Source organism: Canis lupus, chromosome 5, assembly GCF_003254725.2.
Source record: "Canis lupus dingo isolate Sandy chromosome 5, ASM325472v2, whole genome shotgun sequence".
In the NCBI taxonomy this organism is placed as follows: Eukaryota; Metazoa; Chordata; class Mammalia; order Carnivora; family Canidae; genus Canis; species Canis lupus.
Window position 1 is genome coordinate 18,776,157 of NC_064247.1, and position 72,089 is coordinate 18,848,245.

At 35.3% G+C, this 72,089-nt stretch overlaps 1 pseudogene; it reads left to right on the forward strand.

The window, feature by feature from the left end:
- Positions 1–40,414: 40,414 nt before the first annotated feature.
- Positions 40,415–55,135, forward strand: LOC112671459 (NXPE family member 1-like; annotated as a pseudogene).
- Positions 55,136–72,089: the final 16,954 nt, after the last annotated feature.

A 72,089-nucleotide genomic window follows, 5' to 3' on the forward strand; every position in this document is an offset into this window, starting at 1 on the left:
TGAATACCTTTATATCGACATGGATGGAACTGGAGGGGGTATTATGATGAGTGAAATAAGTCAGTCAGAGAAAGACAATGATCATATGGTTTCACTTATATGTGGAATACAAGAAATAGTGAAAGGGACCACAGGGGAAGGAGGGGAAACTGAGTGGGGAAAAATTAGAAAGGAAGACAAACCATGAGCGACTCTTAACTCTGGCAACAAACTGAGGGTTGTTGAAGGGGAGGTGGGTGGGGGGATGGGGTAGGTGGGTGATGGGCATTATGGGGGGCATGTGATGTGATGAGCACTGGGTGTTATATGTTGGCAAATTGAATTTAAGTTAAAACATTTTTAAAAAGAAAATAAAAACACTAGTTCAAAAAGATATATGCACCCCTATATTTTAGCATTATTTATAATAACCAAGATATGGAAGCAACCCAAGTGTCCATTGATAGATGAATGGATAAAGATGTGGGGCATGTGTGTGTGCATGCATGCATATATACATACACACACACATACACACAGACAAGAATATTACTTGGCCATAAAAAAGAATGAGATCTTGCCATTTGAGACAACATGAATGGATCTAGAGAGTATTATGCTAAGTGAAGACATAGAAGGACTAATATCACATGTTTGCACTTATATGTGGATTCTAAAACACATACACACAATGTGACATTAGGAAAAAATGAGGTCTTGCCATTTCCAAATACATGGATGAACCTATAGAGTATAATGCTAAGTGAAATAAGTCAAACAGAGAAAGGCAAATACCATATGTTATCACTTATATACAGATTCTAAAAAAATAAAAATAAAAAACAAGTGAGCAAACCAGAAACAAACCAGACCAACTCTGTATAAATACAGAGAAAAAGTTGGCAGTTACCAGTAGGGAGGGGTTTGGAGGATACACAAAATAAATAAAGGATACTAAGAGGTACAAATTTCAAGTCATAAAATATCATATAAATAAAAAGTACAGCATAGGGAATATAGTCAATAATATTGTAATAACATTGTATGGTGACAGGTGGTAAGTACGCTTATTGAGACAAGAATAGCATAATGTATATAATTGTCAAATCACCATGTTGTATACATGAAACTAATATATGTCAGCTATACTTCAAGTTTAAGAAGTGGCCCTGGTTAAAGATCTGATGAGAGTTTATATTAATGCAATTGATGAGGGAATTTGGTTGTTTTGTGACATACCTTTTAAGATAATAACTAGAATTGTAGGGATGCCTGGGTGGCTCAGTGGTTGAGCATCTGCCTTCAGCTCAGGGTGTGATCCTGGGATCCGAAGATCCACATCGGGCTCCTTGCACAAAGCCTGCTTCTCCTTCTGCTTCTGTCTCTGTCGGTCTAACTGTGTCTCTCATGAATAAATAAATCTTTAAAAAAAGAAAAAAGAAAAACCTAGAATTGTAACTGGTAACACTGTAGCAAAAACAATCAGATTTCTAGGAATTTTATATAATTTCTAGAATGCTAATATTAGTAATCCATTACAAATATAACCTGAAAAATGTTTAGCATCACTTGTTGGATGGTGCTTCCCATGCTGTTTAACATATTAAAGAAGCCTAATGTAACAACTTTATTTTTGTTTTATATACATATATAAAAATAACAAATATTTTGAGATGTTTCAGGGTTCCTGCAGAAATCCCAAAATTAGTTTAGAAGCCAAATAAATTTTATTTTGAGAGGTTTGTCAAAGTATCAAAAGATTTTGGGCATTTGACTAAATAGGACACAGATCACTATGAAACAATACTTAATTATGTATTTAACTAAAGTGACATATTATTTAAAGGCAGATATTGTAGGTTACATAGTTGTGTGCAAAACTTAGCTGTTTTCATATTGAGAAGACTTATTAGTCTTAGACTTAGTTTTTGTGTTTTGTTTTTTAAGTAATCAAAGACCTGATAAAGACAACATGAAGCATGGGAAGTTATTTCGGTAAGACACAAATTTTTGCATTATAGATAGGTTACTTACAAGGTACAGAAAAACATACAATCTCTTATCAAAAACAGACCAGTAGTTCAGGAAAGCTTTGTCCTTTTCGCTGATGTAAGATAATTTTTACTTTTACAGAAGTACACTATTGATATTAATCTAAGTATTCAAAAGTTTATAATAAAGTTATTCACTTATACCCAGTGTGACTACACAAGGTAAGATTGCCTTTCTTTCCAAATTACTATATCCATTTATTATCCTTTGTTCTCTTCTTTCTCATTCTGAAATAGCCAATTATTCAACTTTAGGAAAATATTTTTTCTCTTATACATCTTAAACACATTTCCATACTTCATATCCTTCCTCACCTAAAAACACATCCTACATTCCTTGCATACAGAATTGTTCCTCTTATTGATTTTAGTTTTAATTACATATATTAATTAGAATGCTTCACCTCCAAAAACTTTCATTTCTAATGAAAACTAAGTAAACAATTGTGGACTCTTACATCAGTGTCCTTTAGGTTGGCAAATTTAGGAATATATTTTATAGTTTCTAAAATCATATACTCCCTCATAGCATAATTTTTTAATATGGCACATGAGATGTTAACTAACAGATCCAAATACCTTTAGTTCCTCTGTAATTGGAAGCCCAAATTGGTACATTAATGTTCAATTAATGACATGTGTGTCCATATTTTATTTAGAAATGAACTAGATAATCAGTAAATTTTTATCATTTAGCAAAATTCTAAGGCTATAAGTTACCAAAGACATTGTGGGAAATATTTAAGTAGACATATCTTATTGTTGAAAAGTTTATAAACTTTTATTTAATTCACTTACTCTTAACAATTATGTTTATATTACACATGAAAATTTTATGAGACATTACACAAAGTTAAACGTAAACCATAAATTTTTCTTGCTGACAAAAAAGACAGGAGTTTATTTGGTTAGTGAACCCAGTTAGAATAAATGTAGTATATCTGCATTATATTTAATGCCAATAACTCTGAAGACAATTAATTAAACCAATTAATTTAAACTAGCTTTTTTACTAAAGACTGTACCAAATCATGTGAACTTGAAAAACATTTGAGTTAGTTTATATATTTCTGGGAGTTTTAGGAATGTTTGATTCATATAAGTGCTTACATATCTTTATGCCAGTTAAATAGAGCTCTTTTATAAATTAATTTGGGCACTACCATCCAGAGCCAGAAAAATATCATGTATATATAACACATATCCATAGATGTATATAAACATTCAAAAAGATGTGAAGACCTTATGGCTTTCATTCTAAAATTTTAGCCATGAGTCAGGTACAATAATACAAAACTCATTACTTTATAAATGGCAGTTGAATCCAAATTGTGTTTGTTACAGGTAGAACAAGTTTACCTGTTTGGATGGTTAAATCTTTTTTACTTATGTTTATGGAAAAGACTTTTGAGATTTGTATCCACCCTTGACAAGTAATCTTATGGAGGCTGTGAACTAGATTTGGGGCAAAGGAACTTTTATAGAAGTTTATATTTTGAAAATATAATCTTTTTATCCCCTTCAGTCTCAGGCAATTTCAGGCGGTGTTTCAGTTATCTCTTGGAATGTTTACATTTCAAAGACATAGTAAAACTTAACATCTTCAAGGGACAGAGGATGACTATGTTTTCTCTTGGGGGCTTTGGGGTATATTTATCTACTATCAGAGATCTATGGTAATTACTATTTAAAGTTTTCTTTTTTTTTTAACTGTAAGAAAGTTCCATTTCCACTGTCCTGATCTTTTTAAAACATTTACATTTTGAGATTAATAGAAGTTTGGGGTTGGTAAGCCTAGGAGGACTTTGAATTGTTTCTAGAGCCACATTTCTGGTTATATAAAGACTCAGTTGTAAGATAAGGACAGTTGTTTTTAATCCTCAAAGAATAGGATTACAGTTTAAATAATACTAAAGAGCTGACCTACTCTTTCAAACACACTTTTTTCTCTTTGCTTCTTTATATCAGGGAGAAGATATCCAACTAAGAAATTCTGAAAGATTCCTAGGTTATAGATTTAGAGCTATGTGTCTCTGGAATGTTTTGACAAATCCCTCTACAAAATTTTTGGGATTTTTTATCTCCTATGAGTATATAGTTTTGTTTTAGCTTAGAAGAGAAGGCCTTTAAGAAATGTTCCAATCAGGCTCTGAATATTAGCCTTCAATTTGGACAATTTCAGACTATAGAGCTCCTTAAAACAATCTTTTCAAACACCTTGTTAAGATTCAGTGAGGACAAACAAATACAGTATTGGCAGTATTGAAGTCCTTTCCCCCTCCTTTTTCTTTTAAACCAAGACATACCCCAAATGACTCAGCCAAAACCAGTAAACCTTTTATGATTTAACTACTGACTCAGGAAGCATCCCCAAAGAGGGTACAAGAGATACAGTTCTCCCAAGATCCAGACCCATTCCTAGAGACAGTCAAAAGAAAGACTTAGTTCCCCTAAGAGCTGGCAACGGTCAGTAAGACAGTAACTGCAAATGATGTGCAACCCACATTTCTGTCTGGCAATATTTTTAGGGCCCCCAACCTGGCGATAGCTGAGCTGCCTATACAGGCCAAACCAACAACCTGCATGCCCCAGGCAGGTGGAAAGCCAAACCAAGTTCTCAGAACATACAACAAGGCAAACAGGAAAATAATAGCTGTTCCTTAGAGGGAAAGAGAACCAATAACCAATGGATACCCAAAACCAAATTTTAACCAGTCACAACATAAAGAATAAATTCTCACAAATGTTTTTCTCCTGCTAATCTGAATTTGGAGAATAAGAGACAACACAGAGCTTTTACCCTCTTTTCTTAATAAGCATTACAGAGATCCAGGAGAGCTAACTTTGGTAAGAATTCTTACCTTTAGCTGACTCCTGCCAGTTTCCAGGATCCCATATAAAGGATTCAGAGCCTGTAGGGTGTCTCAGTAGGTCCCATCATAGTCACCAAATTAGAGGAGGAAACATAATTTTCCTTCTACCCTTCTAAGTTCTTGGCTAAGATTCCCCTATAATAAAAAAAATAGGTTAACATGATAAAAATTTTGATTACATATGTATCAAAGCTCCACAAAGATATGAGACTCAAAAGGCAGCCAGGCAATTGAAGTTTATATACCATCCTGAGTTAAGGAAAGAGGGGTGTGGAGCTTCAAAGTAGGGAAGGTAACAGCTCTTTCTAATATGGTCCTGTTAGCTTCTCCTGTGTCTGCAGTTCATCAAAATAATCATCTGGAAATAAAATTTATGCAAAAGAAGCATATTTTGGGGTGGCATTTTCTGCTACCCTTTAATTACAAAAGTATGCATAATGGTCTATAGGAGCACAGAGAACTGAGTTATTACTAAAACTATTAAGGAAAGAACAGTTGGTAGTCAATTTCAAACTCAAATGATCAATGAGAATTGTCAAAGTTTACTGGCTGCATGGTGGAGATTGAATCTCTAAAGGAAGAAGTGATGAGAATTTTGGCAAAGACTCAGGATCATTGAAGAATAAGGTTTATTCAGGGACCAACAAGAACTTGGTATTTCTACTACTGTATACTAATCCTACATAAATGTTTCTTTTGTTGATTCTGTCTCTAATACATTCCAGGGTACCTGAAACTTATTCAGTAAGAATTCAACATTTTTAAAATAAGTAAACAGAATGAGCTTGAAGATCTATGAAAAGGAGGTTGAGAGTCTAAGATTAATAAGTACAATTGTAATTGTACTTTTTAAAAAAATATTGATGAAACATCTATATCCACTACTTTTTGGTAAGAAACAAAATCAGCACACAGTACAACTCACACACTGCAAAATTCACTTTAAAGTGAGAAGATCTGGGTCAATCTCTGGAATGGTTGGTTGGAGGAGGGGACTCAGGGTAGCCCCTTGACTATAATTCTTTGCCCTGTTAAACATGCTATCTGTACATTCTCAGAAAACCCACCTTCAGTGAATAAAAGTTAAAGTTGATCTGAAAACAGGGATTTGGTTTTAAAATTTTTCATTACACTAATGTGTTTGTCCAACACTGGGCATATGATGCGGAGACAGGCATTATTCTAAATCTTTAGTAGTTGACAGTTTTGGTGATCAGGAAATAAACTTTGCAATATAATGTGTGATATAGATTAGAGCTGCCCCCTTGTCTTATCTCTTGCATTCACTTATTTTTGTTCCCACACTAATCTAGACCCAGAATTCAATGCCTCTACACATTCCCCCTAACCAGGCCTCAGTAATTTAGAAGAAATCGTATAGTTCAGCCTTGAGGTAGTGATTTGTGTAGTAGTAATATGAGTTGTGACTGTGTACCAAACCTTATTTAAAACAATTTCATCTTGTACTGCCCACAGATTAACTGGATATAAGCTGGCTGTTGGTTATCTGTTTTGCATGTACAGTCTTTGTTTTTGATTCACATCAACCAGATTCAAACATATACCCTCTTTGGATTCCACCAGCTGAACCTGTTCACACAAAAGCTTTCATATAATCTATATTTCACTGAAATTTTGGTAAGCGATGGATAGGAGGGGCTTTACATTTTATACTCCAAAATGAGCTATTTAGACCGCATGTATTCTGATTTCTGTTCTCCGTGACCATACTAACATAAACATATGTGTAGAGCTTCTCTGTCTCCCTTTCTCTCCCTTACTTATTCTCTCCCTTCTCTAGAACCCAGCTTTGTCAGGTCACCTCTTCCTTATTGTGCAGAGCGATTCAATCCTAAGGGAGTTTCTACTTCCAAATTTCATACTTGGTGCTCAGCAAGACAAAAGCTACCAGCTCCACCTCTCCACTCAGTTAACATGACTAACTTTCTTTAAGAGCATTTCATAGGTAATGTTTCATAATGTGTGATATCGATTAGAGCTGCCCCCTTGTCTTATCTCTTGCATTCACTTATTTTTGTTCCCACACTAATCTAGACCCAGAATTCAATGCCTCTACACATTCCCACATGCTCCCACATGCTCATATGCCCATCAACTATATTGTCTTACCCCAAAAGACAAGCTGATGAATTGTTGTTCTGCTTCTCTCTCTCTCTCTCTCTCTATCTCTATCTCTCTCTCTTTATTTTTTTTAATATTTTATTTATTCATGAGAGACGTGGAGATATAGGCAGAGGGAGAGGCACCGGTGGGGAGCCTGATGCAGGACTCTATCCCAGGACTCCAGGATCATGAACTGAGCCAAAGGCAGATGCTCAACCACTGAGCCACCCAGGTGCCTCTGTTCTGCCTCTCGCTGTAATTGTGAAAAGTGCTACAACTAAGAAAATAGAGTGTGGTAAGCGATTGTTTGAGGGGTATCTGCCTCGCCCTTCAGAGTAATGAAAGGAGGAAGCAATGATCCTCACTAAAACCTGGATGGGTAGCCAATAGATGGACAAAACAGTTGAGGATATGAGTTGCTTAAGAGAGTAAGAAGAAAGTAGTTCACAAAGGAGGAGCAAAGTCTCAGGCAAAAATAGAACCCAATGAGGGGCACCTGGGTGGCTCAGTGGTTGAGCGTCTCCCTTTGGTTCCGGTCCTGATCCCAGGGTGCTGGGATCGAGTCCCACATCAGCCACCCTGCAAGGAGACTGCTTCTCCCTCTGCCTGTGTCTCTGCCTCAATCTCTGTATCTCGCATGAATAAATAAATAAACCTTAAAAACATAGAACAATGAATGAGTACAGAGGGATTCACTTCTTACATGGTTTCTTCTCTTGTGTCACCCCTTCTGGGATACTCATCATGTCCTCAAATATGATATTTTAGAAAATTCTGCTGATGCTGGTGTCTTTTTTAGTACTTGCCTCGATAATTTTTAGTTTCCCAAAATTCCACAAGGAAGAGTTTTCTCCCTCCTGTGTGACATGTCTCAAGTCAGTTCCAGGCAGTCAGTCCTCCCCCTCATTAACCTCCCCAACTCTGCTCTGTTTTTCTCTCTTCTCTGCTTCCTCCATTTCCAATCTTCTCATTTATGTTCAATCCATTTTCATCAGAGCTCCACCTCCAACATGCCCCCAACATAGCCATGGATAAGGCCAATAACTTTTTTGTCACTAAATCCAGGTACTACACTACTCTTACATGTAAATTCTGTTTTTCTTCACTATTTTTTGTTTATGATTTTTTTTTACATGCAGAAGTGATTGTTAAAGTAATCCAGTTTCCCTTATTGTTTCTGGATGTTGAGTCATAGTTAGAAAAGTTTCTCTACTCTAAGATTATACAGGAATTTACTTCATTTTCTTATTTTTTTTACTTGCATCATTTCATTTTTTTCTTTTCTTTTTTTAAAGATTTTATCCATTTATTCATGACAGAGAGAGAGAGGCAGAGGAAGAAGCAAGCTCCCTATGGGGAGCACAATGTGGGACTCGATCCCAGGACCCCAGGATCATGACCTGAGTGAAAGGCAGACACTCAACCACTGAGCCACCCAGGTGCCCCTCATTTTTTCTATTAAAATATCTGATCCACTTGAAACTTATCCTATTGAATAGTATAGGTATTGATCTCACTTTACCTTTTTCCTTAAGGCAGTTCAGTTATCCTAATCTCCTTATTAAAAATTCCATCTTACACCTCAACTGATTTTGAGGTTGCCTCTATAGCATACTAAATTTGTATATAATATGTCTATTTCTGATTTTCTATTCTGTTCTATCATCTTTTTATTCGTGTGTCAGTACAACCCTATTTTAATTATAGAGGCTTTTATGAGCAAGTTTTAATATCTAGTAGATCTCACCCTACTCACACCTACACCCTTGCTTTTCTTTAATCTTCCATATATTTTCTGGCCATTTTCCTTTCAAATGAATTCTCTATGATCTATGCAGCTCCAGAAAAAAATCATTATTCTTTTACTGTAATTTCATTAAATGTATAAATTAACTTTGGAGGAAACAACCTATTTGTAATGTTAAAATCTTTCTATCCAAAAACCAGGTTTCATTTCCATTTGCTCAAGTCCAATTTTGTTTCCTTTAGTAGCATTCTGTGAGTTTTAAGTAAGTCTTGGACATTTGTGTAAAATTTGTACCTAAGTATTTTACTGTCATTTTGCTATCATACAAGATGCCCCTTTTGTTTTGTTTTTAAAGGCCCTAATTTTTTATAGCAGTTTTAGATTCACAGGAAAATTGAGAGGCAGGTACAGAGATTTCCCACCTATCCCCTGACACCCATTGATGCGCAGCCTCCCATTTTCAACACCACTCACCAGAATGGTACATTCATTACCAGGTATAAACCTACATTGACACATTCTAATCACCCAAAATCCATAGTTTACCTTAGGGTTCACTCTTGTTGTTTGTTCTATGGGTTTGGACAAATATATATAATTATGTATATCCATCATTATAATATCATACAGAGTATTTTCACAACCCCAAAACTCCTCTGTGCTCTGCTTATTCATCCCTCCCCCTACTCCAGCAGCCATACTTTTGCCTTCATACTTTTGCCTTTTTCAGAATGTCATATAATTGGAATCACAGAATGTGTAGGATTTTCAGATTGACTTCTTTCATTTAGTAGTATGCATTGAAGTGCCCTGCCTCCAGATCTTTTTGTGGCTTGACAGCTCATTTTTTTAGCGCTGAATAATATTCCATTGTCCAGATGTATCACTATTTATTTATCCATTCACCTACTATAGGAAAACTTGGTTGATTCCAAGTTCCGTAAATTATTAATGAAGCTCAGTCGTATTGCCAATAGATATAACAATTTAAATGCTAATTTCATCAGAAGATGTGTGGGGTTTTGTGTGGACTTGTTTTCAAGGGCTGTTGGTTTTTATACATTAATTTTATTAACTACTATTTTACTAAAGTCTCATTTTTTGTAGTAATTTTCCAATTGACATTTTGGAGCTTTTACAATAAATAACCATTGCATCTGAAAAGTTAACTCTTCCTTTCCAATGCTAATGCTTCTAGCTGCTTTTTCTTGCAAAATTGCATTAGCTATACCTCCAGCCCAGAGTTAAATAGTAGTGGAACAGTGGGCATCCTTCTCTTATTCCTGGTTTTGGCAGCAACGCTGCTAGTGCCTACCCATAAGTAAGATGTTAGTGTTTGAGCTAAAGTATATTTCTTATGTCCAAAGAAGATCCATCAATTGGTTTTTGTTGAGTGTGTTTAATGTGAATCAGTGCTAACTTTGTCAAAGTCCTGTTGTGCATTTATAGAGATAATTGCATAATTTTTCTCATTAGTTTTATTAATATGATCGATAATATTAAAAGATTTGTGAAAACTGATCAAAATTTATATGCCTGGAATACAACTCTCTAGGTTATGTTATTTTTTCTAATATTTGTTTGGATTTTGTTGGCTAATATTTAAGATTTCTACATAAAAATTCATAAATCTATAGTTTTCTTTGATACACATTTTATCAAGTTTGAGGAAATACACTATACTTACTTCATAAAAAGACTTTGGTAGTATTTGTTTGCTTGCTTTTCCAGTATGCTGAACTTGTTTATGTAATATTGGGATTACTGATGTTTAGAGTTTTATGCTTTTCTGTAAGAGTGCTCTTTTTTGTTGTTTTTTTTCTATGATGAATTTATCTATTTAGACTGTCTCTTCACTTGAGTTAATTTTGGTAGGTTGTATTTTCTTAGGTACTCATTTTATCTAGAGTTTTACATGTATTTGCTTAAAATTGTGAAAATGTCTCTTGTGACTTTTAAGTCTTTCTCTTCAGAGGTTTTCTACATAAGATTTCTAATTATGCATATTTGTGGGGTTTTTCCCTTTGTGTTAATTAGATTATCCAGTAGCTGGTCTCTTGATTATTTATTTCATACCTTGGGTTAAAATCCAACACTAAATTATTTTGTTCCAATTACTACAGCTTTGGCCTTTGGGAGCTCTTGCAGTTGGCTCCTGTTTGTTTTTTAGTACTTACTTATTTTCTGGCATTATAATATGCTTCAGGCTCATCTTGTATATTCCTTGCCTGTCCTAGAATCAGTCATTTCTTCAAGGAGCCCTGGTTCCTTTTATTGGAGGATGATATTATAAATCAAGATCTGAATACTGAGTATGTTTGTTACTATTGGAGTCTTTGTTTCTGGACATTCTCAGAAGACAGAACTCAGAAATACATATAATAATAACCAATAATATGCATATCTACAATTCATGTGTGTGTGTATAAAATCTGAATCTATACTAAGCTAAACATGAATTCATACTAATATTTTTCTTATCCATTATTACTTGGTTCACTTAATCCTTTCTCTCTTGCTTATGTATAACCCTTTATTCCAACACTGAAAAATCTGGTTCCCACACCCATCATCCATTTGCTTATTTGTTCAGTCCCATTATACATACACAATGGCTTCTGAATTGTTAACCAGTAGTACAGAGCTTATATGCAATTCCTTTTATCTTTAGCCTCAAGTCTCTACCACTCATTTTCAAAGTTACTAAGGTCACCTCCATCCCTTCAGCGAAGTTATGTCATACACTTTGTAATATAGTTAGATTTTGTCATATTCTGCATTCCATCTTTGGGTCCTTCAATGTCCTAATTAACTTTTTAAAATTTTGCATACATTAAGATTCATTGTTGGTGCTATAAACTTGTATGGGCTTTTGCATAGTGCCATGTATCTCCCACTACACTATCATACAGAATAAGCAATCTTACTGCCCTAAAAAAATCCCCTGTGCTTAGCATTTTCACGGCAGTGAAACTATTCTATATGATACTATAATGATGGATATGTGTCATCATATATTTCTCCAAATCCATACAGCATACAGCAGCAAGAGTGAACTGTGATGTAAACTATGGACAGTGGGTGATTATGTTCTATTAACGTAGGTCAACCAGTTGTAACTATGTACCACTCTTGCCAGGAGGGAAGTTTACAATGAGGGAGATTGTGCGTGTGTGGTGGCAGGGGGCATATGGGAAATATCTTTACCTTCCTTTCAAATTTACTGTGAACCTAAAATTGCTCTTTAAAAAGTCTCAACATTTTCTAAAAACAGAAGCCAAAAACTCCTGTGCTGCAGCTATTTAACAGCTTCCTCTTCCTTAACCCTTGTCAATCACTGATTAGTTTTCCATCTTTGTAGTGTTTTTCAAGATGTCTCATTAATGCAACTATATAGTATGTAGCCTTTTTTCTCTTAGCAGTGGGCATTTAAGTTTCATCCATGGTCTTGCATAAATTGATTCTTCTTTTTTAATTGTGGAATAATATTCCACTGTATGATTATACTACAATTTGTTTATTCTTTCACCTACTGAAGGACTTCTCAGTTACTTCCAGTTTTGGGCAATCGTGAATAAAGCTGTTATAAATATTAATGTGCAGGTATTCTCATGTGCATGTAAGTTTTCAAATCAGTTAGATAAACATGTAAATTGTGAGGTCTGTGTCTAGGCTCATTATTTGCCTATGGACATCTCATTGTTTCAGCACTACTTATTGAAAAGCTTATCAAAAAAAACAAAAACAAAAAAAAAAGAAAAGCTTATCATTTTCCCATTAAATTGCCTTTGTCAAACATTAATTAACGATATTTATATAAGTTTTTATTTTTGTATTAATTCCAGCGTGACTAATATACAGAGTTATATTACTTTCAGGTATACAATATAACAGTTCAACAATTCCACCTACTCCTCAGGGCTCACAAGATAAGTATACTCTTAATCTCATTTACCTATTTCACCCATCTCACTACCCATCTGCCCTGTGGTATCCCCTGTTCTCTGTAATTGAGTCTGTTTTTTGATTTCTCTCTTTTTCCTTGTTTGCCTTGTTTGTTTTGTTTCTTATATTCCACAAAGTGTAATCATATGGTATTTATCTGTCTCTGACTGATTTATTTCATTTAGTGTTATATTCACTAGCTTCATATATATTGTTGCAAATGGCAACGTTTCATTCTTTTTTATGACTGAGTAATATTCCATATATGTTCCATATATATTCTCTTATCCCCCATGGAATATTATATATATGGAATATTACTCAGTCATAAAAAATGAAATATACATATAATGAAATATTGATGAAATATCCCACATCTTCTTTATCCATTCATCAGTCAGTGGACACTTGGACTGCTTCCATAATATGGCTATTATAAATAATGCTGCAATAAACATAGAGTTTCATATAATCCCTTCAAATTAGTGTTTTCATATTCTTTGGGTAAATACTCAGTAGTGTGATTGCTGAATCATAAGGTAGCTCTATTTTTAATTTTTTGAGGAACCCCCATTCTGTCTTCCACAGTAACTACACTGGTTTGCATTCCTACCAGCAGTGCACAAGAGTTCCCTTTCTCCATATCCTCACCAGCATTTGTTCTTTATTGAGTTGTTGATTTTAGCCATTATGACAGATGTGAGGTGATATCTCATTGTGGTTTTGATTTTCATTTCCTTGATGATGTGTGATGTTGAGCATCTTTTCATGTGTCTATTGGCCATGTGTGTTGTCTTTGGAGAAATACTTGTTCGTGTCTTCCTTTTTTTTGAGAGAGAGAGAGAAAGAGAGCATGTGTGAGTGGGGAGAGAAGGGCAGACAGAAAGAGAGGGAGAAAGAGAATCTGAAGTAATCTCAGCACAGAACCCGACAAGGGGCTCAATCTCACCACCCTGAGATCATGACCTGAGCAGAAATTGAGAGTTGGATACTCAATCAACTGAGCCATCCAGGTGCCCCTGCCTGTATTTTAAATGGATAATTTGTTTATGGCATTATGGTATGTGTGTTTGTGTATGTGTGTGTGTGTGTGTGATACTAACCCTGTATCAGTTATGTCATTTATAAATATCTTCTCCTACGTAATGGGTTGATTATCTTTTTAGCTTTGTTGGTTGTTCCTTTGCTGTGAAGAACCTTTTTATTTTGATGTAGTCCCAATAGTTTATTTTGCTTTTGTTTCCTTTTCCTCGGGGGAGGCAAAGATACTACGGCCAATGTCAGAGAAATTTCTGCTTTCACTCTCTTCTAGGATTGCTATGGTTTAAGGTCACACATTTATGTCTGTAACCCATTTTGGGTTACATTTTGCATATGCTTTAAGAAAGTGGTCAAATTTCATTCTTTTGCATGTAGCTGTCCAGTTTCCCAGCAACATTTGTTGAAGATTTTGTCTTTGTTCCACTATATATTCTTGCCTCCTTTGTTGAAGATTAATTGGGCATATAATTGTAGGTTTATTTCTCAGCTTTCTATTCTGTTCCCTTGATCTTTGTATCTATTTTTGTGCTAATACCATAATGTTTAGATTGCTATAGCTTAGTATATACCTTGAAGTCTGGAATTTCTTTGGTTAAGTTTATTCTCTAGGTATTTTATTATTTTTGGTATAATTATAAATGGGATAATTTTCTGAATTTCTCTTTCTGCTGCTTCATTATTAGTGTACAGAAATACAGATTTCTGTACTTTGATTTTGTATCCTGAAACCTGAATTTATCCATTCTTTTAGGGTTTTTTGGTGGAGTCTTTTAGGGTTTTGTATATATAGTATCATGTTGTCTGCAAATAATGGAAGTTTTACTTCTTTCTTACCAGTCTGGATGCCTTTTATTTCTTTCTGTTGTCTGATTCATGTGGCTAGGGCTTCCAGTACTGTGTTGAATGAAAGTGGTAAGAGTGGATTTCACTCTTTTGTTTCTGACCTTAAAGGAAAAGCTCTCTCTTTCCCCCATTGAATATGATGTTAACTGTGGAATTTTTATATAAGGTGTTTATTATGTTGAGGTGTGTTCTCTCTAAACCTACTTTGTTTAGGGTTTTTATCATGAATGGTTGTTGTACTTTGTCAAATACTTTTTCTGCATCTATTGAAATGATCGTATGGTTTCTACACTTCCTCTTATTGATGTGATGTAACATATTGATTGAGTTGCAAATACTGAACCACTCTTGAATCTTGGGAATAAATCCCAGTTGATTAAGGTGAATTATTTTCTTTCAATGTATTGATGGGTTGAGTTTGCTGAGATTTTGTGGAGGAATTTTTCTTTGTGTGTTCATCAGAAGTATTGGCCTATAATTCTCTTTTTTTGTGGTATCTTTATTTGGTTATGCAATTAGGGTCAAGCTGGCCTCATGGAATGAATTTGGATATTTCCCTTCCCCTTCTATTTTTTGGAAAAGTTTGAGAAGAATAGATATGAACTCTTCTTTCAATGTTTGGTAGAATTTATCTATGAAGACATCTGGTCCTGGACTCATTTGTTGGGAGGTTTTTTTTTAAATTACTGATTCAATTTCATTACTGGTAATCAGTCTGTTCAAATTTTGTATTTCTTCCTATCACAGTTTGGGTGAGTTGTATGTTTCATTGGAATTTATCTAGTTCTTCAAGGTTGTCCTACTTGTTGGCATATAATTTTTCATAATATTCTCTTAAAATCCTTTGTATTTCTGTGGTGTTCATTGTTGTTTCTCCTTTTTTTATTTCTGGTTTTTTTATTTGAGTTCTCTTTTTGAAGAGTCTAGCTAGAGGTTTATGAATTTTGCTTATCTTTTTAAGAGCCACCTCCTGGTTTCATTGATTTGTTCTATTTTTGCTTGTTTTTATAACATTTATTTCTGCTCTAATTTTTACTACTTCTTTCTGTTGGTTTTGAATTTTGTTTGATCTACTTACTCTAGCTTCCGTAGGTGTAAGATTAGGTTGAATTTTGTTTTTGTTGTTGTTTGCTTCTAGGTAAGCCTGTATTGCTATAAATTTCCCTCTTAGAACCACATTTGTTGCATCCTAAAGATTTTCTGTTATTGTGTTTTATTTTCATTTGTATTCATGTATTTTCTTTGATATATCTTTGATTTCTTGGCAGATCATTTATTGTTTAGTAGCATGTTATTTAACCTCCATGTATTTGTGCTCTTTCCAGATGATTTCTAGTTTCATTGTGTGGTGGTCAGAAAAGATGCATAGTAAGGCATCTTTTTTTAATTTGTTGAGACTTGTTTTGTGGCCTAATATATAATCTATTCTGGAGACTGTTCCATATGCACTTGAAAAGAATGTGAATTCTGCTGTTTTAGGGTGGAATCTTCTGGATATATCTACTAAATCTATCTGGTGCAGTGTGTCATTCAAAGCCACTGTTTCCTTGTTGATTTTCTGTTTAGATGGCCTATCCATTGAGGTAAGGGGTGTGTGTGTGTTAAAGTCTCTTACTGTTATTGTACTATTATCAAGTAGTTCTTTTGTGTTTGTTACTAACTGTTTTAAGTATTTGGATGCTCCCATGTTGGGTGTATAAATATTTACAATTATTATGTCCTTTTGTTGTATTGTCCCCTTAATGATTATGTAGTATTCTTTGTTTCTCTTAAAGTCTTTGTTTTAAAGGGTACTTCATCTGATATAAATACTGCTACCCTAGCTTTCTTTCCATATCCACCTGCATGATTGATGTTTTTCCATCTGCTTACTTTCAACTGGCATGTGTCTTTAGGTCTGAAATGAGTCTCTTATAGGAAGCATATAGATGGATCTTGGGTTTTTTAATCCATTCCATCACCTTGTCTTTTGATTGGAACATTTGATCCATATACATTCAAACTATTGATAGGTATGTATTTATTGCCATTTTGTTGTTTTGTGGTTATTTTTGTAGGTCTTCTCTGTTTTCTTTCCTTGCCACCCTTATCACCATGAACTGGCTTTCTTTTTTAAAATGTATTTATTTCAGAAAGACAAAGCATGAGCAGGGGGAGGGGGAAAAAGAGGGAGGGGGGAAGAGAATCTCAAGCAGACTCCCTGTGAGCATGGAGCCCAAAGCAAGGCTTGATCCCAGGACACTGAGATCATGACCTGAGCTGAAATCAAGCAGCAGCTATTTTATACTTAACTGACTGAGGCACCAGGTGCCCCATAAATTTGCTTTCTGTAGAAATGTACTTTGATTTCGTTCTCTTTATTTTTTGTGTATCTTTTTACTGGTTTTTGATTTGTGGTTACCATTATATTTGTATATAACACCTTCTGCATATAGCAGTCTATAGTAAGTAGATGGACACTTAAGTTTGAACCCATTCTTTATTCCTCTCCTTTCCATATGTTAAATATACATTGTCATATTTTATATCCTTTTATATTGTGAGTCCCTCGACTGATTTTTTACAGATATATTTATTTTTACTGTTTTTATGCTTCCTATTTTTCTTACTATTACTTATGGTCTTTCCACTCACAAAGTTCCCTTGAATATTTCTTGAAGCGCTGGTTTAGTGGTCATGAACTTCGCTGGTTTTTATTCGTCTGAGAAATTTTTATCTTTCTATCTGAGTGATAGCTTTGCTGGATAGAGCATTTTTGACTGAACATTTTTTCCTTTCAGCACTTTAACTCTAATGTCACTCTCTCTGGCCTACAAAGTTTATGTTGAAAAATCTGCTGATAGCTTTCTGGGGTTTCCCTTATACGTAACTGTTTTCTTTGCTCTTGCTCTGCACTTTTTTTTTTTTTTTAAGTAGGCTCCACCTCTCAGTGTGGAGTGCAACTCAGGGCTGAATTTGCAACCCCAAGGTCAAGACCTGAACTGAGATCAAGAGTCAGACACTTAACTGACTGAAACACACAGGGCCCCTTCTCTTGCTGCTTTTCAAATTCTTTATCATTAGTTTTGCCATTTTAATTACTGTGTCTCTTGGTATGGATCTCCTTGGATTGATTTTGTTGGGGGATTTCTGTGCCTCCTGGATTTGAATTTCCATTTCTTTCTAGATATGGGAAGTTTTCAGGTATTATTTCTTCAAATATATTGTCTTCCCCCTTTTTATCTCTTTTCTCCTGAGATACCTATTATGCAAATGTTATTATGCTTGATGGAGTCACTGAGTTCCCTAAGTCTATTCTCATTTTGCATATTTTTTCCCTCATCTGCTCAGCTTGATTAGTTTCCATTACTCTGTCCAATCCATTACATTGATTTATTCTTCTACTTCTTCTAGTCTACTATTTATTCCATTTACTATATCTTTAATTTCAATCATTGTTTGTTCTTTTTTAATCTCTATCAAAAAATTTCACTGATGTCCTCCACTCCTTTCTCAGGTCCAGTGAGTATCTTTATGATTATTACTTTACATTCTCTACAAGAAATATTACATTTCTTTATTTTACTTAGGTCTCTTGCTATAATTTTGTCCTGTTCTTTCATTTGGGACATATTCCTATCTCCTCATGTTTGTCTAATTCTCTACATCTATTTCTGTGTGTTAGGAAAGTCAACAACATCTCCTGCTCTTGAAAGTAGAGGGCAGGACCTGCACTTTTGATAAGGTGAACACATCCACCCCCCCCCCCCGGAGGTGACTGGCCAACACTGCCAGACCCCAAGGCCCCACAAAGTACAAAGTCGAAAGATACAGTGCTGGCAAAGTTTGTGCCATTCTTCTGGGAGAGGAGACCTTCAGTCCCAGTTGGAAGGAGCATGGCGAGACGTAAGCAAGTTAAGTAGTGAATGTCCATGCCATGCTGGTTCCTGAAGATGGCCATGTGTTTATGCTGAGGGGCAGGGGAGAGAGATGGCAACTGCCAGCTCCTTTATTCCTGGTCAAGTCCCTCAGAGAACTCTACCCCTGGGGACATGCTCTGAGATTAGCAAATAACTCTCTTTCCCATGTAACCCAAATTTTTTATGCTTAAACAGGCTGTTTGTCATGCTGTCTTTTCAAGGGTGGGGACTCAGTCTTCTATGGCTCTCCTAGCTCTCCCAGAACTAAGCCCACTGATTTTTCATGTCCCAGGCTTAAAGTCCTGCTGGCTTCAAGAACTCATAAAATTCAGTCCCCTCCAGCCAAATGCTATGGAGATTCATCTTGCCCATAGGGCCCCCCAGTGTAATAATCTGTTTCTCTTCCCTCTCCATGTCCCCAGCTCCCTCCCACTGGTGGATGGCCACCATTGGTTTACCTTCCCACCATGTCTCCACTCTTCCTACCCACTTTGATGTGGCCTCTTCTCTATCTTTAGTAGTGGAGATTGCTCTGCCAATCTTTATGTCATTTTCTGGGGCATTTACACTGATGTGTTATCTAGTTGTATCCATGGGGCAACGTGAGCTTAGGGTTCTCCTATTCCACTTCCCCAGAAGTCCTCGTATAAGTTTACATTCCCTTGATCAATGTGTCTTTTTTTTTACCAATACCACAATTTTTAATAATGGTAGCTTTATAGTAAGACTTGAAATAGAATATGTGTCCTTCAACTTTGTTCTTTTTCAAAATTGTGTTGGTAAACTAAACTAATCCCTCTGCCTTTCTATATAGATTTTAGAATCAGTTTGTCACTATCTATAAAACAGCTGAGTTTTTTTTCTTTTTCAAAAGAAAAGAAAAAATCTATTATCTATGTGAGAGAGAGAGAGTAAGTGAGAGAGAAGGAGCAGAGAGGGGGCAAGGTGGAAAAGAGGAGCAGACTCCCCACTGAGCAGGGAGCCCAATGTAGGGCTTGATTCCAGAACTCTGGGATCATGAACTGAGCCAAAAGTAGAGGCTTAGGTGACTGAATCACCCAGGCACCCCCTTTCAGAGATTGCCCTGCATCAACAGATCAATTGGGAAAGAACTGATGTAACAGTACTGAACCTTTCAACCTGTTAACATGGAATAATCTCTCCATTTATTTAGATCTTTTTATTTCTTCCATCTGTGTTTTGTACTTCTGCATATAGATACTATACTTATTTTTTTTTTTAGCTTTATACCCAAGTACTTCACCTTTTTTTTTTTTTTTGGTGCTACTATAAATGGCATTTTTATTTCAAATCCTAATTGTTAATGCTAGTTTATAGAAAAAGAAATTTTATATCTTGACTTCTGTGTCCTCTCACCATGCCATATTCACTTATTCCAATATTTTTAAAAATTCTTTGGAGCTTTTTACATAGACAATCTGTCACTTGTGAACAAAAACAGTGTTATTTCTCTTTCCAATTTGTATATTTCTTATTTCATTTTCTTATTGGACTCTTGGACGTCCAGTTAAATAGTAGTGGTGAGAGAGGTCATTCTGGCCTATTTTCAATCTTGGAAGGAAATATTCAATCTCTCACTGTTAAGTATCACTCTTTTATATTTTTTACTTTTTCTGAATCTATGTTTTAAGTGTGTCTTATATAGACCATAGTGTTCAATTTTGCTTTGTTAAACAAATCTGAAAATAGTTTTTATTTTTTTATTTTAGTTGGTATACATGCTACATTAGTTTCAAGTGTACAACATAGTGATTCAACATCTCTATACCTTGTGCTTTATTTATCACAAGTGTAGCTAGCATTTGTAACTATCCAATGCTATTACAATAACATTGACTATTTTCCCTATATCATACCTTTTATTCATTCTATAACTGAAAGCCTGTACTTCCACTCCCATTTACCCATTTTCCTTATTCCTGCACCCCCTTCCTTCTGGCAACCATGAGTTAGTTCTCTATTTCTGATTCTGATTTTTGTTTATTTATTTTTTAGATTCCACATATGAGTGAAATCATGGTATTTGTCTTTCTCAGGCTGACTTATTTCACTTAGCATAATATCCTAGGTCCATCCATGTTGTTGCAGATGGCAAGATCTTATTCTGTTTTATGGCTACACAATATTTCAGTGTGTATGTGTATGTGTGTATGTGTATGTATGTGTGGCCTCTTTATCCATTCATTGGTCTATTGACACTTTGGTTGCTTTCATATCTTGGCTACTATAAATAATGCTGCAATAAACACAAGGGTGCATATATCTTGTTGAATTAGTGTTTTCATTTTCTTTGGTTAAATACTCAGTAGTGGAATTACTGGATCATAGGGTACTTCTGTTTTTAATATTTTGAGGAGCCCTCATACTGCTTTGTATACTAGCTGTACCAGTTCACCTTCCTACCAACAGTACCCAAGAGTTCCTTTTTCTCCTTATCCTTGTCAACACTTGTTATTTCTTGTGGTTTTTTATTTTAGCCATTTTGGCAAGTGTAAGGTGATATCTCATTATGATTTTGATTTGCATTTTCCTGGTGGTTGGTGATATTGAGTGTCTTTCCATGTGTCTCTTGGTCATCTATATGGCTTCTTTAGAAAAATGTGTATCCAGGTCTTCTGCCCATTTCTGAATCTGCTTTGTTTGTATTTGGTGTTGAGTTGTATAAGTTCTTTATATATTTTGGATATTAACCTCTTCTTCGATATTTCATTTGCAAATATTTAACCACCTGAAAATTGTTTTTAATTGGTAGGAGAAATATATTTATTGATGTGATAAATATGACTGGTCCCAATTCCAGCATTGTTTTATGCTACAATTATATGTATTCATGTCTTTATCACGTCTATTTGCTATTTTTGAATATTTTTCTGTTACTTAGTGAAGTTTATTTTTTTTTCTAATGATTTCTTTTCTAATCCTTTGTACCCTCTCTCTTTTTTTCTCTTGCTTGATGTCTGTTGGTCCCTCACTATGAACAATATTGAGATTAGCTAGTAACATCCTTTTGTCCCAATCCTGGCTCTTCCTCATCTGACTTGAAGTATTATCCTTTTACTCAATTTAATGACTCTCAATCAGCAAGCTAATTCTGCTTTTTCTCTCTCTCCCCATTCTCCAAACATTTTTATAGTTTTACTGCAATTACACTGTCAGAACATACAGCCATTGTATACCTTACCCTATACCATATAAATGTTATTAGATTTATTTCTCTAAGTAAATTATATTATTTCCTAACACAAGTCCTCATATCAAACTCTCCAGTCACTCTGGTTGTTTGAAGTTCATTGTGCTTAATAGATCCCTTAGGAAGGACTCAGGGGAAACAGTTCCTGAATTTTAATGTGTTCATAAGAATTTGTGGTTTTTAAATAGAAGGTCAGATTGTCTTATTATAAAATTTCTGGCTCATATTTCCTTCCTTTGAGTTTCTTAAACGTTTTATACCATTACTTGTAGAAAAAAAAATGTAGATGTTCAAGAGCAAAGAAAAAGACAAAAGTAAGCATAAAATGAGATGCTACATAAGGAACAATCTACAAAAAAGATATAATAATCATACATTTGGATGATCCTAGCAAAAAAAATTCAACATACAAAAACAAAACAGAATTATAAGCTAAAGTTGATATAGGCACAGCCATAGTGGAAAATTATATTACATCTTTCAAAAACTTATAAATCAACAGACCTAAAATTAATAAATGAATACAAGGTCTGAACACAATTGATATGCATGAGCTTGACCTAATAGATAAACATTGAGGAATAGGGAGGCAATTTAGTGAAGTGGATTAAGGGGTATATTTTTATTTCAGATACTGTTTTGTTCTGTTGTAATTCTGTTTGGTTCCTTAATATTTCCCTATCTTTGCTGAGATTTCTTATTTTTCCATTCATTACATTTTTTTTTTTTTACTTCATTGAGCATAGTTTTAATAGCTGTCTCAAAGTCCTTGTCTGATCATTCTAACATCTAATTGTCTTTTTCCTTTAGGAATGATTATATTTTTTCTGGCTCCTCCAAGCTGAGTAATTTTGAATTGTATCCTGGACATTGTGACAGTTACATTATAGAGATCTTAGATTCTGTTTTACTCCTCAAATTGTGTTGATATTTTTGTTGTGGCAGGCAATTAATTTAGTTCAACTGAAACTGCAAATTCTGTTTCACCTCTGGTTGGAGTAACTCAAATCTCAGTTGAGTTTTTCGGCTTTAGCTGCAAATTGCTTTGTGTCTACCCCATAGGTATGCTTCAGGGGTCAGTAGAGATTTGAGTGGTGTTTATATTCACAATTTGAGGCATGCCCTTCTCTGGTTCTTACTGATCTGGGATTTCACCCTCTTTCCAGTGACTGTGGTTACTGCAGACTCAGCTCTCAAATTGTTGAAGACTTTTTTTTTTTTTTAAAGGGTAGGTTGCTATTGCATTTTAGCTTCTCCAAGCTTCTCTGTAAAATGTTTTCAGGTTAAAGCTTTAGAAACTGAAAACTTGCCTCATCATGGCTCCTTCTTCCAGGTTTCAGCTTTCAGAATTTGCCTGTCTTTGTTCATTCTCCATAGCTTTCAGCTATTTGGTTTTGGTATTTTGTTCAGAGTTGATTATTGTTATCTGAAGGAGAGTCAATCTGTCACAAGTTACTTGGCCATATATGAAGCAGATCTTTTTTACTTTTACTTTTTTTTCATTCATTCTCCACCCATACTCTTATTCCCTCTTCCCCATAGCCATCCATTCCATACTATTATTCCTCATAGTATTCCAGTTTTTATTCAATACATACATTTAGGCATGTGATCTTGAAAGGCATACAGTATTGTGTTAGTGTATTTATCTTACTTTACATAAAGGCTTTTTTTTTTTCAAAATTGTTTTTTGATGTCTAATCACATTGTTGTATGTAAATCTAATTCATAGTCTCCAAGAGCTGCACATATTCCATTGTATGAACATATAAAGTTTAATTTATACATTTTCCTAAATAATTATATCCATCTCTTTCCTGAATAAATGTGCCTGATAGAGTCTAAGCATTTTATATGTGCTTTAATTTACATTTTTGTCTATTTTTCTATTGAGCTTACTGACATTTTATATTTTCAGCAGTAACTTTTATATTCTACCTCAGAATTCTCTACTTGTTCTAGGTGTTCCATACATATTATCCCAGTCTGTCATCTGTTAACTTGATTATGGTGTCCTTCACTTAAATAAAACTTTTAATTTTGAGTAATTGAATAAATACTTTTTCTTATAATTTGAGAACTTAAGAAATACTTCCTGATTTGAAGTCATAAAGATACTATACATTTCATTATATTTCATTTTCAGTTATTCATATTTAGGTCTTTAATTCATTTGGGCTTTTTTGTATGCAGTGTGAGATAGGAATCTTTGCTTTTCAACGTGTCACAAGTTTTACATTTACCCTATACTATATAAGGTATGGTTTTGCCAATACAATTTACTAAATAAAATTTTCTGATTTGGGATATTACCACAAACATATAACCAACTGTCATATATAAGAAGGTCGTTTCTAGTGTATCTATTCAACTTGATTGGTTTATTTGATATTATAGTTGTATACTACTGTTTTATGAATATAATTTATGCTAAGGGTAGTCCTATTTTTAAAATTTTTCCCAGGTATTCATAGACTATTATGTTCCACAAAATTTTGCAATCAGGTTTTCTCTCCCTAACCCAAGAAAATATTCTTGGGAATTTAATTAGAAATACATAGAATTTTAAAGTCATTTAAGGGAAAATTAATTATTTTATAATATTAAGCCACCCTACTTTTCAGTGTCGTAGAGCTTTTGACTCAGATCTTCTAAAAATGTCCTTAAGAGTCTTTAAAATGCTTCCATGGAGGTCAGAGCTTATCTTCTATTGCACTTTCTAATGATTATTACTGGTATAGATAAATGCTATTGATTTTGTTTCTGTTTTGTGCATTTTTTAATTGAAATTCTAGTTAACATGTTGTGTAATAATAGTTTCAAGTGTACAATAAGGTGATTAACACTTCAAGACAACACCCTGTGCTCATCAAAGGACATTCCTTAATCCCCATCACCTCTTTAACCCATGACCCCACTCACCTCTCTCCTGGTAACCATCGGTTTGTCCTCTATATTTGAGAGTAGGCATCTAGGTTTTACCTCTGCCTTTTTATTTTTTTAACCTTTGTTCATGTGTTTCTTAAATTATGCATATGAGTGAAATCATGGTATTTATCTTTCTGTAACTTATTTCACTTAGCATCATACTCTCTAGCTCCATCCTCATCATTGCAAATGGCAAGATTTCTTTTTTTTCTTTTTCTGAGCACTATTCAATTACACATATATACCTAAATCTTTTTTTGCTTCTCATATTGGGTTAGGGTTAAGGACAGGGTAAGTGTTTGGCATAAGGTTAGAGCCAAGATGTTACTGATTTTTACCAATTTATTTTGTAACCAGCTCCTTACTGACTTTTTTAATGCTCATAATTTGCTAATTGTGTTTAGTTGTCTTTGTGGACAACCACAACATCTGAAAAAAAAAAAAAAAACAAGAAGAGAGGAAGGAAGGAAGGAAGGAAGGAGGGAGGGAGGGAGGGAGGAGAAAAATGAGGGAAAATGGATAGTTTGCTTTCTCCCTTACAATTCTTATACCTCTGATTTTTAATTTTGTTTTTATTGTTCATGATTTCTAAAGTGGCTAACTTCTTTGTATTCTTCCTGACTTCAAAAAGAAAGTGAGTAGGTTTTTCCATTCATTAAATTTTAATGCTAAAAATAAAACATGAAATCCCTTTTTGACAACGGTACTACTAATCAGATAAATTTGAGAACAGTGAAAAGCCATGAAATGTTTGTCTTTAAACCACTAAAATATAAATTATACTACAAAATTTTTCTCTCTAGGGCCATTTTTAATCCTAAATTAATGCATAATTGACCATGACTAATACATGCACACATATGTACACATAAGTACAGCTATAACTATGTTGATAGATACAAAAAAGAGAAGATCTTAAAGCCATGTTCAACATATTCAAAAAGGAATAGGCTTATATTTTTCTTATATTGTGCTTATAAAGTTTTAGTATAAAACATATTTCTATCTCATAAAAATAATTGAGCAATTTTTTCTTGTTATGTAACCTAGGGATATCTGTACCACTGATAAAATAATCTCAGCCTGTGACTTCTGAAAGTGGGGAAAATATAGTAACATGTATATCGTCATTACATTATTATTATCATTATTACTTATATGTATTGAGTGGCTATTTTCTGTGCAATTCTTCTATTCCTTTTTGTGCAAATTAAGGTTTTTAAAATTTTCCAGAAGCACATTAAAAGACTCTTATTTGGGATTTTATTTATTTGCATCTCTATTTCTTGGTTGATATTGTCAGAGCTGTCAATCTTGCAAGTTTTTTTCAAAGATTAATTTGGGTTCTTTTAATCTTTATTTCTTATTATATCTCATTTCCTTGTTTTTTGCCCCTTTTGTTTGCTTTACTGCTTTGATTGATGCTGGGTTGCAGTGGAGGCATTTTTGGTTAAGCTTTCTGTGTGTTCTAAAGTATACAAGATTTGACAACCATTGGTCTATAACCATTGTTCTCAACTATTCAATAATGAGGCTGGCTGTAAGGCTTTTGAAAAACATACTCCTGAGCAAAGCATTTAATGGTTATGATTCAGTTGAAGTGGGCTGCCACATGGGAATCTATGTTCTTAGAAAAGTGCTCAGGTACCCTATCAACAAGAGTTGGAAATCCCCAAATTTGAGTCACTGTAAAACACAGTCCACTGCTAAAAGGATGGTAAGAGGGGACTTCTAGTGTTCTAATGATTTTTAGATAGTTTTGAGCAAAACATGAAGGTGGTGAACAATCCAGGAAGAGAAAAAAAGGTGTTAGTAAAGAGCAACAGATGAAAAAAAGGAAGGTCAGCTCTTAAAAAGAAAAACTTCCTCTTTTTAAAATGTGGAATGCAAGAGATGGAGTGGCAGAAACAAGAAAGGTGAAAAGAAGCCATAGCTTAAAGCCATATTAAGATTGGACTTTACCCTACAGGTAATGACAAGCCATTGAAGGGGAGAGGACAGGAAGTTTTGCTTGAGAAAAAAACTGTCTTAGCTACAATGGAAAAGACTAATTAGACAAGAAGCAGGAGTGAAAACAGTCTTCACCCTAGGAATGAGTACTGTAATCCAGGCAAGAAATGATGGTGGCTTAAACAATTGGGGAAAGAAATTTTTTTTAAATTTGTTTTAAATCAAAGTATGGTTGACATGCAATATTATTGTACTTTCAGGTATACAACATAGTGCTTCAACATTATGAAACACTCAGCGTTTAAGCGTAGTTACCATTGTCACCAAGTTACTACAGTATTATTGATTATATTTCCTATGCTATACTTCCCTGTGACTTATTTATTCCTGGATGTTTGTAACTCTTAATCTCTTTCCATTATTTTACCCATACCTTCATGCCCTCCTCTCTAGCAACCACCAGTTTGTTCTCTGCATTTATGAATCTATTTCTATACTGTTTTATTTTTTGTTTTTTTTTTTAGATTCCACATATAAGTGAAATTACATTTGTTATTCTCTGACTTATTTAACTTAGCATAATATACTCTAGATCCACATATCTTGTGCAAATTGCAAGATTTCATGCCTTTTTTATGGGCTAAGAAATATTCTATTTACACACACACACCCCACATTTTTATCCATTGATCCATAAAAAGATACTTGAGGTTCCTTCCATATCTTGGCTATTGTAAACAGTGCTACAATAAAAATAGGGGTACATATATCTTTTCAAGTAAGTATATTCTTTGGGTAAATACCCAGAAGTGAGATTACTGGGTCATATGATAGCTCTATTATTAAACCTTTAAGACAACTCCATAGTGTTTTGTATACACTAGCTATATAAATTTACATTTTCACTCATATAAGCATCAGGTTAATTCTGGGTTCTCTGTTTGCTTCTAATGAAGCACTTTTTTTTTCTATTTGTCTATTTATGTACCAGGACTATAACGTTTTGATTACCATAGATTTACAGTACACTTTGAAATCTGATTAGGTTAGCTCTACTTTTGTTCTTTTTCAAAATGGGTTTGGTTGTTTGGGGCCTTTTGTGGTTATACAAATATTAGCCTTATTCTAGTCCTGCAGAAAAAAAATAATTTTTTTATTGGAATGCCATTGAATCTGTAGATTGCTTTCTGAAGTATGGATATTTTAACAATATCAGTTCTTCCAATCAATAAGCATAGTATATCTTTCATTTATTTCTGGTATCTTCAATTTGTTTGATCAATATCTTGTAGTTTTCAGAGTACAAGTCTTTCAACTCCTTGGTTAAATTTATTCCTAGGTATTTTTTTGATGCTATTATAAAAGAGATTGTCTCATTAAATCCTTTTTCTGTTACTTCATTATTAGTCTAGAGAAATACAACATATTTCTGTAATTTTCTATCCTGCAACTTTAATGAATTTATTAGTTCTAATAGTTTTTGGTGGACTCTTTAGTATTTTCTCTATATAGTAACATGTCATCTGGAAATAGTGACAGCTTTACTTCTTCCTTTCTAATTCTTGGATTGCAGTTTATTTCTTACTCTTGTCTGATTGCTGTGGCTGGGATTTCCATATTCTTTTGAATAAAACTGGTTAGAATGGACATCCTTGTCTTGTTCCTGATCTTAGAGCAAAAGTTTTATTTTTCACCATTCAGTATGATGTAGGTGTGAGTGTGTCACATTTGGCTTTTCTTATATTGAGGTATGTTTCTCCTATACCTACTTTATTCAGACTTTTTATCATGAACAAATGTTGAATTTTGTCAAATGCTTTTTTTCTGCATCTATTGAGATGATAATATGGTTTTTATTCATTATATTAATTTGGTGTATCACACTGACCAGATGTGGCTCTTGAATCATTTGATTTTTGTATTCCTGAAACAAATCCCAGTTGATCATGGCAAACGATGCTTTTAATGTATTGCTGAATACAGTTTACACATATTTTGTTGATGATTTTTACATCTGTGTCATCAGGGATATTGCCCTATAATTTTTTTCACTTATAGTGCTGTCTGGTTTCATATCAGAGTAACTCTTACCTCATAGGATGATGTAGAAGCACTCTTTCCGCTTCTATTTTTTAAACTGTGAGAAAGATAGTATTTTTTTTTTTAATGTTTGGTAGAATTCACCTGTGAATCCATTTGGTCTTAGACTTTTTTTTTTATTTTTTTATTTTTTTGGTCTTAGACTTTTGAGGAGAGTTTTATATTCAGTTTTATTGGATTCAGGATTTATTGCTAGGATATAGTTTTATTGTAGGATTCAGTTTTATTGCTGATAGTCAGTCTGTTCAGATTTTCTTTCTTCTTGATTCATCTAGGAAGATTTTCTAGTAATTTATCCATTCTACTTTGTCCAATTTGTTGGTGTATAATTTTTCATAGTAGTCTCTTACAATCTTCTGGTTATGTTGCAACTTTTCTTTGACTTCTGATTTTATTTAAGCCCATTTCTTCCTTCCCTCCCTCCTTCTCTCTTTCTTCTGGGAAAGTTTTATTTAGTTATACCAATTACTGAAATCATTGAGTTATTATAGTGATAGTTGTATGATAATCTACTAAAATACCGTTTTAATATTGCTTATCACCATTATAATTCTTTTTCATAGCATGCCTTTAAAGGGTTTTCAACTATAGTTGATACACAATATGTTACATTAGTTTCAAATGTACTTCTCCAAATATTATGCTACATGCAATACACAAGTCTGGCTAATGGTTTAGCAATTCTGCTTCTTCTCAAAGGGCCAGCTATTGGTTTCTTTGATTTTTTTTTTTTTTTTTTTTTTTTTTTAGTATTTACTTCATTTATATCTACTGTAACTTTTGTATCATTTCCTTCCTTTTACTAACTTCAGGGTTTATTTTTTGTCTTCTAGTTTCTTTAGGTCTAAGGTGAGATTGTTAAAGATTTTTCTTGTTTCTTGTGGTAGGTTTGTATTGCTATAAAATTTCCTTTTAGAACTGCTTTTACTGCACCCCAAATATTTTGAAAGATTGTGCTTCCTTTTTCATGTGTCTCAAAGTAGTTTTTTCATTCACTCTTGATTTCTTCCTTGACCCATTAGTTGTTTAGTGGCATGTGTTCTGATTCCTCCCAGATTTTTTTCTTGTAATTAATTTCTAGTTTCACAGCACTGTGTTCAGAATAGATACTTGATATGATTTCAATCTTTCTTATTTTTTTAACAATCTTATTTATTTGAGAGAGAGAGAGAAAGAAAGAAAGCACACGCAAGCATGAGCTAAGGGGGGTGGGGAGGCAGAAGCAGATTTCCCACTGACCAGGGAGCCTGAACTGAGCTGAAGGCAAACCCTTAACTGACTGAGCTACCCAGGTACCCCTTGAATTTATTGAGACTTGTTTTGTAGCCTAACATATGATGTATCTTAGAGAATGTCCCATGGACACTTAAAACAGATGTGTATACTACTGTTTTGGATGGAATGTTCTGTATATCTTAAGTTTATCTGGTCTAATGTGTCATTCAAACCCATAGTTTCCTTATTCACTTTCCAAATGATCTATCAATTGATGTAAGTGGGATGTTAAGTTAATCCACTAGTACCATATTACTGTCAGTTTCTCCCTTTATGATTGTTAATAGTGCTTTACATATGCAGGTACTCCTATGTATGTATGTTGATGTATGTATGTAGATGTTTATAGTTCCTATATCCTCTTGTTAGAATGATGCCTTATCATTATGTTATTCTCTTGTCTTTTGTTACATTATTTGTTTTAAAGCCTATTTTGTCTAGGGGCACCTGGGTGGCTCAGTTGGTTGAGCATCCAACACTTGATTTTCACTCAGGTCATTATCTCAAGCTCCTGGGATCAAGCCCCTCATAGGGCTCCACACTCAGTGCAGAGGCTGCTTGAAAATTCTCACTCTCTGCCCCTCCCCCACTTGTGTATTCTCTCTCAAATAAATAAATGAATCTTTAAATTCTATTTTATCTAAATATTGCTACCTCAGCTTTTTTATTCCTCACATCCATTTGCCTGGAAAAATCTTTCTACCCCTCTACTTTCAGTCTGTGGATCTTAAAATATGAAGTGGGTCTCTTTTAGGCAGCATACAGATGGGTCTTATTTTTTATACATTCAGTAACCCTATGTTTTTTGGTATTTTCGGGTTTTTTTTTTTTAAGATTTTGTTTACTTACTCATGAGAGACAGAGAGGCAGAGACACAGGCAGAGGGAGGAGAAGCAGACTCCATGCCAGAGCCCGATGCAGGACTCAATCCCAAAACTCCGGGATCACACCCTGAGCTGAAGGCAGACACCCAACTGCTGAACCACTCAGGTGTCCCAACCCTGTGTTTTTTGATTAGTGCATTTAGCCCACATGGATTTCATGTAATTATTGATAAGTATGTACTTATTTGCCAATTTGTTTTGTGGCTGTTTTTGTAGTTTTTTACTGAATCATTTCTCCTCTTGCTCTCTTCCCTGGTGATTTGATGAGTTTCTTTAGTGTTATGCATGGGTAACTTTCTCTTTTATATCTATTATCATTTTTTGTACCATGAAGTTTATTTATGACCCTTAAGTATATTGTAATCTATGTTAGGTTGTGCTTGCTCAATTTCCAATACATTCTACAATACCATTTTTATTCCTACCCACGTTTTGTGTATAAAACATACTTTACATCTTCTTTATCCTCATTCTATGTTTTTTTAATTGCTAAAATGCAGTTGACATAAAATATTGTATTAATGTCAGACATACCACATAGTGATCAACAATTCTGCACATAATGCAATACTTCCCATCATAAGAATAGTTACCATCTATTACCATGTAATATTACATTACTGACTATATTCCCTATACTATGATTTTCTTTGTGTAACTTATTTTATAACTGGAAGTTCATAAATTTTAATCTGCTTCATCTAATTTTGCATCCACATAGCCCAACCTCTTTGGCAACCATCAGTTTGTTCTCCATATTTATGAGTCTGTTTCTGGTTTTCTTTGTTTTGTTGCTATTTAATTCATTATATAGTGAAATCATGTAGTGTTTATTTTCCTTTGAGTTATTTTATTCAACATGGGCTGGATCTAGAGTATATTATGCTATCATGAATGGCAAGATTTCATTCTTTTTATGGCTGAGTTATTCTCCATTGTATTTACATGCAACACATCTTCCTAATACATTCACCTATTGATGAACAGTTGGATTGCTTCCATACCTTGGTTTATGTAAATAAGTTTCAGTGAACATAGTAGTGCATATATCTGTACAAATTAGTGTATTTTTTCCTTTGGGTAAATACCCAAAAATGAGTTTACAGGATCATATGGTATTTTTTTAATTATTTGAGGCACTTCTATATTGTTTTGTATGGTGGTGGCTGCAACAATTTACATTTCTACCAACAGTGCACAAGGATTCCTTTTCCACATTCTCACCAAAACTTGTTATGTGTCTTTTTCATAATAACCATTCTGATAGAATGATTATTAAACTGATAAACTGTGGTAAACAGTTTACTGTGGTAAACAATCAGATGTGATATCTGATTGTGGTTTTGATTTGCATTTCCCTGGTGATTAGCAATGTTGAGCACTTTTATATTTGTCTGTTGGCCATCTGTATGTCTTTTTCAGAAAAATGTTTACTCAGGTCCTCTGCCCATTATTTAATCTTTTTTTTTGGTGGTGGAGGGGAGTGAGTTTATGAGTTCTTTATATCCTTTCATACACTCCTTATCAGATCCTTTACAAATAATTTCTCTCAGTAGGTTGCTTTGTCTCGTTTTCATTGATGATTTCGTTCACTGTGAAAAATCTTTCTGCTTGGTGTAATACCAATATTTTGCTTTTGTTCCTCTTGCCTGGGGAAATAAATAGAAAACTGTTGCTAACACTAATAACCAAGAGAATACTGCCTATGTTTTCTTTTAGAAATTTATGGTTCTAGGCCTCAAATGTAGGTCTTTAATCCACTTTCAGTTTATTTTTGGTATGGTATAAGAAAGTGATCCAGTTTCATTCTTTTGCATGTAGCTGTCCAGTTTTCCAAAACCATTTACTGTGAAGAGACTTTTCTCCACTGCACATCCTTGCCTCCTGTGTTGTAGGCTCTCCATATGAGTTTATTTCTATGTTCTCTATCCTGTTGCATTCACATAGGTGACTATTTTTGTGCCAGTACCATACCGTTTTAAGTACTGTACATTTGCAGTATATCCTGGAATTTAGGATTATGATACCTCCAGCTCTGGTATTTCTCAAGATTGCTTTGGCAATTTAGAGACTTTTGTGCTTCCATACAAATTTTAAGATTTGTTTCACTTCTGTGAAAAGTACTATTGGTATTTTTATTGGGATGCCATTGAATCTTTACATTGCTTTGGGTAGTATGAATATTCTAATATCAATTCTTCCAATCCATGAGCATGGTATGTCTTTCCATTTGTGTTGTCTTCAATTTCTTACATAAATATAGTCAGTTTTCAAACTATGAATCTTTTTGCCTGCTTGATTATATTTATTTGTAGATAGTTTATTCTTTTTGATGCAGTTGTAAGTGGGATTGTCTTAAATTTTTTTCTCCCACTTTATTATTAGTGTATAGAAATGAAACAGATTTCTGTAACTGATTTTCTATCCTGCACCTTTAATGAGTTCATTTATCCTAATCTTGGGGTTCCCCCCCCAACAGTGTCTTACTATTTCCTCTATACAGTTATATGTCATCTGGAATTAGTTATGGTTTTGCTTCTTCCTTACCAATTTGGATGCATTTTATTTCTTTCTCTTTTCTGATTGTTGATGAATTTCCAATGTAAGTGGTGAGAGTAGACATTTGCATCTTCTTCCTGATCTTGAAGGAAAAGCTTCACCTTTGAGTATGTTAGATGTGGGCCTGTCATATATGACCTTTATGATGTTGAGGTATGGTCCCTCTATATCTGCTTTGTTGAGAATTTTTATTGTGAACAAATGTCGAATTTTGACAAATGCTTTTTCTGCATCTATTGAAATGATCATATTTTTTATGGTTTTTGTTGTTAATGTGATATATCACATGGATTAATTGCGGAAATTAACTCATCCTTGCATCCCTGGAATAAATCCAGTTTGTTCCTGGTAAATGATGCTCCTAATGTATTATTGAATTCAGCTCATATTTTGTCAAGAATTTTGGCATCTCAGTGAAAAACCGAGACACCTGCACCCCAATGTTTATAGCAGCAATGTCCACAATAGCCAAACTGTGGAAGGAGTCTCAGTGTCCATCGACAGATGAATGGATAAAGAAGCTGTGGTCTATGTATACAATGGAATATTACTTGGCCATTAGAAATGACAAATACCCACCATTTGCTTCAATGTGGATGAAACTGGAGGGTATTATGCTGAGTGAAGTAAGTCAATCAGAGAAGGACAAACATTATATAGTCTCATTCATTCGGGAAATATAAAAAATAGTGAAAGGGATTAAAGGATAAAGGAGAGAAAATGGGAAATATCAGTGAGGGAGACAGAACATGAGAGACATCTAACTCTGGGAGACAAACAAGGGGTAGTAGAAAGGGAGGTGGGCGGGGGGTTGGGATGACTGGGTGACGGGCACTAAGGAGGGTACTTGACGGGATGAGCACTGGGTGTTATGCTATATGTTGGCAAATTGAATTCCACTAAAAAAATATACGCACACAAAGAATTTTGGCATCTATGTTTATTAGAGGTATTATGGAGTTTTGGGGTTTTGTAATGTCTTTGGTTTTGGTATCAAAGTAATGCTAGCATCATAGAATAAATTTGGAAGCATTCCTTTCTCTTTTATTTTTTTGGAATATTTTGTAAAGGATAAGTATTAATCCTTCTTTAAATATTTAGTAGGATTAGCCTGTGAAGCCATCTGGTTTTGAACTTCTGTTTTTTGGGAGACTTTTTGATTACCAATTCAATTTTGTACTAATAACCAATCCATTTTGATTGTCTGTTTTTTATTGATTGGGTCTTGGAAGATTGTATTTTTATAGAAAATTTTTCCATTTATTCTAGTTTCTCCAATGTTTGTCATGTAGGTTTTCATAGTAGTCCCTTATACTCCTTTATTTTTCTGTGGTGTTGGGTGTTACTTCTCCTCTTTATGATTTCATTTATTAAAGTCCTCCCTCTTTTTTCTTGATGTGTCTGGCCAATGGTTTGTCAATTTTATCTTTTCAAAGAACCAGCCCTTAGTTTCATTTATCTTTTCTATTGTTTTATTTTTCAGTCTCTATTACTTTCTTTCTTCTACTAACTTTTTTTCCTTTTTCTAATTCCTTTAGGTGTAAGGTTAGATTGTTTGAGATTTTTCTTGTTTTTTTACAGTAGGCCTGTGTAGCTATAAAATTCCCTCTAGGAACTGCTCAATAACTAAAACATTTTGTTTTCATTTTCATTTGTCTCCCAGCATTTTTTAAATTTCCTCTTGGATTTCTTTCTTTACCTATTGATTATTTAGTAACATGTTGTTTAGCTTCCACTTGTTTGAGTTTTTTCCCAGTTTTTTCATTATGATTGATTTCTAGTTTCATCTGTTGTGGTCTAGAAAGATAGTTGAAATGATTTTATTCGTCTTGAATTTATTGAGAATTATTTTGTAACCCAACATGTGCTGTATCTGAAAAGAAAGTGTACTCTGCTGTCTTGGGGTAGAATATTCTATACATAACTCTTAAGTCCATCTGGTCTAATCCGTCATTCAGAGCCACTGTTTTGGGGTTGTTTTTGTTTGTTTTTTTTATTGACTTTTCTTGATCTATCCATGATCCTGGGGTGGTTATTTATTGAGGTGATGCTACATTTGGTACATAAATATTTACAACTGTTATATACCCTTGTTGGTATTATCCCTTTATATAATTTTCCTACCTTTTGTTACAGTCTTTGTTTTTAAGTCTATTTTGTCTGATATAAATATTGCTGTTTGTTGTTATTGCTTCCATTTGCATGGAATATATTTTTCCATTCCTTTATTTCCAGTCTGTATGTGTCATTAAATCTGAAACGAGTCTCTTGTAGGCAGCATGTATATGGGTCTTCATTTTTTTGTCTTTTGATTGGAGCATTTAGTTCATTTAAAGTAATTGAGTTTTTAAGATTTTTTTTTTTTATTCATGATAGACATAGAGAGACAGAAAGAGGCAGAGACACAGGCGGAGACACAGGCAGAGGGAGAAGCAGGCTCCATGCCGGGAGCCGGACATGGGACTTGATCCCGGGACTCCAGGATCGCGCCCTGGGCCAAAGGCAGGTGCTAAACCGCTGAGCCACCTAGGTATCCCCTAAAGTAATTGTTGATAGGTACATATTTATTGCTATTTTGTTATCTTCTGGTTGTTTCTGTAGTTCTTCTCTGTTCCTTTCTTTGTCTCTTGCTTTATTCCCTTGGGATTTGAAGTTTTTTTTTTACTGTTATGTATAGATTCCTTTCTCTTTATTTTTTCTATATCTATTACAACTTTTTGTGTTTAGTTATCATATACTTCATATATAATCCCCAAGTATATAACAATCCATTTTAAGAGGATGGTCACTTAAGTTTGAACATATTTAAAAGCACTGTATTTTTCTACTTCTCCAAATTTTATGTATATGATTCCATATTTTACATCTTATTTTCTTTTTTTCAAGGTTTTACTTACTTATTTGAGAGAGTGAGCGAGAGAACATGAGCAGAGGAAGAGGGAGAAGCAGACTCCCATTACAGGGCTCAATCCCAGGACTCTGGGATCATGACGTGAGCCGAAGACAGAGGCTTAACTCACTGAGCCAACTCACTGAGCCACCTAGGTGCCCTGACATCTTATTTTCTATATCCCTTAACTAGTTATTGTAGATATAATTGATTTTACTATTCTTGCTTCCAACCTTCAACCTTAGCTTCATAAGTTATTGATCTATCTTCACTCTATGTTTCATTTTGCTAGTGAAATTTTTTTTGCTATATTCTTACTGTACTTATAGCTCTTTATTTTTTCCCCTTTAAAAAGCCTCTTTAACATTTCTTGTAAGGTCACTTTAATGGTGATAAACTCTAAGACTCCAATTCTGAATAATAATTTTGTTGGTTAGAGTATTTTTGTCTGGCTTCCCTTTTAGCACATTGAATATACCACACCACTCCATTCTGCTCTGCAACATTTCTGCTGAAGAACCAGCTACCCCAGGAGCTCTTGGTAAGTAACTAGCTGCTTTTTGCTTGCTCTTTTTAAGATCTTACCCATTCCCCCTTTTTGAGGTTTTAATTATTACATGTCTTTGCGTGGACATCTTTGTGTTAATTTCGTTGAGTTTCCTGACCCTGAGCATCTGTTTCATTCCCCAGTAGAAGGACATTGTCAACTATCCTTTTTTTTTTTTTCCGAGTAAATTTATGCCCCGTTTGCACTCTCTTCTCCACTTCTCTATAATGTGAATGTTACTATGCTTGATATGTTGTCCAAAAGCTCCCTTACCCTAATTCTCACTTCTTAATTTTTGTTATTCAGCTTGAGTGCTTTCCATTACCTGTCTTCAAGATCACTGATTCATTCTTCATCCTCTAGATTCCCTCTACTGTATTTTCCTTTCAGTTATTATATTCTATAGCTGTATCTCTTTAGTAAATTTATTTTTTTAAATAAATTTATTTTTTATTGGTGTTCAATTTACCAACATACAGAATAACACCCAGTGCTCATCCCGTCAAGTGCCCCCCTCAGTGCCCGTCACCCATTCACCCTCACCCCCCCACCCTCCTCCCCTTCCACCACCCCTAGTTCGTTTCCCAGAGTTAGGAGTCTTTATGTTCTGTCTCCCTTTCTGATATTTCCCACCCATTTCTTCTCCCTTCCCTTATATTCCCTTTCACTATTATTTATATTCCCCCAAATGAATGAGAACATACACTGTTTATCCTTCTCCGATTGACTTACTTCACTCAGCATAATACCCTTCAGTTCCATCCATGTTGAAGCAAATGGTGGGTATTTGTCATTTCTAATGGCTGAGTAATATTCCATTGTATACATAAACCACATCATATTTATCCATTCATCTTTCGATGGACACCGAGGCTCCTTCCACAGTTTAGCTATTGTGGACATTGCTGCTATAAACATCGGGGTGCAGGTATCCCGGCGTTTCATTGCATCTGTATCTTTGGGGTAAATCCCTAACAGTGCAATTGCTGGGTCGTAGGGCAGGTCTATTTTTAACTCTTTGAGGAACCTCCACACAGTTTTCCAGAGTGGCTGCACCAGTTCACATTCCCACCAACAGTGAAAGAGGGTTCCCTTTTCTCTGCATCCTCTCCACCATTTGTGGTTTCCTGCCTTGTTAATTTTCCCCATTCTCACTGGTGTGAGGTGGTATCTCATTGTGGTTTTATTTGTATTTCCCTGATGGCAAGTGATGCAGAGCATTTTCTCATGTGCATGTTGGCCATGTCTATGTCTTCCTCTGTGAGATTTCTGTTCATGTCTTTTGCCCACTTCATGATTGGATTGTTTGTTTCTTTGGTGTTGAGTTTAATAAGTTGAATCAGAAAAGACCCCGAATAGCCAGGGGAATTTTAAAAAAGAAAACCATATCTGGGGGCATCACAATGCCAGATTTCAGGTTGTACTACAAAGCTGTGGTCATCAAGACAGTGTGGTACTGGCACAAAAACAAACAGAATAGAGAACCCAGAAGTGAACCCTGAACTTTATGGTCAACTAATATTCGATAAAGGAGGAAAGACTATCCACTGGAAGAAAGACAGTCTCTTCAATAAATGGTGCTGGGAAAATTGGACATCCACATGCAGAAGAATGAAACTAGACCACTCTCTTTCACCATACACAAAGATAAACTCATAATGGATGAAAGATCTAAATGTGAGACAAGATTCCATCAAAATCCTAGAGGAGAACACAGGCAACACCCTTTTTGAACTCAGCCACAGTAACTTCTTGCAAGATACATCCACGAAGGCAAAAGAAACAAAAGCAAAAATGAACTATTGGGACTTCATCAAGATAAGAAGCTTTTGCACAGCAAAGGATACAGTCAACAAAACTAAAAGACAACCTACAGAATGGGAGAAGATATTTGCAAATGACGTATCAGATAAAGGGCTAGTTTCCAAGATCTTTAGTAAATTTCTGAGTTCATCTGCTCTTTCTTGGGTCCTATGAGCATCTTTTTGACCATCATTTTGAATTATTTATCTCCTTTTCTGAGGTTTTATTTTGATTACTTGGAATGATTTCCTCTGGCTCTTCCATTTGTTTGACTCTCTGTATTAGGTTAGGTCAGCTACATCTCCTGGTCTTGGAAACAGCAGCCTTATATAGAAGGTGCCCTGCAGGGTCCAGTAGGGTAATACTTTCTGGTCACCAGAACCAGGCATACTGGGGTGACTCTTGTGAGCTGGACCGGCCCCCAAAAGTTGCTATCAGCTTGCCAGTAGGTGGGGTTATCTCCCAGCACAGTTGGCTGAGAGTCTTGGCTGCAGCTGCAATAGAATCTTGGTGGGAGAGGCCAGCCTCTAGTATAGGGGGATGAGAGGCCTTGCCACTGCTGTGGACATGCTGTAGGCAGAGCTGGTTCCCTTCTCCCTTCCCTAAGGCAGGAGTTATTATGAAGGGGCACTTCTGTGGGTGGAGTGGGTAGTGCTAGTCAGGTAGATGGAAGGTGCCTAAACTGACTCCTGCAAGGCTAGGCTGAAAGAGGTTTAGAAAAATGGTACCTCCCAGTACTCCCAAAGGGAGCCCCTACAGATTTTGGCCCCTCCAGTTCTTCATGTATAATTCAAACAAACAACTGCTTCTTGGACCACATGATACAGTGTTTGTCCTTTAAGAGAGGAGTTTTTATTTCCTATAGCCCCATCAGGCACTCCCAGTGTTAAGCCCTGATGATTTTCAAGGCCAGACATTATGGGCACTCAGCTTTTTAGTGAAAGTTTCCAGGGCTGTGGGCAGCCAGTGTGGGACTTGATCCCATTGCTCCTTAGGGAGTAACTCCACACCTGTGATGTGAGTCAATACATTGGGAATTTGGTTTGTAACCATGTCCCTTCCCCTCCTCTTGTCAATGTGACTTTCTCTTGATGTTTTTGGTTGTGGAAATTTATTCTTCAGTCGCAGGTCATTCTCAGAGTGAGTTGGATTATATGCAGTTGTTGCCTCCAGGTATCCATGGGAGGAAATGAGCTCAGGATCCTTTTTATCTACCATCTTCCAGACCCATAACATCTTTTAGAAGGCCTGAACAGTTGTGGGCAAATACACAGAATCCAAAATACATACCTCAGAGAATATTTATGGACAATTAACTGATTTGGGTGCATTTACTCTTCCTTACTTATATACCTCATATTCTGTCATAACTAAGTTCTGTCAGGTAAAAGATATGTTGAAGTAGAACTAACAGTCTTTTACTCTTGAAGAAAAAAAGAGGAAGATGGTGAGTAGGAAGATTCTGAGCTCACTTCCTCATGCAGACACAAGGCTGAACTGCATATAGTATAACTCACTTGAGTAGCAGAACAACTTTTTTTTTAAGTATTTTATTTATGAGAGAGAGAGGCAGAGACACAGGCAGAGGGAGAAGCAGGCTCCACGCAGTGAGCCCGACATGGGACTCGATTCCGGGTACCCAGGATCAGGCCCTGGGCCGAAGGTGGCGCTAAACCACTGAGCCACCAGGGCTGCCCAGCAGAACAAGTTTAAAAGCACTGTACAGTTAAAGATATAAAGAAAACGCAACATCTAGAAAGGTAGGATGGACAGAGATGCAGTTGGGAAAGAAAACTGTAATGATCCACAAGCAGGAGGGATTATCACAGGTGTGGAGGTACTCCCCAAGGAATGAGGGGTTTAAGTCCCTCATTGAGCACCCTCAGTCAATGATCCCCACAACATTTGCTGCTTTGAAAATCAGCAGAGCTGATTTTCAGCAAGAGTGGAGGGCTACAGGAAAGGGGAACATACTCTTAAAGGGCCCATACACAATATTCCTCACTCTAAGACCACAGAGGCAGCAGTTTGAAAAGTGCCTCAGCTATACATGTAGAACATTTATAAACTAATTTTAAGACATGTGCTAGAGGGCCAAGGGTCCTTAGGAACTTTCTCCAGGCACAAAAATGCTGGCAGGTACTACTTTTCTTGCACTCCTTCAGCCTGACTGGCCTGACACAGGTGGAGGCCATTGTATAACATTGCATCTACCCTGCTAGCACCACTCACCCTGCTCAAGTCTTCTCTGTGGACTTACCATGGTAGGTTCTCCTACAAAGAGGATTCTCCTACAAAGAGACTACTGCCTTGCCACAGTGAGGGAAGGAGGCAGCCCTCCATACCACTAAACCTGTGGCAAGGTGTAGCCAGAAATTTCACCCAGCTGTACATACAGGTACCACTGGAGTACCTGGTCCTACTGGATAGTAGGGATTGCACTAAAATCTTCTACATAAAGCCACTAACTTTAAGTCGAGGAAAAGCTGACCTACCTAAAACATAGAAACAAGTACAGAGAGACAAAAATATAGTAGAAGGAATCAAAGTAGAGTAGATGATGCAGAACAGATCAGTGATCTGGAAGAAATCTCAAGGAGAACATGAAGGATAATATAATTCACAAAGAAGAGAAAGAAAGAAATAGAAACCTTAAAAGTAAAGAAATAATCATTGAAAACTTCCCTAAGTTGAGGAATGAAACATCAAGTTCCAGGATCCACAGAGAGCCCCAATGTCAACCCAAAAATGTCCACACCAGGACACATAACTAAGGAGACTTTTCAAAGGAGCAAGAGAAAAGCAATTACTGACCCACATGAAAATTCATATAAGGCTATAGTCTGACTCTTGAGCAAAATCTTTGGTATACTCAAAGTCTTCCCTAACCAGCAAGGTTATCATTCAGAATTGAAGAGATAATTTATCACCGTTTAAACAGCCATACATGAAACTTCTTTGAAGGGAAAAGAAAAAGCTATAGGAAGGAAAAAAATCACTGCTAAAAGCAGACATATACAAGAAGCAGATCAAAAATTTACAAAGCTAGTAAAATACAAAAATACTGATATCAATTTTATGTAAAATTAGTTAAGAGATAAAAAGATGTAAAATATGATGTTATATACATGAAACATGGAAAAGGGAATAAAAATGTAGTTCTTTTAGAACATGTTCAAACTTAAACAACAGTTCACTTTTCTATGAACTACTATATATGTACCGTGATGTTTATACATAACATCCTAACCACAAATCAAAACCTATAAAAGAAAGGAATCCATGAATGACACTAAATAATCACAAGGGAAGAAAGCAAGAGAAGAAAGGAACAAAAGAAAATGACAAAACAACCAGAAGCAATATAAGCACATACCTATCAATAATTAAATCTAAATGGACTAAATACTCCAATCAGAAGACCTAGGGAGACTGAGTGGAGGGAGGAAGGGAGGGACAGAGGGAGGGAGGGAGGGAGGAAGGAAGATAGACTCACCTATATTCTGTGTACAAGAGACCCACTTCAGACCTAAAGACAGATACAAAATGAAAGTAAAGGTATATAAAGGTATTCCATGCAAATGGAAGTGGGTGGGGGTTGGAGCCAATATAGCTATACTTATTTCAGATGTAATAGACTTTCAAAGAAAGACCATAGCAATAGACAATGGCATTAAATAAAAGGAGAAGTTAAACAAGAGGATATATTATAACAATTATAAATATCTATGCACTTAACATAGAAGCACCTGAATATATATAAAGCAAATATTAACAGACATAATGGGAGAAATTAACCATAAATACTCTAATAGTAGAAAACTTTAACACTCCACTTACATTAATGGATAGATCATCCACACAGAAAATCAATAAGGAAGCAGTGGCTTTAAATGACACATTAGACCAGATGAACTTAATATACAGAACACTGCACCAAAAAATAGCAGAATACATATTCAAGTGCACATAAAACATTCTCCAGGATAGACCATGTGTAGGAACACAAATTTCAATAAATTCAAAAAAATTGAAATTATATCAAACATTTTTTCCAAACATAACGATACGAAACTAGAAAAAACACCAATACGTGGGAGCTAAACAAGATGCTACTAAACAACCAATGGGTTAATGGAGAAGGCAAAAAGGAAATAAACTCCAGCACACAAATAAAACTGGACTAGAAACATGATGGTCAAAAATCTTTGGGACATAACAAAATGGGATGTTTATGACAAAAGAGATCTATGTCAAAAACAAGAAATATCTCAATCTAACATAACTTTTTTTTTTTTTAATTTATGATAGTCACACAGAGAGAGAGGCAGAGACACAGGCAGAGAGAGAAGCAGGCTCCATGCACCGGGAGCCCGACGTGGGACTCGATCCCGGGTCTCCAGGATCGCGCCCTGGGCCAAAGGCAGGCGCTACACCGCAGCGCCACCCAGGGATCCCTCTAATATAACTCTTAAAAACAAAACCCAAAATTAATAATGGGAAGGAAATAACAATAAAAAGATAAAACAGTTACTTGAAAAGAGAAAACTGATAAACTTTTCATCAGACACATCAAGAAAAAGAGGACTCAAATAGTATAAATGAAAGACAATAAAAACTAACAGCACAAAAATAAGGAACTGCTATGAGCAGTTTTGGGAAACATAGAAGAAAAGGTTAAATTCTGGAAACATACAGTATTCTAAGATAGAATCAGAAAGAAATAGAAAATTGGAACACTGATTACTTTTGATGAAATTGAGCTGGTAATCAAAAATTCTCTCAACAAAATTCTCTCTCCAGAACCAGATGGATTCACGGGAGAATTCTATCAAACATTTAAAGAAGACATAATATCTATACTTTTCAAACTATTTCAAAAAATAGAAATGGAAGGTAAACTACCAAATTCATTTTATGAGGCCAACATTACCTGATACCAAAATCAAAGACACAACAAAAAAAATATAAGCCAATATTCCTGATGAACATAGCTGCAAAAATCCTCAACAAAATATTCGTAAACCATATTCACAAACATTAAGATTTTCACTCCCTATGTTTAACTGAGATTTATTCCAAGGACGGTTCAATACAGCAAATCATCAATGTGATATACCATATTAACAAAATGGAAGATAAAAACCATATCATCGAGGAGCCTGAGTGGCTCAGTTGGTAAAGAGTCTGACTCTTGATTTCAGCTCATGATCTCAAGGTTGTGAGATGGTGCCCCACACTGGGCTCCATGCTGAGCACGGAGGCTGCTTAAGATTCTGTCTCCCCCTCTTATGATACCCCTCCTCTACCACTTCCACTCTTAAAAAAAATCCATGTGATTATCTCAAGAGATGTAGATAAAGCACCTGACAAAATTCAACATTCATTCATTATAAAAATGCTCAACAAAGTGGGTTTAGAGGGAATATACTTCAACATAATAAAGGCAGTACATGACAGATACTCAGCTAATATCACACTCACTGTTGACAAACTAAAGACTTTCCTCTAAAATCAGGAACAAGACAAGGATGACCAGTCTCTTTTATTCAACATACTACTGGAAGTACTAGCTGCAACAACTAGAGAGGAATAAGAATAAAAGTTATCTAAACTGGTAAGGAAGAAGCAAAATTGCCACTATTTCTAGATGACATGATACCATGCATAGAAACCCTAAAGATTTCAACAGACTATTAAAATAAGTGAATTCATCAAAATTGAGGATACAAAATTAATATATAGAAATCTGCATATCTATACACTGATAACAAACTAGCAGAAAATTTAAGAATATAATCCCAGTTATAATTGCATTTAAAAAGAATAAAATACCTAGGAAAAGTGAATATTGTTAAATTGTGCATTCTACCCAAAGCAATCTATAGGTTCCATGCAATCCTGATCAAAATACCCATAGTTTTTTTCACAGAGCTAGAACATACAATCCTAAAATTTGCATGGAACCACAAAAGTCCCCAAATTGCAAAGGCAGTTTTGAGAAACAACAAAGTACCAGAATTTCATATTTTAAGATGTACTACAAAGCTAGAGTAGTCAAAATAGTACAGTAGTGGCACAAATATAAACACATATCAAGGGGACAGGATATAGGCCCCCAAAATCTACACTTTTATGGTCCACGAATCTATGAAAAAGGAGGCAAGACTATACAATGGAGGAAGCTTAGTCTTTTCAATAAATGGTGTTGGGAAAACTGGGCCACCTTCTTACACCATACACAAAAATAAACTCAAAATGGATTAAAGACCTAATTGTAAGATTTGAAACCATAAAACATCTTAAACAAAATAAATAACCTAGACATCAGCCTTAGCAACATTTTATGGATATGTCTCCTCAGGTAAGGGAAACACAGGAAAAATAAACTACTGGGACTATGCCAAACCAGAAAGATTTTGCCCAGTGATAGAAATTATCGACAAAATGAAAAGGAACGAATTCAATGGGAGAAGATATTTACAAGTGATATATCCTATAAAGTGTTAATATTCAAAATAAAGACTCACACAATACCAAAAATAATAATCTAATTCAAAAATGAGCAGAGGGGGCACCTGGGTGGCTCAGTTAGTTAAGTGTCTGCCTTCAGCTCAGGTCATGATCCCAAGGTCCTGGGATTGAGCTCCATGTCAGGCTCTCCCTGCTTAGCAGGCAGTCTGTTTCTCCCCCTCTCTCTGCCCCCTCCCTCCACCCGTGAAAGTGCATGTTCACATGCACTCTCTTTATCAAATAAAATATTTTAAAAAATTAAAAGAATGGGCAGAGAACCTGAATGACACTTTTCAAAGAGGACATACGGATGGCCAATGGACACAGGAAAAGATGCTCAAAATCACTAATCATCAGGGAAAGGCATCAAAACCACAAGGAGATTCACCTCACACCTATGGCTAGTATCAAAATGGCTAGTATCAAAAAGACAAGAAATAACAAGTGTTGGCAAAGATGTGAAGAAAAAGGGACTCTTGTGCACTGTTGGTGAGACTGTAAGTTGGGTACATCCACTATGCCAAACAGTAGGGAGACTCCTTGAGAGTTAGAAATAACAGTCAGCAATTCCACTTCTGAGTATTTACCTGTAGAAAATGAAAACCCTAATTCCAAAAGATATATGCACTCCTATGTTTATTGAAGCATTATTTACATGAGCCAAGATATGGAGCAACCTAAATGTCTATGGATGCGTGGGTAAAGAACATATGATATACATACATATAAGAATATTACTTAGTCATGAAAAAGAATGAAATCTTGCTATTTGCATCAACATTAATGGAACTAGAGGGTACTATGTTAAATGAATTAAGCCAAACAGAGAAAGATAAATACAATATGATTTCACTTATATGTTGAATCTAAAAAATAAACAAATGAATAAACTATTTTCCGCCAGATATCATGGAGATAGCAGAGTAGGGATAAGTGAAATAGATAAAGGAGATTAAGAAGTACAACCTTCCAGTTATAAGTCATGGGGATGAAAAGTAGAGCATAGGGAATATGGTCAATAGTATTGTAATAACTTCATATGTTGACACATGATTACACTGATCACGGTGAACATTTCATAACGTATAGAATGGGAAAATCACTATGCCATATTCCTGACAGTAATATAATATTGTATGTCAATTACAATTAAAAATAATTTTTACTTTAAAAATATGTTTACATGTCATTCAAAATTGTCAGAGTATAAATAATATGACAATAGGTAAATAAGCATTCAAATTCATAGTAAGTAAAATGACTTGCTTCATTTCATTATATCATATACCTTGTAATTTCAGTTTTGGTCTCGTCTAAACTTACCTATCTTCTTCCATCACTGGAATACCTCCATGAAGTCCTCATACCCTAAAATATCACTGAGTCTCTTAAAGCCACCAATAGAGACTGAGCAAAGAATATAGAGAATCATGGAGAAACTAAACCAGCTAATCCCACCCTGATCTTTCACCTGAACACCGCCACCAATGCCACACACAGCACAGCCACCATCCTCTAGCCTCGAGACACCTACTGCAGGGGGAGATGACCTAGACATCCTACTGGAGGAGAGGGAACACTTGAGACACAGGAAGGCAATGAGGTGGTATTTCCTGAGGGCTGGGATGTCCTCCCCATGTCTAAAAACAGGTACTTCAGGAAAGGTGATAGACTTCAACAATGGCACCCACCTGGTCAGCTTCACTCTGTTCTGGGAGGGCCAGGTCTCTATTCTCCTGATGACTCACCCCAGTGAAGGAGTATCTGCTCTCTGGAGGGCAAGGAATCAAGGCCATGATGGTTATTTCCAAAGGTGAATTTGTTAGTGGCACCACCGATGTTTGCTGAATGTGGCCTGACCCCAAACTCAAGTGCTGAGCTGTGTAAGACCTCAGCATACACCCTTGAGAGGCTCTGATTCACATGACTACCCAGAATTGATAAATTCTTATCTTATTGTCAAGGAATAAAGCCTTTTTTCACACATAAATATACTTTTAAACACCCTGAGAAGTCCCCATGGGCAGAGCTACATTGCCCATCTCAATTAACATTGAACATGACCCTTTCAGATGCCTCTTCTACTCAAGGTCTGGTCAGACATGTGGTGAGCTCGTGAGATCCCTTTTTTATGACTCCCACTGCCAAGACTGGCATTCTCACCAAAATATTCAATAAAAGAGGGTTGCCTGAAGTGGAACTCTGTATTATATGTACTATACTTTCCCATGATGACCAGTATTGCATGTCTTTTACGGTAGACCTAGGTTTTACAAAATATATTCAGTGTAAAAGTATTTTGATAGGTGTTGAAAATGTTACACCAAAAAAGGATTCTTTGATAAAATAAAAAACATCTATATGCCTTCATTCCCCATATCCTCTTATGTAGATTCCACCTCTCAAATATCTTTTGCATTCATCCATTTGTCTCCATACCTATGCTGTTGAGTTGAGATCATCATCAGTTCATCTAGATTACTTGTCGCACCTTTCCTTCCACCAATCCTCCCTCTCTAATCCACTGTCCACACTGCATCCTGAGTAATATTTCCAAAATGCCAACTCCTACTGGTCATGTCCAGTTGATCTCAAGATCAGATACTCCTCAGCATGTGCTGCTCAGGTTGAAGGAGTCCATACTCACCAAGTTGTCATGTAGTGATTGTTAAAAGCCCTTGGCTAACAGGCCTTCACAAACTGGGGTATAAGCATGTTTCTCTTATCAATCATGGCTGCATCAATTCCATATCCTTCTTCTCTTGCTCATAAACAGATGCTCACTCCTTGGTCTATCAGTTCTCCATTAAGCTGGAAAACTTCATTGTTTAGAATGAACTATCAGAGTCTCTTCATGAGCCATTTTGCAAATGGCAACTATGTACCACCACAAATCCAGAACACGTGGGCCAAGCCCTGAGACAACCTATCAGTTCCAAATTCTTTTGCTCCTTTGCTAACTTTCTTTAAAGAGTTTCAGGAGCTCAGTCTATTTCCTCTTTCCTTTCCATTCTGCTACTATCTATTTTGATCCTGAGGATTTACTTTCCGTACACTTGATTTCAGAATGGAATGCTAGCTTCTTCCCTTAGGCTTTCAAAAATATATGCTGAGGAAGTAAAGTATGGACAGCAAACATGGAAAAATAACATGCATTCCAGATTTCATGTAGTCATCCAAGTGTTGATCTGTAGTCCCTGACTCCCTTCTGAAATAAGTTCAGCTGGGTTTCTGTTCTTTCTCTCTGATCTCTGATGATGCAACTCATTAATTCTTTTCCTATCCACTAACCATTCTTATATAGAAAGTCACAGTAAAGGTGACAATTTGATCTCTTCCTTTTTCTGAATTGAACCTGAAGAGGCATCCACAGAAGAAAATTAAGTACCACTTGTATTTATTGTACCTAGCACCTGGATCCCCATTCCTCCTGTATTCCCTTTCTCCTTGCTACCACTTACATATACACAGGTTTGAAACAAAGAGTGAGTCAAGGAGAAGATAAGAGCTTTGAAGCAGGAAGAGTCAGATAGTCAGTGTTTCATCAGCTAGAGGAAAGAAATGCAATGCACTAAACTAAACACGACTTTCAGATATTAGGGAGATAGCAGTGGATCAGGCAAGTACACTACCTTCCTTGATAGAGTCTACAATCATCAGAAGGCAAGTTTCTAGGAAAAATGGAAAGTGGTAAGCATAGCAAGAAATGTAGATGTAGAAGCAGAAACTCTGTGAAAAAAGGTGAAAAAAGGTCTGCATGCTATGCTAAGGAGCCTGAAGTCCTTAGGTAAGGGAAATGGATTTTATTTTTTTAAGATTTTATTTATTTATTCATGAAAGACAGAGAGAGAGAGAGAGAGAGAGAGAGAGAGAGAGAGAGAGAGGCAGAGATACAGGCAGAGGGAGAAGCAGGCTCCATGCAGGATGCCTGATGTGGGACTCAATCCTGGGATTCCAGGATCACACCCTGGGCCAAACACAGGCACCAAACCACTGAGCCACCCAGGGATCTCAGTGAAATGGATTTTAAATAATGAGGAATACAGTTGCATTTGCAACCAAAAAGGGTGTTCTGGCAGTTGTATCCCAATATAGGTGGGGTAAAACAGACAGCTTGGTTAGAGACTCACACAAATCCAAGAAAAATATTACATGAACTTGAATAAATGATGTGTAAACAACAAAAGAAGACAACTTGCATATTAGATAAATATTTTGAATTAAAAATTCCAGGACATACTGATTGCATGTGGCAGATGAGAAGAGCTGCCCTGGACTTCAAGTGCTCTCAGAAAGGTAGACAGTTTTCCAAAATGCTAATCCATATACAATGCCCAATGCATATAAAATTCACAATAATTTTCAGTTGTGAAAATTTTTAAATTATTTTTTACTCACAAGCAAAAGACTTGTTACCTGCATGTATGGACAGACAGCAGGCTAATTTGTTATCTTATGTTTTGAAGGTCCAATCCATGGGAGTTAAAATGGTGAAACCTCCTAAATTCATTGACATCTCCCAGTGAGGTAGTAAGTTTTCTTGTCCTGTTGTGGGTAGTTCTTAGTATGGGTCTTCCAAAAGACATTCTTATGCCGGGGGAAGTTTATCAGTATCAATCCTAGTAATCATGGATTTCCTGGAGCACAATTCTTAGCAGGTGTCTGTGATGTCAATCACCTTGGATTTTAAAGAGAGAAATCAGCTCAAGGAAATTATTTCAAACTCTTTTTATAACAGATTTTTATAGCTGTTTATCCAAAAGGGGAAAGTATTAGTATTCTACATTCATATTTAAACATGGTAGTGCTTCTCCTGGAGTTGGTGATCTGTCTGGGGCACTGTGCAAATGTCTTTGATGGTTACCCACAGCTTTTGAGTAGGAACATTTTGGTTTGGTTATCCTAATTCTCTGTTGGCATAACTTCCTAACCTTTAGTTTATGCACTAAGCAATTTTATATGGAGTTTCCATTTTATTAAATGTCTTTTAGTGGCAAATGCAAAGCCATGTTACTTATAAAAGAATAATGTTTATACTTGGCTTTAAAATAACTTTCTCTAAAGCCTGAGTTTACCAATAACATCCATTTTGAGATTTACTTCAACTAATAATTTATTGCCTAATATTTATTCATGTATTCTGCAAATGTTTATTAAGGTTCTAATAGATATGAGGCATTATGGGCAAATGGAAAGAAATAAATGTTCAGCAAGGTTGCAATCTGAAAGACATTCAACCTACCAATTCTATGAAGAAAGTAAAAAGGCAGAGGGCTTATGTTAAAGCTGATATTTGACTTAGCCCTGAAGGATAACTGTAGACAGAAAATGAGGAGAAAGAGAAAACTCATAAAGCCCATGAGTAGGATTGCCAGGTTTAGCAAATAATAATCTAGGGTTTTAAATTAGATTTGAGTAATTTCTAATTGTTTATGGATATCATATGCATGAGATAAAGGGTAAATATTGCATGGAAAATACACTAAAAATTATTCCTTATTAGAAATAATTCAAATTTAATTTGGTATCCTGTATTTTTTTTATCTGATAACTCTACTCATAAGCAAAATCACCATGAACTTTGTTCAATAAGCCAATGGAGTGAAAGTATTTAGTGCACCAGAGCAAAGGAAGAGGCTAGAAAGAAAGGAAGAAACTAAATTATGGATTCTCAAGTACCATGCTGAGAATTTTAGGGTTTATTCAGTCAGCTTTTGAAAGCTACAAAAATCAACCAAGGAAGAGAGTGATATGATCCACTTTCTGCTTTGAAATGTATTTCACGAATTTAACAAAATGTGCATGATTTATATAAAGAAATATTTAATGCTACTAAGGAATATAAAATAAAGGGCTTTTTTCTTCTATTTATATAAATGTTGGATGGGATGACTTGATGTTGAAAAGGTGTCAAAGTAGCTTAAGACAGTTAAAAAAATATCATTTGCAGTTCTGTAGTTCAGTAGTCCAACATTTGTCTCATTGAGCTAAAATAAAAGTATAACAGGGCAGCATTCCTTTCTGGAGGCTCTAGAGCAGAATCTACTTCCTTGTCTTTTCCACTTCTAGAGGTGCCCTTGTTCTTCACAGCCCTCTTCTTCCATTTTCCAAAGATACAACAATAGGCCAAGTTCCCATATCACATCTTTCTGACCCACTCCTCTGCCTCCTTCTCCCACTTTTAAGGATGAATGAGATTTAGATTGGTCCCACCCAGATCATCCAGGATAATCTCCCATCTCAAAACCTATACCTTTAATCATATCTGGAAAGTCTCTTTTGCCAGGGAAGTTAACATATTCACAGGTCCCAGGGATAAGAATGCAGATATCTTTGGGGGGACATTTAGTCTCCCTGCTGTAATCTTTATACTAATTGATAAATATAATGGAATCTTAATACTATTATCAACATACTATTAAGCCCACTCTATTAAGTAAACATTAAGATTAATCATAATAAAATGTGTTATATATTTGATATAGTCTTTCAGAGCACTTAGCTTGACCCTTGGCAAAATGAATACCCTGACACATAAATATTGTACAAGATATGGTTTTCAATAATAAGCGTAAAGGCTCTCTTCTCACCAAAGCATGCCAGTACATTATTAGGATGGCTGTACGGATCTTCTAGGGTTACAGTATTCAGTCATCCAGGGTACAATGCTATCAAACCTCACAGAAACTCAACCATGTCACACTGAAATTTTCATATAATTATAGAATTACAGAAACTCTCTTTAGCAAATCACTAGGGCTTAGCTATTCCAGGATTACCTGAAAGAATTCTTATTTCAGAATTTTCCAATTTTTCTACCATTACTATTTTTCCACTTTGTCCATAGATTACACGCATGCATATGACTATTCAGTAGATCTAGACAACAGAGACTGCAAGGTCTATGGAGGGCTAAGCATGGGGAGTAAAGCAGAGATTGGATGTGGTCTCCTACTATCCATTATCCCTTCCCTCTTTGGTAATAAAATACCATTATTTTAGCTGGGCTTACTGTCACTCAACTAAAGGCTGCAGTTGCAGCTAGTGGTGGCCATAACTAGATTTTGGCCAGGATTATGAGCAGAAGTGATATGGGAAATGTCTATGTCATGCCTTAAAAGTAAAACAACCTGCCCTCCCCTTCCTCTTGGCTAAACTTGAGATATAATGCTAAGAGATGAAAAAGTCATGTTAGACCATGAGATTGATGTCATATATTAAAAATAGCAACTTGATTGTGATGATAGTATCAAGTATATCCATATATGCTCAAATTCACCCAACTCCATACATTAAATATATATAGTTATTTGTATGTCAATTATACCTCAAAAAAGTTATAAGAAAATAATAAAGTTAAGATTATCACACCTTCTCCATAAAAAGAGTTGCAGAACAAGGCAGAAGGAACTGGAGCCCTTGAAACCATGGAACATCATATTGGTCCTGGCCTGCTCACTTTAGGACTATTATGTGAGAGATAAATAAATTTATATTTAAGTGATTATTATTTGCTTCCTATCTACTACAGAATATGATATTAGTACAGAAATGCTATGTAATAAACCTAAAATACAAGGCATTAACTTAATGGGGATTGGGGGGGGGGTAGGTGGATAGTGAGTGAAAAGGAAACATGACAGGTAGGAAATCTGATGATTTTCAGTACGCCACAGCAAAAATTTTGGTGCATGGCTACTTGTAATGCCTTGGAAGGCAGACATGTGCCAACAGAGCCTGTAATTCTAATGCAACTTGCAGGAAAATCTCAGAACATTAGTGTTGTCTGCCATATGTTACTTTTTATGAAATTGTACTTTAAAACATCAATTCAAGGGATGTCTGGGTGGCTCAGCAGTTGAGTGCCTGTCTCTGGCTCAGAGTGTGATCTCAGGGTCTGGGATCGAGTCCCACACTGGGCTCCCTGTGGGAATTTTGTTTTTCCCTCTGCCTATGTCTCTGCCTCTCTCGAATAAATAAATATGAAATCATTATTTAAAAAATAAATTAAATAAAATACCAATTCAAACTAGGTTATTTTATACTGTTTGAACTTTTAAAAATGTGGGCATATTTTTAAGCTAGTTTTTTAACGACAATATCCCCGTGAAAAAACATTTCATAGAAAAAAATAAGACTAATGTTTCATTAATAAAACAAAGGTAAGTAATTTGGTACAAAGACACCAACTTTTAGACCACTAATATTCAGGTTAGAGATAAAGGCCTGAGTCATCACAGAATCAGCAATGTTGACAAAACCTTAAAACTTAACTAATAACCAGATTTGGGAGAAAGTTAACAAGGAATCAAGATGACTCAAAATCTCTTAAACAAATGAGAAGTGGTTAAACAAAGCTGGTGACCAAAGAATACCAAGAGGAGACTAAGGAATTAGGAAATAGGAGTTTGAGGAAGAGAGTAAGAGATCAACAAAGGGAAGGTCAGAGAAAGAAGGTTAGATATTTAACGTATGCCAATAAAATCACTTACCAGAAGTGTCTGTTACTAGAGTGAAAAAAATAGAAATGCCAAGTCAGAATGAAGGCTCCTGTCTCTAATGGTTATACATCAGAAGGAAGGTGGATTACAACATTTTGTAAGCAAATTCAGTTAAATACAATGAGATAAATGGCTATTTGAAAGGAAAATTGACTTACCTCCTGGGAGACTCTACACCGCACCAGTGGATCAAATACTTGCCCAAACTTGTAAAAAGTATGTAATTATTTTAAATTGTTTTAGAAATTGAGGTTGACATTAAAGTACTTTTAATGAGATCTCTATTCTCTCATTTTGGTTATTTTATTTTCAACTTCATTTAGATTTCTAGATTTGAGGCTTTTAATTTAAAATATGTCTTATTCCCACTTTTACAAGAACCGTTGTTTCTCTTTATAAATTCCAATAAAAACTTTACATTTTGATTGATATTTCACACATATGAACAATCTACCCTAAAGTATAGGATGTTCTAGTCAAAAATAATCTAGATGGATGAGTATTTCTTTTAACTTCTTTATTTATTCATGAGAGACACAGAGAGGCAGAGACATAGGTCAGGGAGAAGCAGGCTCCCTGCGAGGAGCCTGATGCGGGACTCAATCCCAGGACCCTGCGATCACGACCTGAGCCAAAGGCAGATGCTCAACCACTGAGTCACCCAGGCATCCCTAGATGGGTGAGTATTTTAAATGATAGAATATTCTTTTTAAAAATATTAATCATTGCCTCTGAGTTAAAAAAAAACTGATTTGTGTATTAGCACTAAACGTTTTTGATCTTCATAGAACTGGAATTTTTTGAGATTTTATTTGAGAAAGAGAGAGAGCATGTGTGGAGTTGGAGGACAGAGGCAGAAGGAGAAGCAAACTCCCCACTGAGCTCAGGGCCTGATCCCAGAGCCTGATCCTGAGATCATGACCTGAGCCAAAGGCAGATGCTTAGCCAACTGAGCCACTCAGGCACCCCATGCAACTGAAATTTTTAAGAAACATTTGCTTCTGAATGCAAACAGACACATTTAGGTTTGGCGGGGGGGAAAAAGTTACTCTTTTGTCAGTCTTCAGCTCTACTCTGTGATAGATGAGGGTTATATCCCTCAGGAAACTGACTGGATATCAAGTGACAAAAAAGTTGGCCATTGTCATCATACCTGGCCAGCACTTCAGGCCCTTCCTCATTGGCATTTTCATTCACTGGGCCATTGGTGCCTGAAAAACTTCTCAACAACTGTTCCTAAGAAGCCTAGCCACTAAAGTGATCTTTAAGACAGAAAACATCAGGAAGACACAGTAAGGTTTGGAAACTTCCATGATTACATTCAATATCTTACCATATGGACATTTTCAAAGATTTCAGTGTGTATTCTTGATGCCTGGGACATGACCATTGTATATGGCACTAATAGTGTCCACCCACATGATCACGTAATTGGAAATCAGATTAACATGTTCTTAAACTACCTATGCTAAAGCATGAATATACAAAATACCTAGAAACACACCTCTGCAAATAATTCTACTTGTATTGTCAGAGAAATTTTATTCTAGGGACTAAAAAATCAAAATCAAAAGAATCTGTCTGGGTAGGGAGGACATTTATGAACCAAGACAAACAACATAGGGTGCAAAGCCAAGAGAATCAGACATGAATAATGATTATGCTATCCCTGGAGGCTGCATACATGTGATAATAAATGTTCATATTCCTTAAACAAGTTTGGTTCATAATTTCTGTTACTTGTGGCTGAAAGCATCCTAACTATACTTTGTTGGGTTAAAAGAATAAACGTGATCATCATGATGTGTCATCTAACATTTTCTATAAAGGGCTAGATAGTAAATGTTTTATACTTTGCAGGCCACTCATCTCTGTTATATCTCTGCCATTGTAGGATGAAAGCAGCCATAGAAAGCATTTAAATGAATTAGTATGGCTATGTTCCAATAAAACTTTATGACACTGAAATTCAAATTTCATGTAATTTATTCTTCTTTTGATTTTCTCCCATATTTTTAAAAGTATAAAAACTATTCTTAAATTTTCAGGGAAGATGGCAGAGGAGGAAGATCCTAGGTTCACTTTGTCCCATGGCTACACCTAGAAAACACGCACATCTGTATAAAAACTCAGAAAATGACCCAAAGACTGGTAAAGCAGGCTGTCCACAGCTAGATGTAAAGGAGGCCACATCAAAGAGAGTAGGAAGGGTGGAAACACAGAAGCCAAAATTGACTCATGGGACTGTCCATGGGAGAATGGGACACCATTGGTATGTACAGGGGAGAGGAAGAGACCCCACACCAGGTACCTCAGGCATGAAGATCTATGCTAGGAAGATGAATCTCCATAACATTTGGCTTTTTTTTTAAAGGCCTAACTTTGTGAGTTCTTACAATCAGTGGGGTTAACACCTATCACTTTGAAAATAAGAAACTGAGTCCTTGCTCTTAAAGAGACAGCACAACAGTCCTTTTGAGATACAGCATAGAAGCAGCAGTTTGAAAAATGCCTAGGGTATACAGGAGGGAGATTTGTTTACTAATCTCAGAGTATGTGCAAAAGGGGTAGAGATCTTTGGGAGATTTCTCTAAGAACAAAAGAACTGGTAGATGATATTTCCTTATCCCACTTTCCAGCCTAGATATGGAGAAATCTGCCAGAACCAGCACAATTCAAACACTCTCCACCTACCCTGCTAACAGCATGCTCTATCCCCATGCTCTTCTATAGATTCACCCCCTCCAACCCAGCATCAGTGGGAGTTTTCCTGGGTACCTGCCTATCCCTCCTGCACCTTGTTGGCACCATGAACCCTGCCCCTGTGTTCTCCTGTGAACCCATCCCCTCTAATGTGCCCTTGGCAGTCTATCCAAAGCAATGCTACAAACATGGTAGTTGCAAGCAGCTCTGAAAGAAGCCTATACCACACCAAATAACTCCTGATCCAGGGAGAGGGAAATACAACCATACACACCTCTCTGACTGTGGACCCAGCAGTGGGCTGGGAGCAGACATCTGGACTGCAGATCCCACCCACCAACAAAAGCTTCTTTTAGGAGGATGACACGGAAACAACATATTGCAGTTTCATGCTATCACAGCTCTGGCAAATACCTAGTCTGACTCAACTCAAGACTAAGGCAGCCCCAGACTGGCCTACTAACAAGACTGGGACCAAACCTTGTTTGAAACAAGCAAAGAGAGCCATTGCAGATAACTTGACTAAAGGCAAATGCAGCTCAGCCACAATTGTAAGGTGTATACAACACACACAAGAGACGCCACTGAAATGCCATGTTCAAGTAAACAAGGAATGTTGCACTGCAGGGCACTACAGAACCTCTTCTTCATGAGCTGCTACTTTCAAGAGCAGGAGATGTAGCTGACTTTCCTAACACTTAGAAACAGTGAGTTAGAAAAAATAAGGATATGGCAAATATGCTCCAGATGGAAGAATAGGACAAAATTATAGCAAGAAGCTAAATGAAACAGAGATAAGCAATACACCTGATAGGGAATTTAAAGCCACGGTCATAAAGATACCCACTGGACTTGAGAAAAGAGTGGAGAATCTCAGTGAGACCTTCAACAAAGAGATAAGAAATATAAAAAGGAACCAACCAGAGATGAAAAACTTGATAGCTGAATTTAAAATACACTAGAGGTAATAAATAGTAGGCTAAAGGAAATAGATCAGATCAGTGAGCTGGGAGACAGAGTATTGGAAAGCAACCAAGTTGAACAGGAAAAGAAAAAAGAATAATAAAAAATGAGAATAGGTTAAGGGAACTCCGAAATATCATCAAGTGTAATAACATTTGCATTACAGGGATCCCAGAAGAAGAAGGAGAGAGAAGGAGGGAAATTTTATTTGAAGTAATAATATCTCAAAATTTCCCTCAACTGGAAAAAGAAACAGACATCCACATTCAGGAAACACAGAAAGACCCCAACAAAATCAACCCAAGGAGGCCCACATCACAACACATAGTAATTAAAATGGCAAAAAGTAGTGATAAAGAGAGAATTTTAAAAGCAGCAAGAGAAGAGTTACATATAAGGGAAACCTCATGAGGTTATCAGATGATCTTTCAGCAGAACTTTGCAGGCCAGAAGGGAGTGGTGTGATACAGTCAAAGTGCTAAAAGGAAAAGACCTGCAACCAAGAGTACTCTATCCAATAAGTCTATCATTCAGAATAGAATTAGAGATAAAAAGATTCCCAAACAAAACTTAAAGGAATTCATCACCACTAAACATTACAAAATGTTAAAAGGAGATTCTTTGAGTGGAAAGAAAATACCACAAGCAGCAGTAAAAAAAAAAAAAAAAAAAAAAAAAAAAAAAAAAAAAAAAAGAAAAAGAAAAAAGAAAAGAAAAGAAAGAAAGAAAAAAGTAGGAAAGGGAAAAAATTCACAGCTATATATGAACACAAAAGGTAGTAGATTAATCATTTATAAAACCAGTATGGAGGTTAAGACACAAAAACAGTACAATTGAAAAAAAGTCAATATAAAAGTCAATCATTGGATTCACAAAATAAATGCATGTAAGGTATAATGACATATACCTAAAAAACGGTGGAGTAAATATTCAGTGTTTTTAGAATGGATTCAAACATAAGTGACCATCATCCTCACACAGACTGCTATATGCACAAGATATCATCTATAAACCTAGTGGTAACCATAAATCAAGAAGCTGTAATAGATATGCAAAAAAGAAAAAGAAAAAATATCACTAACGAAAACCATCAAACCACAAGAGAAGAGAGGAAGAGAAGAAAAAGTACAAAAACAGCCATAAAACAAGAAAATGGCAATAAATACATGCTTAACAACAATTATTTTAAATGTAAATGGATTATATGCCCCAATGAAAAGACACAGGGTGACTTAATTAAAAAAAAAAAAAAAAAAAAACAAGACTCATCTACATGCTTCCTACAAGGGCTTTGTTTCAGACCTAAAGACATATGCAGATCAGAAGTGAAAGTATGAAAAACATTTATCATACAAGTGGAAGTGAAAAGAAAGCTGGAGTAACAATACTTATATTGGACAAAATAGACTTTAAAACAAAGACTATACTAAGAAGCAAAGAAAGATACTACATCAGAACAAGCCAACAAGAAGATATAACAATTGTAAATATTTATGTATGTAACATGGGAGCACCTAAATTAACAAAGCAGCTATTAACAAGCAAAGAAACTGGTAGTAATACATTAATAGTAGGGGAATTTAACACCCCACATATATCAATGGATAGATCATCCAAACAGAAAATCAACAAGGAAACATTGGCTTTGTATGATACATTGGACCAGATGGATCTAACAATTATATTCAGAACATTCCATCCAAAAACAGCAGAATACATATTCTTTTCAAGTACACATGGAACATTCTCCAGAATAGTTCACATGTTGGCAAAAAAACAAATCTCAGCAAATCTTAAAAGACTGGAATCTTATCATGCATATATTCCAACTGCAATGTTATGAACCTAGAAATAAATTGCAAGGAAAATTCTGGAAATAATACATATACTTGGAGGTTAAATAACATGCTACTAAACAATCAATAGGTCAAAGATAAAAAATACTATTTCAAAGGAATACATGTACCCTGATGCTATAGCAGCATTATCAACAATAGCCAAATTATGGAAAAAGCCCAAATGTGTATCAACTGATGAGTGGATAAAGAAGATGTGAGGCATGTATAACTATATAACTATAACTATAACTATAACTATATAACTATATATATATATATATACACACACACACACACACACCACATTTTCATATTTTTTATGGCTGAGTAATATCCAATATAAATTTGAATTTATATATGCCAACAAATTGGATGACCTCCAAATATATAAATATATTTATATCCAATATAAATTTGGATATTACTCAGCCATAAAAAAGCATGAAATCTTGCTCTTAGCAAGAACATGGATGAAGCTAGAGAGTATTATACTAAGTGAAATAAGTCAGTCAGAGAAAGATAAATACCATATGATTTCACTCATAATGTGGAAGTTAAGAAACAAAAAAAATGAACATAGGAAAGAAGAAAGAGAGGAAAACCAAGAAACAGACTCTGAACTATAGCAAACAAACTGATAGTTACTAAAGGGGAGGTCGGTGGAGGGGATGGGTTAAATAGGTAATGGGGATTAAGGCGGGTACTTGTGAGGAGTACCAAATGTTGTATATACGTGTTGAATCACTAAATTCTACATCAGAAACTAATATTAACTATATGCTAACTAACTGGAATTTAAATTAAAGTGTGTAAGAAACAACTAAAAAATAAGCAAATAAAATAAAAAGGAGTTAACCAAGAAGTCAAAGAGAAAACTTAAAAATACACAGAGATAAATGAACATAAAAAGACAATGGTGCAAATCCTTGGATGCAGCAAGTTGTTCTGAGGGAATATTATAGCAATACAGGCCTACCTCAAAAAGAAAAATCTCAAAGAACCTATCCTTATACCTAAAGGAGCTAGAAAGAGAAGAAGCAAAACTAGGAAATAGTAAATATTAAAGCAGAAATAAATGAAATAGAAACAACAACAAAAATAGAACACATCAAAGAAACCAGGAGCTTGCTCTTTGAAAAGATAAAATTAATAAACCTGTAGCCAGACTTCTCAAAAAAGGAGTTGGAGGGGGGCAGCACTTGGGTGGCTCCATTGTTTAAGCATCTGCCTTCAACTCGGGTCATGATCTCAGAGTCCTGGGATCAAGCTCTGGTTGGGCTTCCTGCTCAGTGGGGAGTCTGCTTCTCCCTCTTTCTCTGTCCCTCCCCCCAACTTGTGCTTCTCTCTTTCTGTCTCAAATCGATTTTTTAAAAAAAGAGAGAGACAAAGAAAAGGAAAGAGGACTCAAAATCGCAAATCAAAGAGGAGGAGTAATAACCAACATCACAGAAATCCAAAGGATCACCAGTGATTATGAAAAACTATATGCCAACAAATTGGATGACCTAAAAGAAATAAATAATTTCTCCCATATAGCCTCCCAAAACTGAATCACAAAGAAATGGAAAACTTAAACACACCAATTATCAGCAATGAAATTGAATCAATAATCAAAAAACTCCCACCAAACAAAAGTCCAGGAACAGATAGCTTCACAGGTAAATTCTACCAAACATGTAAAGAAAAGTTAACATCTATTCTTCTCAAACTATTCCAAAAAAGAGAAGAGTAAGGAAAGCTTCCAAATTCATTCTATGAGGCTAATATTATCCCAATACTAAAACCAGATAAAGATACTACAAAAAAAAAAATTTACAGGCTGACATCTCTGATAAACATAGATGTAAAAATCCTCAACAAAATATTAGCAAGTCAAATCCAACAATACATTTTAAAAAATCATTCACCACAATCAAGTATGATTTATTCCTGGGTTGCAACAGTGGTTCAATATGCACAAATCAATGAGATAATACAACAACAACAAAAGGATAAAGATCACATAATTGATCATCTTAATAGATGCAGAAAAAAGCATCTGACAAAATTCAACATCCTTTCATGATAAAAACCCTCAATAAAGTAGATTTAGAGAGAATATACTTCAACATAATAAAAACCATATATGAAAAACCCACAGCTAACATCATCCTCAATAGTAAAAAACAGACCTTTTTCTCTAAAGTCAGGAATAAGATAAAGATGTCTACTTGTACCACCTTTATTCAACATAGTACTGGAAGTCCTAGCCACAGCAATCAGACAAGAAAAAGAAATAAAAGGTATCCAAACTGGTAAGGAAAGAGTAAAACTTAATCATGACAAGATACCATATATAGAAAACCCTAAAGATTCCACCAAAAAAACTAATAGGACTGATAAATGAATTCAGCAGGATCACAGGATACAAAATCAAGACACAGAAATATGTTACATTTTTATACAGTAAAAATGAAGTAGCAGAAAGAGAAATTAACAGAAACAATCCCACTTATAATTATGCCAACAAAAAAAATCCAGAAATAAACTTAACCAAGCAGGTGAAAGACCCATACTCTGAAAACCACAGAACAATGATGAAAGAAATTGAAGAGGACACAAAACAAATGGAAAAACGTACCATACTCATGGATTGGGAGAACAAATGTTAAAATGTCTCTACTATCCAAAGCATCTACAGATTTAATGCAATCCCTAAAAAATATCAACAGCATTTTTCACAGAACTAGAACAAATAATCCTAAAATTTGTATTGGAACCAAATAAGACACCAAAGAGCCAAAGCAATCTTGAAAAATAAGAACAAAACTGGAGATATCACAATTCTAGGCTTCATAGCCATATTACAATGCTGTAGTAATCAAAACAGTAAGGTACTGGCACAAAAATAGATATACAGATCAATGGAACAGAATAGAGAGCCCAGAAATAAACCCACAATTACATGGTCAGTTAATCTACGACAAAAGAGACAAGAATATGCAATGGGGGAAAAGACAGTCTCTTCATTAAATGGTGCTGGGAAAATCAGACAGCTACATAGAAAGGAATAAAACTGGACCACTTTCTTACACCATACCCAAAAATAAACAATATGGATTAAGACTTAAATGTGAGGTTTGAAACCATAAAAATCCTAGAAGAGAGCACAAGCGAGTAATTTCTCTGACATTGGCTATAGCAACATTTTTCTAGATATGTCTCCTGAAGCAAGGGAAGCAAAAGCAAAAATAAACTATTGGATTACAACAAAACAAAAAGCTTTGGCACAGCAAAGGAAACCATCAACAAAATGAAAAGGTAGCCTACTGTATGGGAGAACTTATTTACATGATATATCCAGTAAGGGGTTAATATCCAAATGTACAGCTCAACACCAAAAAAAAATTACAAAGAAAAATGGGCAGAAGATATCAACAGATTTTTCTTCAGAGAAGACATACAGATGACCAAAAGACATGTGAAAAAATGCTTAATATCACTAATCATCAGGGAAATGCAAATCAAACCACAGTGAGATATCACCTCACACCAGTCAAAATTGGCTAAAATCAAAACCATAAGAAACAATATGTGTTGGCAAGGATATGGAGAAAAAGGAACCATCATGTACTCTTAGTGGAAATGCAAACTTGTGTGGCCACTATGGAGGTTCCTTTAAAAATTAAAAATAGGGGTGGCCCCCGGTGGCTCAGCGGTTTAGCGGTTTAGCGCTGCCTTCAGCCCAGAGCCTGATCCTGGAGACCCAGGATTGAGTCCCACATCAGGCTCCCTGCATGAAGCCTGTTTCTCCTCTCTCTCTTTGTATCTCTCATTAATAAATAAATAAAATCTTTTAAAAAATTAAAAATAGAATTATTTTATGATCCAACATTTCCACTATGGGGTCTTTACCCAAAGAAAATGAAAACACTAATCCAAAAAGATATATGCACCCCTATATTTACTGTAGCACTATTTAAATAGCCAAGACATGGAAGCAGCCCAGGTGTCCATCCATGGATGAATACATATATATACATTGATATATATACACATATTCATATATATATTCATACACATATGAATATATCTATTACATATATATATGTAATAGAATGCCACTCAGCCATAAAGAATAATGAGATATTTGTAACAAAATGGATGGACCTAGAAGATATAATGCTAAGTAAAATAAGTCAGGGAAAGACAAAAACCACAGGATTTCACTTATTTTGGAATTTAAAAACAAAACAAATGAACACGGAAAAAAAGAGGCAAATGAAATAAACAGACTCCAGTATAGAGTACAAACTGTAGGTCATCAGACAGAAGATGGGTGGGGGGATAGGTGAAATAGGTGAAGGGGATTAAGAGTGCACCTACCCTGATGAGCACTGAGTTATGTATAGAATTGCTGAATCATTATATTGTATATCTGAAACTAATAAAACATTGTATGTTAATTATATTTCAATAAAAAAAGAAAGTAAAAAACTTGGTAAAAATGAACACAAATTCCTGAGAGGCTGAGGGAAAAACTAGAGAAACAGAAGAAAATTCTTATAACTTAAGTTTAACTACTAGAAAACTACAATAAAAATCAACAAGTGAATGAAATATAACAAACTTTTCTTGCTAATATCAGGAGGAAAACATGAATAACTTTTACTCAACAATGCATTGGCAGTACATGTCAGAAAGGAACAGAAATAATAATAATAATAATAATAATAATAATAATAATAATAATAAATAATAATTTTAAAATGTTTAAAAAGAAAGGAACAAAAGTAACCATCTCTGGTTTTTTGCTCACTCACAAAAAAACTAAGAAGCTAAATATAAAAATTTAGAAGGTAACATGACACAGCTTAACATATTAAAATTAATAGTTTTTCTTAGAGCAGCAATAGATAGACAATATATCAAAATTGCATGATATCTCTGCATAGAGAATGTGAACATGTTTTATTATATTTAATTCCAGAAATTTGCTACTTTTTGACCTATTATAAAGTATCTTTTAAAATCTTTAGTATTGGGATCCCTGGGTGGCATAGCGGTTTGGCGCCTGCCTTATGGCCCAGGGCGCGATCCTCGAGACCCGTGATCAAATCCCACATCGGGCTCCCAGTGCATGGAGCCTGCTTCTCCCTCTGCCTATGTCTCTGCCTCTCTCTCTCTCTGTATGACTATCATAAATAAATAAAATTTTTTTTAAAATTTTAAATAAATAAATAAATAAAATCTTTAGTATTATAAAAAATACAGTATATTTAGAAATGTGCATTCAGTGAACTATCAAAAACATCGGGTAACCCAATGCTCAGGAATAAATACAGTTATGGGCAAAACACACCTGTACAATCTAATCACATGCTGAAAGACTAAACAGACCTATAGATTCAACACAGCTCCAAACAAAATCTGAACAGGTTGTGTGCGTGGCAGGGAAGCAGGGTGTAATTTGAAATATAAAATCTCTAAGGAAACGAAAAGGACAAAAAAGGATCAAAACACTTCTAAAATAGAAGGCTGCAGAACTTATTTTTCCGGATATCAAGACTTACTTTAAAGCTATACATAGAATTATGACAATGTGGTACTGATGCAAAGAGAAACAAAAGACCAGTGAAATAGAATATAGAGAACAGAACTCTTGTTTCATGGCAAATAAATCACTGCTGAGCAGAGAGGGAAGAACAGCCTTTTCACTAAATAGTTCTGGGAAAACAGGATATCCATGGGGAGAAAAATGAAATTGGAACCCTATATTACACCACAAACACACATACCAGTCCTGGGAAATCATAGACTTAAATATGAAAAGCAAAGCAATAAAGCTTCTCAAAGAGTACATCTCACACCATCTGCAGTTAAGAGACACTTTTAAAAAAAATATCTACACTTTCAAGCATTCATGCTTGGTCCTACTGTGCACAACTAGTACACAGTTTATGAAACCTGACTCATCACATGAGTTTGAAAACACTTTTGAGGACCCTCAAAAGATGAATTTGCTCATTACACACTGGCATGCCACGATAATATTACATTCCCACAAAAGTTTCTGAACGCTTACTCTCAATTTCTATACTGATCATGAACCACTAAAAAACAGTTTAGAACTACCACAGGTTCTCAGATTATAGTTTGATTGGCACAATAATAAATAGCTCTTGGACTGTTGAAGATAATACAAAAAAATCTTTGTGACTTCAAGGTAGAACATGTTTTCTTAGACTGAATTCTAAAGGCACTAATTGTAAGGAAAAATACTGGTAATTTTTTGCACATTAAAATCAGGAACTGCTTATAAAAAGATACCATTAAGAACGTGAAAAAAAAAAAAGAACTGTGAAAAAGACATTTGTAATACACTGAATAAAGAGTTCTCTTTTCTCTGCATCCAGACTGATAACTTAAAATCTAGATTTACAAGTCAGACATTTGTGAAAAATAAAACACATGCCCCCCAAAAAAACTATAAGCAAAGTCAAAAGATAAGCTACAGAGAAAAAAACACTTGCAACTTGCATCCTAGACAATAAATTAATATGTCTATTGTATAGACGGCTCTTAAAAATTGAAAAGAAAAAGGCATAGATAGAAAAATTAGCAAAAGTTGTGAGTAGGCAATTTAATAGAAAAAATGAAGATGGGCCTCAAACACAGAATGAGAAATACATATTTGAACAACACTGAGAGACCATTTCTTATGTATCAAGTTAGCAAAAATCCCAAAGACTGAAAACATACAATATTGATGAGGCTCTGGAGAAATGGACATTCTCAAACATTGCTCATGGGAATCCAAAATGGCATTGCCCCTGTGGAGAAAAGTTTGACAATATTTAGGAAAATGGCATATGTATTTACATTTTGACCCAGCATTCTCAAAGACATTAGAAAAAAATATGAAGTGACTATGCATAAAAGCATTCATTGGCACATTCATTTCACACAAATTTTTTTGCTATTTGTAATAGCAAAAGACTAGAAAACAAACCAACTCTGCACCGATAAAGGACAAATGAAACAAATTATGATACACCTTCTCAAGAAAATACAACATAGCCATAAAAAGGAATGGGAGGGCGCCTAGAAACTGGGATGCTACAGTCTCCAGGATATGTTAAAGGAGAAAAGCAAGTTCCAGTATACAGTAGGCAACCTCCCAGATAATAAAAAGGAAAGGACATATATAAATGTATTTGCTTATACTTGCAACAACAATTAAAAAAAACACTGGAATACAAATAAAAGATTAATAAAAAAGCTATCTATAAAGGCTTATAAAATTCAGAGTAGAAGTGACATGGATGGAAATGATACTTCTCTTCTGCCATTTTACACCATTTTGGAACCACATACATGATTTACATATTAAAATTTTTAAATTAAAAAAGCAGTTTCTAAAAATGAAAAAATAAACCTAACTGTAAATTAAATTAATGACATAAGCCGATATTTTTCTGTGTTTTAGAGAGACTTAAAGACATGGCATTTTAAAAAAAAAATAAAAATTAAAATTAAAAATTAAAAAATTTTAAAAATTAAAAAAAAAAAAAGCAATCCCTGGGTGGCGCAGCGGTTTGGCTCCTGCCTTTGGCCCAGGGCGCGATCCTGGAGACCCGGGATCGAATCCCACGTCGGGCTCCCAGTGCATGGAGCCTGCTTCTCCCTCTGCCTGTGTCTCTCCCTCTCTCTCTCTCTCTGTGTGACTATCATAAATAAAAAAAATAATAAAAGAAATAAAAAAAAAAGACATGGCATTTTGACTATACTTCCATAGTGGAATCTATTCTAAGGATAAACAGAGCTAGGGAAAAATCCCAAGCTTCACACAAGCCTTTTAATAGAATAACAAGTTGTGGGAAAAGAAAGTTTCTGCGTAAAGTATTTTCAGAAAAATATATATAATTTTAAAAATACATATTGAAATTAATACTTGTCATTTAAAAGACTCAGAAAATGTATGTGGGCTGTGCTTTCAAGATTAGTAGATCAATCCTGTCACCTTGTCTGCAACCTTGGTCACATTATGCTTAAATATTTTGGTTTTGTTCGTGGGGTCTTGCAGTTCTGGTTTGTAAGTTCAGTTCATCCCTGAAGAGTGGTTTCATCTCTAAACAGATTGTAAAAGCCATCACAATGTGTGGAATGAACTGGAGAAATCATTCTTCAAAATGATGTGTAAATGTTGAAAATGTTAAGAAATTAATTCTAGTCTTTATTTCCAATACAAGTGAGTATTAGCTTATATTTGACATATAGGAGCTAAGGTAAGTAAATTTGCAAACATTGAATTATAAGCTTCCTTTTTCTTTTTACCCAAAATACTTTCTCTTAACTAAAAGCCCTCCCCTGGATGAGTCATTTTGACATACAAAGGCATCAATACAGAGCAAAAGATCCCTCAGAGCAAGGTGATAGTTTCATGTTTCTTCAATACCCCCCTATTCTATTTCCAACAATTAAAATTTTAATTCCAAAATATGCCCACAAGATCTTCCAAAAAAAAACATGCAAAAATCCCATTTATAAAAACAAGTTACCTTTATATGTAATAAAAACATTCCTCTTTGGGTCAAGGTTTAATTTTTCATCTTCATCTGAGGTTGATAGCTGGCAGCATCTTCTTTAAAGATAGGGGTCTTCATTGTTTTTACAGCCTCGATGTATAAAACGTAGAACAAGGGCTCCACTGCAATAGGGCTGAATGTGCTGAGCTAGTCCTAAGATTTTCTGTAGCTCTCAGCAGACTTTGGAGAGGCAAGGCTGATGTTGTGGAGCACAGATATTGTTGCCACTTGCTCGTGGTCTTGAAGCCTCAGTCGTGTTTATTGCAGCACTTGGTCAGGAAGAGGTACCAATGTGAAGATGAACACCACATAGCTGAGAGCTCCACTCACCCTAAAGGTTTATAAGCACAAGGTAGGAATGCTTGAGTTCCATCACTGCATACTAGCAGAGCCCATGTGGCCTCTCAGAAGGTCCAAAGCTTCCAGGGACCTATACATATGTGAACGTCACCTTAGTCCACAATCTGTGTCTCCTCCTGGCACTTGTGTGGCTGTGACAAAGACAAGCACTAGCAGAGGCAAAGTTGCAGGAGGTGAGCCACCAGGGGTGCAGCTGAGACCTTGGTCAGGACATGGTATTATTTAAAGTCTCCTAAGTGGCCCTGCATGCCACTTTAGTTACCAACTCCTTTCCTCCCCATGACTCCTTTTACTCTGCTTTCCACTCCTCAGCCCCTGGTTCCTCTGTCCTCCTCCATCTCCTGAGAGTACAGAAAGCACCCTCCACAGAGACGCACAGTCACGACTGCAGGGCTGTCCTTGGAATGGTTTTATTCATCTCTAGTTCTTTAAAGAGGGCCATGTGCATCATCGCATCCAATCAGTATTTCCCAAATAAATGATGCTGCATATCTATACCTTCAGAACATGTTGTAAAACAGAACATAAGTGGTAAGGTACACAGAAAAGAGACACAGCACGTTTTAAAAATCAAATGAATATAATCTCTGTAAGCTGAGAGGAAGAGATAACAAGATAGAACAGAAAAAGCACCACGATCATCCATGAAGAAGAAGGGTGATGGGCCAAAACGGTGTGTTTACAATCAGAATCACCGCTGACACTCGTTTATGCCTACTTTTCAAATGGGTGAAGGTGGAGAGATTTGGAGCAGACATTGTAATGCAGGGAATGGAGAAATAATCTAAGCAGGAGGAAGCCTAGGTCTTAAAAAAATTCACATGCAGTCACTCATCACCTTGTTTTTCATTTCCCTCTTTTTTGACTATGCTAATGATATATACTGAGAACCCAAATGATTGCAACAGAGAAGATAATGAAGCAACTGTAGGAAGAACAAGGCTCTGTACTGAGTATCACTCATTCAACGCACACTGTTTTGTTTTTTAAGATTTTATTTATTTATTCATGAGAGACACAGAGAGAGAGGCAGAGACATAGGCAGAGGGAGAAGCAGGCTCCCTGTGGGGAACCCGATGTGGGACTCATCCCACGCCCCCAGGATCACACCCTGAGCCAAAGGCATTAACCACTGAGCCACCCAGGTGTCCCAATGCACACTGTTTTTACTCAACAGCTATTATATGGCAGACCTTAAGATGGAGATAAAACATTAAATGGCTGTGGTCCCTTTCCTCACATAAGGGACTGTCTAGAGTGAATACCAGTATCAGGCTATCACAATATTGTGGGATACCTGCTACAAAGCGTGATGGGGGTGGGTGTCATATGATCCAGAGTTGAGAGTTCAGAGAAATCTTCCTAGAGGAAGAGATATCTAAATTAAGACTAGAAGAGTAGGATTCAGGAATGCAAAAGAGGAGGTGTAAGGAAAGCAACATAGAGGGAAAGCATTCCAGAAGGAACAGCATGGACAAAAGGGTTAATCTTTCATGTGATTTAGTGAGCTATCCCTCTCATTCGCTTTCTTGTTTTCAAATAAGATGATTCATAAAACATCACTGGTACTTATGTTAGGGCTAAGTGTATGGATGATTTTTACAATTGAAAGGATTCCACAAAGACTGAAAAAACAACAACAACAAAAAAGGTTCTGTTTCTCCATTTATTCAATATAACCTCTCTCAGGAGTCCATCTATCCTAGGTCAGACTAAGAACATAGCATTTAGTTGCCACGTGATGTACTATGGGCTTTTTAAAAATTAGAACAGACTTAACATTCTCTCAATTTACCCATGATTTGGTAGCCTGGGAGACCAGAGTAAAGGAGATAGAAAGTTAAACCAACTTTGCCTTGTGTCCCCAATAAATTTTAAATTACTCTTGAGTACAGAACTTATGTTGAATACCCTGTACTATATACCTAGTACAAAAGAGACTCTAAAATGTTTGTTATACAAATGGATATATTGTTCAATACATTTTAAAGAGATGTCATGGTTTCTGAAGTGCCTAAGAGTTTCTGTAAATGTCAGTCTCTTCCCCCTTGTGACCCAGCTGTGAGAGGGTAACTACAGAATGAAAAAGTCTTTTCTAAAATATACATACAAAATAGAGCTCCAGGGCCCCACAGCTCTGGTGGATGTGACAAAATCTAGGAGTTTCATGCTGCTCAGTTTCAGCACCAACCCCTAGGGTTGTATGCACATAAAGTTGTAACACCCGATCCCACACACACACACACACACAGAGGACGGGCTGCACAGTGGTTAGATCACAGGCTTGAGAGCCAGATTGCCTATATTTGCATCATCACTCTCGTAGTCATTAATTTTATGCCATAGGCAAATTACTTAATATCTCCCTGCTTCATTTCTAATATACAGAATGAATATAAGATAGGACCTACCTCAGAGTTGACTATTTCCCTATCATATTCACGAACAATTAGGCAGCGGACTGTCTTTATTTTCTCCCAAAAATCCTTCCACTGCCCTGAAAGACCTGAGATCTCACATCCAAACCAATTCAAACTTTGAGCCTTCTGGCGATTTGTCTCTCTAAATATCAGTGACCTTGACACCTCATATATTTTGACAGCCTACTTCGATGGCCACATCTTGAACCGTGTCATCTACCAAATGTCACCTCATACTTCCTCACACTTTCAAACCACAGATTCTTACTCTTCTATATTTCTTATTTTCTCATTCCCATTACATCTCCCAAAAACCTTGAATTCACTAATTCACTAAACATAAATGTACTGAAAATCTTTTATGTCCTTATTATTATTTCCTGGACTCCTCCATTTCCTTTCAACTTATAGGACCCCTGCTAGCCCCAATTTCCTTTTCTTCTCAACACAGGTTCTGTGGTAAATTACTTGAACTGTTTTATCCCCTTAACCCTCAGATTCATGGAACACATGTTTGTTTGTTTGTTTTCCCGTTTGAAGTCTGTTTCCTCAAAGGAAAATATATATTAATTCTAATTTGTTAATTCTTAAGTCTCAGTTCCATCTTCCCAAAGGATAAAAGAGTAAAATCAAAATTGTTTCACTAGCTATCACACATTGCTGAAGGTTACAAGTTAATTTGTATTCTCACCTTATACCACATATCAAATAAATCTCAGATTATTTATAGATTCCACTGTTTTTTAAAAATCCAATTATTACAACAAACTCAGGGGATATAGTCTCTATGAGCCCTTCTTTTAAAACTGTAGAAGGCCAACTGCAGCTCAACAAGAGATAAAAAGTAAGAACTTTTACAAACAAAATGATGACAATTACCAAATCCAAATAACTATACTACTAGCCAAAAACAAAACAAAACTATGGAGATTATGATTGGAAAACAGAATGTAAATACTTTAACAAGTTATATACATAACTAATATATACTATTATTAAGCTATATTTATTATAGAATTTCTAGGTTAAATATGATATAGTACATATTATATACTATAATATCTAGTATATACTATAATACAGTAATAATATATACCATATAGTATATATATTAGACTATACACTATAATCTACATATGTATACTACATACCACATATATACTATATCATATAGACTATATGCACTATATATAATAATATAATTAACTATAATATATATATTATTTCTTAAAAACATACATTTTTAAGTAAATAAAAGTAAACATAAAGGCAAATAATTGAATGAGCAAAAATATAGTACTGGAGATGAAGAAACTGCAGCAAGGAAGCATAAATAAATCATTTTGATGACTGCCTATGGTAAGAAGTCAATACATATTGCTGATGAAAGATAGATAAAATATTTTATATAAATGTATTATAAATTTATGTTAAAGACAATCACTAGCACAAAAACACAAACCTTTCCATTTTTAAGAACATACATATGCAAATATTTTTAAAATTCAACCCAGTAATTCCATTCCCAGAATATATGTATGAAATTATTCATTTCAACACTGTATTAGTAGAAGA